General features: G+C 37.6%; 1 pseudogene across 1 annotated transcript; it reads left to right on the forward strand.

The window, feature by feature from the left end:
* Positions 1-19,330: 19,330 nt before the first annotated feature.
* On the forward strand, positions 19,331-49,738 carry LOC309643492 (lithostathine pseudogene; annotated as a pseudogene). Its single transcript has 3 exons — positions 19,331-41,138; positions 41,293-41,489; positions 42,101-49,738. The product of its transcript is annotated as a lithostathine pseudogene (transcript).
* Positions 49,739-72,089: the final 22,351 nt, after the last annotated feature.

A 72,089-nucleotide genomic window follows, 5' to 3' on the forward strand; every position in this document is an offset into this window, starting at 1 on the left:
AAAGTAAATATTTTGAAAAATTTCAGAGAAACTTCAAAAATCTCTTAATGTTATTCAATTCTTTATCATGGACCAAAGCAAAATGATTATGAAGTATGAGGCACTCACAGGTAATCCTGTGAAATAGATATCTTCAAAGATCATTTTCAGAAAAAGGTAAAATCAAAATTTCATAGTGATTAAATGCATGTGAAATTTTTTATTTTACTCATATGATATAAGGGAACTAGGCAGAAGTTATGACCAGTTCAAAGGAAAAGTCAAAACAACACAGATTTATGTATATGGGGAAAAGAAGTGTTGAGATGAATTGCAAATAGGATAAAATAAATCACAAATGGAACTTTTGTTTTTTTTTCAGGCAGGGTGGGAGTGGGTTGAGGAGTCAAATCACTGCTAGACAGTAATATGAATATTTATGTATTTATTTATTTATTTATAATATATATAACAGGATTCCCCCTCTATCTAAAAGTAGAGCATTCCTATGAAACCTTTTGTAAGCCAAAATGTCATTAAGCAAAGAAACAATTACCTTAAGACATATCTTGCTAATGAATGCACACAATAAATCAAGATAAAGCACAGATGCTCACAGACACAGTTCAAACCTATTGTGGCTTACTGTTATTACTGATGCAAACTTGGGTCTGCTCACCAGAGTGCAGTAAAGCCAATCTACTGACACTGGGTTGCAGTTAAGGAAAGTACAGTCTTTATTGCAAGGTGTCCAACATGGGGCCACGTAAGGAGAATGGTCAGCTCATGCTCAAAAGACCCAAACTCCCTGATGGCTTTTGGGGAAGGGTTTTTAAAGTCAAGGTGAGGGAGAGGGCCACAGGATGACTGATCAGCTTGTAGACATTCTTCTGATAGGTTGGTGGTGAGGTAACAAGGTGGTATTTATTTCGGGAGTTAACATCATCAACCTTCTTGTTCCAACTGGTCTGTGGTCAGCAGTTAACTTCTTCCACCTAGTGGGAGTTTTAGTATATGCAAAACAACTCAAGGATCTGGCTCAAGGTATTATCTATAGCCCTTTAAGAGAAACTAAAGGTCTTTCACTTTATTATTATTTTGTCTTGCTTGAATGTTTTCCTTTGTTTCTTCATTTTCTCATTTCTCTGAGTAAATTTGATCTCTGGAAATAGGGGAAGACCTAGGAGGCTAAAGCTTTTCTACAAACAAGAGGTGGGGGACACCAGGGGTCTGTTCCTGGGAAGGCCTCACAGGGTCCTGCTTGATTTCAATGCTGTGATGCTGAGTGTGGTTCCCAGGAAGAAGCTTGGTGGTGCCACTCTCTCTGCTCAGGGTTGCCCACTGCTTCTATTATGGCTCACTGCAAAACCAATGCTATTTTTGCTTTTCAACTTTTTGTTGTAAAAGCAAAAATCCTCTTCAAGTTTCTTTCAGTTAGAGAAAACAGGTATTAATGTAGGTCTTTCATAAAGCAAAGTGGTGTAAAGAAAAGTTTTGAAAAGTAGCGGATACCTGTACTTACAAATTACAAAGAGTTGCAAAATAGCTTAAAGACACGACAATGAACAGGGCTGGAATCTGATAATCCAAAAGGTATGTTATGGATGATACATAGTCTTCTATTGAAAGAAAACAAATTTTCTACAATACATAATTTTAAGAAAGTGAAATTCACAGGGTTAATAGAGGCAGAAATTCACTAATTCCTGAAAACGCAGTAAATAACAAGAGTCTGACTTCAGTCTATTTCTCAGAGCTACTTAACTAGGAGTAACTGTGTGAAAACAGTTGAGATTATCTAAGCACTATAAATTCTAACGTGTCACTTAAAAGGCCTCAGAGGACCACATTTCAAGCTGTAGATACATAAAACAGAGCCACTCCCCTCCTTCCATCTACCCCGAATCCCTTCCTCCAGCTTATTTACTTTCAGTATTTTAGGCCCCAGGACTTACCTTCAGTGATATTTATTGAATCACCTCCATATACTGTGCTTTGTTCTCTCTGCTGAGGATTCAGAGATGACAAAACCTGCTCTTTCCTCAGATGACATTACTCAACCCTCTTGTCACACTCAGATATGAATGACAAAAAAGTTGATGGCAGGTATAAACGCATTGAGATCCCTGGGCTGGAAAAGTGCTGCAAAGACCTGCTGATATTACAGTGTCTGACTTTCATTTTTCTGATTCTCTGGGTGTATCAGTGTTTGTTTCCTTCTTCTGAAGCAAGAAGCACACACAAGGGTGGGAAAAATGGAAGCTCTTCATACCATCAGGACAACATCAAGCAGAGTCAGGATGACCTGTGGTAGGAGGGTGAGGGATACAGGTTATACGAAGGGACAAAAGTTATCAGGCTTTATTCCTGTCAAAGCCCAATTAGCCAAAGACTACCAGAGGCCAGGTTTTAGTCAGGCAAAATCAAATTTAATGACTCAAATCAGTGGCATAGTTCCCAAAGGAGCTATCTGCTGCTGTCCAAGAGGGAGGAGGGGAGCTCTTTGGTTAGATTTGGGTTCCTGCTGGAGGTTTCTGAGAAGGGTCTCATTTCTGCATATCTGAGGTAGGCTTAAGGGAAGCAGCAATTAACAAGAGATTCAGTGCTAGTTGGACGCAAAGTATGCTCAGCAATTGGGTCTCCTAAGTAATAGGAATGGCAAATAGCTCTAGAGCTGTTATTGTTAAAAAAGCAGTAGTCATGCAAAAACGGTATCATTTTGGCACTAAAACCTTCTCAGAAGCACACTGTGAATGCTTTGAAGACAGTAGTCTGAATTCGAATGCATACCAACTCATAGTTCCTTCCCTATGGTGGCAATCCCAAATGACTACGTCATCTTTATTCCTTAGGCAGGGCTGTTGAAAGAATCCAAAAGAAAAAAGAGATTTCACAAAATGTTGTTGGGGTTTGCTGGGTTGCAGAAGGGGAACAATATCCTCTGAGAAATTATAAAACAGAAAATAATATTTCAGATTCCACTGCAAAACACAGTCCTTGAGTTTTTCTAAAATGGTTGTGGTTTTCTAAGTAAATTGGACATGTTTTTCAGACACTTTGAATTTCTCTGAAGGTGAGAAGTAGAGGCAGCCTCAGTGACAGTTGAAGGGGATGAAGCTTGCATACATAAAGTAAGCAGCCCTACCTGTGCTGAGGCTTGGGTCTTACTGACCTGTATGTTTGGACCCCTGTCTTGGAAGTCAGAAGTGGACTGCAGAGAAGCCACTAACATCATGTGGCAACAGGTTTGCTATAGTTATTAGAGATTTATAATAAAGTGTCCTGAAATCTACCAGCTAACCACTACCTCGTTTAGAGGATTAAGTGTGTCAGCCACAGAGAAGACCAGTAGTCTGGGATAACCTACTGGGTCTGGGTCCTCAGGGACCAGCAAAAGCCAGATTCACCATAGCCTGAAGTGAGATGATACAAGATGACATCCCCAAGCTCTTTCACTCACTTCGTTTGAACAGAGGAAAAAGTTTGCTTTTTCTCTGGGTAAAGGAAATTAGCAAACACAGACACACACGGACACAGATGGTCTATGATCCCCCCCACCCTGCCCCACTGTCATCATCTCATTCTCCACCTACTCACTCCCAACCCCCCCCCCATCACCACCCCATCCCACCACACCCCTTCAGCCCTTCAAATTCTCTCCCACCCTTTGTTTCATAGGAACTGAGTATCTGGACCTGGTCTGTTCTCTCTCCCCTAATGCTGGCAATTTCTGTTTGCTCATTTTATTCTGGTGAGATTTTTCCTTTGTTTCCATTTTAAAGGAAAAGAGAAAAAATAGCAAGTTAGATCCTAAGAGATAGAAAAATGAAAATAATATGGTAAGATCAGATATCAGTGAAATAGAAAATAAAAACATACTAGAGAAAAATCATAAAACTAAATTTGGGTCTTTGAAAAGATCAATAAAATAGATAAACTTCTAGTAATACTGATTCCATAAAAAAAAAAAAAAGGAAAAATACAAATTATCAACATCAGATGTGAAAGAGGAGATATTTTATTGTATTTTTTGTTATTAAATACTAAAGGCCATTCTTTTTATTTTACCTGTTTGTTATTCAATATTAAGTGTCATTCACAGTGCTATGAATGGAGATGAACTGCTTTGCAGCTTTACTCTTTTTGAGTGTGATTCCATGTTCACAATGTGGGCCTAACCAGCATCTTGATGTTGAGCTGCTCAGAACACATAGACACTCACTGAAATTGATTCAACAGATATTTTTGGAACATCCACAATGTGTCAGACACTGTGTTAATTGGATGTGGGTGTAACACATTTAATAATACAAATAGTGCCTTCTTCCATAGAGCTTGCAGTTTAGCTCTGAACTAGTGAGTTTTAATTACTTTTATTTTATCAAATAAATAACAGTGGAGTAGAGGCAATTCTGACTGACAAGAGCTTACATTAAGAAAATACTCTCTCAGAGCATACATGAACATTTTTCCCATCACTAAACTTCCAGTTTGACCCCCTTAAGGAGTTTTTTTCTTTTCCATAGTGGTGCTTTTTCTTCTATTACATATTCCCTGCCTTTAAAATACCTTCCATCTGCTTTTCCACCCATGTAAACTCAACCTGTCCTCTAAGATCCAACTAAAGTTTCATTACCCCCACTCCAGTGAATTTTCTCATCTCTAAGAATATGTATATTTTCTATTGTCTATTGTCTGTACCTCACACTTACCTCTCAACCTATCTTGCCTCTTGCATCCAAACCCCTCCTCATTCTTTTCCAAAGAGGATGCAATTTTTCTAAATTCTTAGTTTCTAGCAACTGATGGAGCTACTCTGTTAATGGGGCAACTGCTCTAAAGGTAATGCTCCAGTGGTATTTCTGCCTCTTCCTATCATGAAGTCTGAGGTTGATAACCAAAGTAAGTTTTGGTGATTGGAAGTTGAAACAGAGCAAGAATATTAGCCCAACTAGTTTAGGAAAAAAAGATTTACCATATGGTCCAGCCTACCACACTAGAGCTCCTTCATTTGGGTGAGGGGAAAAGCTATGTTTAATACTCTATTTTAACTTATTCTAGAATGTCACATCATGCATTATAAGATACCACTGCTGATATACTTTGGGAAAAATAAACACTACTTAATGTATACATTAAAAATCTTGTTAGATAATAATATACATATATCAACAAAATTACATATTTTCTTCTTCATTATTGATTAGCATTTAAGCATCTTTTTAATCTCTTCTGACCCCAGCAATTATGATATCATCACAATGACACAACTGCTTTTTATAAACTGTTTATGGTCTTGACCTATTAAGTTCTTTAAGTCTGAAGGATATTAAAGAACACTAGGTTTTCATCTGCATTTAATGTTTGGTTAAACTTGTTTTCTTTCTTTTCTCCTAATCAGTCATGTATCACTGATATTTAGCCAAAGGTCTGACAGCTAAAGAATCTATGCCTGAGTGACAGAATTTTATAAAGCATTAAACAGTCACAACAACAACATCTCCTAGCTGACATTCTTGAAAATTCTGTGATGTAATCCAAGATAGTTAGCAGATCATACTGCCTTTAATTATTAACAAGTAGCCTTCTATGAAAACATAAACTTTTTACTACAATGATTGATCTTCTCAACACATTTTAAGTGACAATTAAAGATGTATAGCACATTAAAAATGTGATACAAATGCATATGACTCTATGGGATTGAATAGAAAACTTAAATGTGCTTACATGTACAATCAATGATTAATAGATTACAACCTTTCTGTCAAATTTTTTATTAGTTATACAAAACATCTCAAATTCCGAATAAAGAGCATATGAAAATATGGGTAACTCTCATGGTAAGTGTTTTTACCACAATAATTAAAATTTAAAAATAAAACAAAAAATGTAAAAGAATATGGTATTAAGGTTCCTTCTGTTGTTAATCCTTCCACTGGGGAACCAATGGACACGGTGCAGATCTAATATGGATTCAGATGTTTCTGGGTCTTCTGGCTGTAACACCAGAATAAATACCCCCCATCCCACCATTATTTTCAATACCCAACTATATTTTTTTTTCAGAGAAAAGATCATACATTTGCTATTTCTTACATTCTAAAATCTTCTGGGTTTCAAGAAATAGGAGGTTGGTTTCATAGACGTAAGTGGAAATGCAGGAAAACTATGGCAGACACTTAATTGGATTTTTGACTTACAGCCTTCTTCTTGCAAAATGCCTTCCTTTCCTCACCACATAATGAAAATGGGAACTGCTGTTATGGACACCTGATCCAAGCTGAGGCATTAAAACCCTTCCTCAGGAACTTAGAAATGGGAGTGGACACTGGCAGAGGTCAAGGTCTCTTTCTGGTGGCTGGTCTGTAAACTGGAGACTGGGAATTTTAGGCTAAGGTGATGGGAAAATTAAACACGCTTCTCTGCTGCTTTTTTTCTAAAATAGAAATGCTCTGAAAGAAGACTGAAGTAGAGGTGCAGAGACAGGAGACAGGGAGCAGTCAGGCGGCAGATTCCCTGCATCCAGGTCCTTGCTAGTACCCAACGGTTTTCTTGATTTGGATTATGTGAGAAAATCTCTTACCTGTACAGTAAAACCATCTTTCTTCCTTAAACTAGCTTGAGCTGGATTTGTTATGTGTGATAAAAGAGAACTCAGAAACTATCACATGTAAGTGAAATCTTTATAGTTCAGGATACAATGGAAATTCTGCTCTTCTAATGGAAAGTAGAATGATCATCTCTTAAGAAGCAAGTATCTCTTATTTCCTATTCTTGGTATTTCTTCCTTCCTTTGACATGGCTCCTATGATTGTTTGTAGAATGAATGAATGGATGGATGAATTTATATCTGTGCTTTTTATCACACTCACTACATCTTCTCAATAGGTTTTGTATTAAAATTTACAAAGAGGAAAATTTATCTGCCTTGGTTAGACAGGTATCAAATTTAGAGTGTTAGTTTTAGACAGATACTTCATACCAGACCACCCCACCACAGCTAAATCTACAGGCCGTTCACCCTAGTCTAATCAAGCTGTTGCCAGAGTGATAAGACATGGTACAAAGTATGGTAAATCTTAAGTCAAAATCCACCTATAGGAACTTTGCTCTGAAGAAAGCTATATACTAGTAAGCACTTTTAGGTTTCCTGATCTGTCAAACAGATGCAGCTGTTTGTGGGCTGTCTTATACCAAATACATGTGACAATGTTTTGTTGAGTATAAACATATGTGCACAAAGAGCACACATTTTCCTTCACTAAAGTCATTGCAAATTTCACCCTCTATTCTCCAGTTCACAAATGGGAGAAAAGAAATTCAGAAGAGCAAATCCAACACCTTCAAATGACCAGATTTCTTCAGGGGAATAGCAATGACAATAACAGGCATTTACTAAATACTCTTCTGTGTCAGACATTGTGCCATTACAGACATTAGCTAGGATTTGGAGTACCCATGAATCATTGAAGTACTTATCAAGTTTTGAATTTCATGGACTAGATATAGGAGGTTGTAATAGCATTGCCAATTCTGTATTTCATTTTAAAAAGTAAAACAAAACAGAATTTACCATCTTTCCTCATCATTAGTTACAAATAGAGGATATTTTAATACCTCTAAATATATGAAAAACATAATCACAGGGGAAATTTTTAATTTTGAGTAAATTTAGCTTTACATTATTTCGCCAAAGTCCTTGTTTTACTCTTGGTGCATTCCAGTAAAGATTTGAGGCTAGCGGAAATAACTTAGTACAATACAAGCATTCCAGAGCTGCTGTTATATATCGCTCTGCATTTGCAGAGGTGGAAAGAAGACCTTCATTAATTTAAATCAGAACATCAGTAGTCACTTCTTCCTCATGTGGCTGATTGTGGCTTCCTTTATTATTAGAGAATGGGATGTTAAAAGATATGATATGACAACTGTTAGGCTGAATTTCTCTTACCCTGAAAAGAATTGCCCATAATGAAAACATGGTGGTGGCACCTACAGGCTGTGTGTTCGTTTGGGGAGGAGGTTCCACATGTTCCAGAAAAGACAGATGCTCATTACCTTTCCCAGGAACTCTGTCACAATTATTTTGTATCAGTTTACTTCCATCTTGAAAACAGATCCCACTGTGTTGACCTGTAAGGCAGTTTTCCTCCCTCTTGAAGTTGGATCCCACTGTGTTAACTTGTACGACAGCAATTGAGTTAAATGGTATTCTGAGGACCATTGTATTCAGGTTGATGATTCTTGGTTTCAATACAACTGCCATCACTGACACCCTGCAGTTGATATAAACCACAGTGGCATGCTATGCTAAATAAGGAACAAGGGGGCAATAGGATATGATAATATCTACAGTAGTGTAGACAATTTCTCCATGGAGAGACTCAGATGGTCAAGCAAGGGTATGAGAGAGAACACAAGACAGTTCTAAGTGTTATTATGCACTCTCCAAAGGTAACTCTTCCTGAATCTGAGCAACAGAATTGGGCAGTTTCAGCCAGGGTATGTAGAAAGCTTGGTGTCCCAGTAAAACAGAGATATGGGCAACAAGGAACCCCTGCAAAGCCACAACTCACAGAAAAAGGGACCTGACTCAGACAACCTGCTCCCCACTACCACAGCAAGACTGAAGAAACTAAGCCACAATCTGGTTTGACTGCTGGCACCTGGATTTCTAAGAAACTTCAGGTTGCTTGGGACTATGAAAACAGAAGAATTATAGATTTATGCAATTCTAGCTGCTGCATTTTGTCATACTCACGTTTCTGAGATCAGAAAGAACCTTCAAATACCTATGTTCCCTATTATGGAAAAATCATTATTAATTCAATGATACACCATATCATAAATTGCTTTTTATAATAATGACACTGTAGGATTGAGAAAATAATATATAAAAACTTCATTCATAGACTGGAAGAAGGCTTTAATAGTCCCTAAGGCTGAGATTCCTTTGTTACCAGAACTAGGTGCAGCAGCCTCAAAAAAAGAATTGTAATTTCAACAGAAAAGGAGTGAGGGCCATGCAAAGAGAAAAGCTGGAAAAGACTAAGTACTATATATGGTCATGATATTTTGATGATTATTTATATCCAGTACAGTTTTGTGTTTTGTGCTTTGTGTTTTTTACAGCATTATTGACACCTCTGCTCAAATAAATTAATAAATGCCTTTCTCAATAGATTGTTTTGTCAAGGAAAAGTTCTTGTTTATTTAACTTGCTTTTCTAAAATCAACCTGTCTGAATGAACCAAAGTTTAAGAGAGTGTAGTAAAATTCATCTTTCATCAACCTTCCTCAAGTCCATATAACAAACTTACCAGATACATGAAATTTGGATCAAATAAAAGAAAGACAGGCACAGAGGATACTTTCCATGTCAAGTATAATACAGAAGTCTGAATATAAGATGAAAGGGAGGAAAAGGCACTGAAAACAGGCCCCATTTTTGAAATGATGAGGCTAGGGAGAGATACATAGAGAGTTCCCCATTTAGGTAATTTCAGTTTACTTTTTACATTGAAAATTTAACAAAAATACAAAAGAAGAGAAAATGTAATAAACCACGTGTGTCCATTACCCAGCTTTAACAATATTCAGATATGAATGAAGTGGGCAGAACAAATTTAGAGATAAACTGGGTCCTTGCTGGCAGATCAATCCCTATATAGAATTCACCCAGCTTCTATATTTTTATTTATACAAACAACTCAACAAAAACCTTATTGCCAAAGCCATTTCGCTTTCTTTACTCATAAAGAGTCCTGAATGATACAAGGTGAAGCAGGGCAGAGAATGTTGGGTAATGATGAGGTGAGATTCAGGTTTGCAGTTTCAGATGAAAGTCAACTGAGGTAAGTTCATAACCATGCAACAAAAATTTGGGAGCCAAGGGAATCTCACAGTCACTTGTTTCCCAAAATGTAACTTGCTCTCCTCAAAACAAGGGAAAGAATGAACTCGAGATAGCCTCACACTTCTCATCAAGGGAGAACATACAGCCCTCAGGCAGATGGTATTTCAAATTTGGCAAATGCTAAGAAAGAACTTACCATAATTAGAACTACCAGCTGTCAACTGCTCGTTTTGCCAGTTCACTCTGGATACTGTTGCCACCTCCCACACTCAAGCAATACAAGTTCTAACAGAAATTACAAACCACTGATATACAGCCTTCCAACTCAGACACTATGTGAAAAATAAAAATTATCCAGGAAAACAAAGACAGGAGTTGTGTGGAAACCTCCAATATTTTTTTCTAGGACAAATTATGTAACAATACATTTAAAACTTACATTCAAAGATGAATAAGAAAAGATCTGTAAATATGTTGTGTCAAACAAAGGACATAGATATGAGAAGTGAAGTTCAAATGAAGAATACATGTTGAAATTCAAAAAACAGACAGAAGTTTTGCAAAAGTTTATTAGTATTCTCAGAAGAATAAGAAGCTCTCAATGAAAAAGAGAGCGAGTACTGAAGACAGAAGATATAACAGACTAACAAGAGGAAAAAGTTATGATGGTGATATCCATTTCTTATTCTTGAAGTTTATTCATCTAGTTTAGTCATCTTAATAGTAAGTACTTTCTCTTTTTTTGGAACCTGGAAGGTTCTGGACTCAGACAGTCCTTTATTTTAAAGTTTTATTTTTATTATGTATTTGACTAATTTTTCTGTCCTTTTTGTTATGTTTTTCTTCTTCTATTATACAAATTATACCATTATTATATGGTTTATGTTGTCCATATTCCATATGTATCATCTTATTACTAAGATATGGAAGACAAACAAAAAATCAGAATTTATTATAGATCTGAAACTAAGGAAGTACTAAAGAATAGATCTGAGATGAGAAAGAAGCAAATTTATAGCTTTTAGGACAAGGTGGAGAAATGGTCAAAATGCAATGGATAAGAAGTAAAAAAGTAAATAATTTAGTAAATAAATAAAAGACTATTTGAAGCCATGTAGAAAGATCACATGTTCTACAAAGGAGGGAAAACATAAATTATTTTTACTCTTCTCCATAAAACATTAGATTCCAGAAAGCAATAAACCACTTGCATAAAAAAACTGAAGGAGAAAATCAATTCCCACAGAATTTTATAACCAGCCAAGATATCATTTTTGGATTAAAATTAGAGGAATTAAAGATAGTATTTGTAACACTCACAAACTCTTTCTTAAAAAACATACTTAAATAAATAAAGCATTTTACTTTTTCTTTAACTACAGTTTGTATTTTATTCAGAGTTCCTCAATATTTTCCTAATCACTATTCTGTTCTAGGATTCTCCTGCACTCCTGACTTACAAAACCATGATATAATTATTATCTGTTGCTTTAAGGGGCTAGCTTTGGGGGTGATTTTTTACACAGCAATAGATAACTACTATAATTACTATAATTGTCTATTCTCAAATTAAGTAGTGTAGTCCTTCCACTCTGCTTATATCCTTTCCTAAGTGTTAATTTGCCTTATCTCTTCTCTTTGAATTTTCATTTTATCTGTTGAATTGATTCAATAAAATGCATGATTTGAACATCTTTTCTTTGTGGGTCTTTCTGTTCCATGTCGTCTGGGTAGCAAACTTAGAAGCACAATAGTATCAAGGCAATATCCCAAGACAATAACATTTGTTGACATAAAACAAATAGAATGCCAGATTTTTCTCCAGCAAAGATGGGTTTATTTGGGATCAGCAGAGAATTTCAATTTGGAAGTTTGTAACCATGGCAAACATAATGCAAGTTCTCCACACAGCAAGGGAAAAAGAACACTTTTATAGAGGGGAAAAGGAAGTAGGGAGGACTATAGTGAACAGAATCCTTGGCTTTTCATTGGTGGAGGAGTCCTTGTCAGGAAAGAAGAGGAGCCATTCTTCTTCCTGTTGGGCTCTGCTATTGTTGAAGGGCCTGAGAGCTCCCCCTTCTGATCTCCTACACTATTTAATTGAGGTTTCTGTTTATTAATTTTTTATACTTTCCCCTTTTGGTCAAGATCTTTCTCTGAAAGAGTCAGGTTTTCTAGTTTCAGTAGCTTTTTGTCCCTCAATGCTAGGAAGGACCTTTCTTGGGTGTAGTCTCTCATGTCAGAGGGAAAGTGAACAAATTAGAAACCTACTGAGGTCACATTTGTGTTACAAGGAGGGGCAGGAGGCAAAACTCTCAGACATATTTTATATGAAGTTCAAATGTTTTCAAGATATAGGTATTGGAACTCATCTGAAGTATTATGTAATCATCAAAGGTTTGGTAACAAACTTCCAACAGACCTAGTCTGGATACCTTGGGAAAGATGTCTCACCAGATATCTTCTGCTTCAATTATGAGAATCTTTGCTTTCAAGCCACCAGATGATGTTCAGGTACAGGCAGGGTTCAGTGCTTTGTTTAGGTGTATGATGTGAAACTAAGAGTCTTTCTTGGAGTTTAGTTGCACAAGTGTTGGTTAGTGGTACCTGATAGGTGTCTCTCTAGTGAGGTTGAAGAGAGTTCTTCTGGAGGTGTCTTTCCAACAGATGAAATCTCCAGGTTGCAAAGTGTGATGCTTAAAATCTTTGTCTCCCAAGAGTGTACTGTGAAGAGATTTCTATACCAAAGCATGGGTATTTTTAATAGAAGCAATTTAGGCCTTTGCAATATTGGAGTATCTCTCCTATTATCAGTCTTGGGTGAAAAGAAGCAGGATACAAATGCATTGGGCATTCTGTTACTATCTCAAGTGGCGAGAGTTTATGAGTTGCAGAATGGGGGAATCTGAGATTTAGAAGGACCACAACAATGCTTTTGGCCAGGGTATTTGGAAGGCTTCTAAAAAGCTTGCCAACTGAGTCTTAATAATGTCATTAGTGCATTTGACTAAACCAGAGGGTTGAGGGTGGTAAGTCCTGTGAAAGTGTTGTAAAACTAGCCAAACAGCACAGATTTATTGAAGTACCAGGCCAGCAGTATGTACGGGTTCCATAATTACTATGAAGTTTGAGAAGAGTTCCCCAGGTAGGGACAATGTTTTCGAAAATGACTTTAGCCAAGAAGAGGCAGTAACCTGTCTGCAAAGGAAGGCTTCAGTCCAGTGTGAAAACATTCAGATGATGACTAAAACATATTTATCTCCACGAAACATAGGAAGTTGTATGAGATCCATTTTCCAGAGTTTTTTAGTCAGTAATTTTTTGATAGAGAAAATAAAGGAAAACTCCATATGGAATTGGAACACAGAATTAAATGCTTTTCAGATGACAAAATATTCTGTTATTACTAACCTCAGTAGTTGCAATAGCACTTTTTTTGAAAAATTTTTATTGGAGTATAGTTGAGTTACAATGTTGTGTTAGTTTCAGATGTACTATACAGCAGGTTCTTACTAGTTATCTATTTTATATATAGTAATGAGTGTGTATATGTCAGTCCCAATCTTCCAGTTTATCCCTCCCATCTCCTGGTAACCATAAGTTTGTTTTCTACATCCATAACTCTACTTCTGTTTTGTAAATAAGTTCATTTGTATCCCCTTTTTTTTTTAGATCCCACATGTAAGTGATATCCTATGATATTTGTCTTTCTGTGTCTGGCTTAATTCACTCAGTATGACAATCCCTAGGTCCAACCATGTTGCTGCAAATGACATTATTTTGTTCTTTCTTATGGCTGAGTAATATTCCATTGCATATATATAACACATCTTCTTTATCCATTCCTCTGTTGATGGACATTTAGGTCATTTCCATGTCCTGGCTATTGTAAATAGTGTTGTAATGAACACTGTGGTACATGTCTCATTTTGAATTATGGTTTTCTCTGGGTATATGCCCAGGATTGGCATTGCTGGGTCATATGGTAGTTCTATTTTTAGTTTTTTAAGGAACCTCTACACTATTCTCCACAGTAGCTGTACCAATTTATATTCCCACTGACAGTGTAGGAGGGTTCCCTTTTCTCCACTCCCTTTCCACCATTTATTGTTTGTAGATTTTTTAATGATGACCATTCTGACCAGTGTGAGGTGATACCTCATTTTAGTTTTGATTTGCACTTCTCTAATGATTAGTGGTGTTGACAAGACAAAGGAGGCAAGGATATACAGTGGAGAAAAGACAGTCTCTTCATTAAGTGGTGCCGGGAAAACTGGACAGCTACATGTAAAAGAATGAAATTAGAACACTCCCTAACACCATACACAAAAATAAACTCAAAATGGATTAAAGACCTAAATGTAAGGCCAGATACTATAAAACTCTTAGAGGAAAACATAGGCAGATCACTCTTTGACATAAATCTCTGCAAGATCTTTTTTGATCCACCTCCTAGTGTAATGAAAATAAAAACCAAAATAAATAAATGGGATCTAATAAAACTTAAAAGCTTTTGCACAGCAAAGGAAACCATAAACAAAACAAAAAGACAACCCTCAGAATGGGAGAAAACATTTGCAAATGAAGTAATGGACAAGGGATTAATCTCCAAAATATGCAAACAGCTCAATATCAAAAAGCAAATAACCCAATCAAAAAACGGGTAGACGATCTAAATAGACATTTCTCCAAAGAAGACATACAGGTGGCCAAAAAGCACATGAAAAGTTGCTCAACATCCATTTTCCAGATCTCAAATGGTCCATTAACCAGTTTCAAATATCTGGGAGCAGTAGGAAAAGGCTTCCCTGGGTCATATTTCTCACAAGAAGGACAAAGGAGGTAGGTACTTTTTGTGGCCTTGTTAAGTTTCCACATGAATATTGATTCATGAATGCTATCATTTTATCAGTAGAACAATGGTTTTATGCATGTACATTGGTGAGGGGTAGCTATTTTTGAGTCTCTGGTAGGACTGGGTTGTTATTTGTTCCAAACCAGAGCTTTCCATTTTTCTTAAACCAACATTTTTGAATTTTCAATATTGTTTTTCTTTTTCTGAGGTAATTTTTGGCCACTCTAGCCAGTTTTTCTGAATTATCATTTGGGGAAATATCCTTTTGGACCATGACAGAGGTTTGGCTACTGTTGGTCCCTTTAAGGGAATCATTTCTTATGGAAATATTAATAAGGTGATTTCCCTTACCTTCTAGAGAATAAAGTTTAGAATGCCCCAGAATCTTAATAATAGCTAAAGCAGCAGGTAAAAGTATTGCACTTAATAATTCCTGAACATAGGGGCCATTTTACATTTTATTTTACCTGGAAGTAAGGAAGCCACATTGCTTCTACAACATTCCAAAATCATGAGCCATTCCAAAAGTATGTCTACTATCAGCATAAGTACTGGCAGTTTGTCACTGGCTAAAGTACAGGCCAATGGAAGAGAGTATAATTCAGCTTATTGGGCTGAAGTAGCCTTAGGTAAAGATGCCACCTCAACAACATCGAAAGGGGTTGCAATAACATACCCAGCACAATATTTGCCATTGTCACTTTTTAAGTAAGAACCATTAGTGAACCATGAGAAGTCAGTGTTACCCAAGGGAATTTCCTGTAGATCATTGTGAGGAGTCAGGAGGTGGTCCATCAGCATGAAGTAGCCATTAGAGACTTTGTCAGTGACATAAGGGAGAAGAGTAACAGGGTGAAGATTATTACAATGTAAATGAGTTATGTGAGGAGCAGCTAACAAAAGAATTTTATAGGAGGTGAGGTCACTGGCTGAGAAATATTGAGTGTGATGAGAATTCAAGGGAGCTACTACTGCATGAGGTACAAAAATTGTTAAATGGTATCCTACAATGATTTTTCTTGGTGAGCTTGACCAAAAAGACTGTGACCATAATGGCTCTGGGGGTATCCCTGTGCCACAGGGTCCAGAGCTGACTATAACAACATATGGATTGATGGTGGTCCCCATGTTTTTGGGTGAGTATCCCAAGGGCATTCCTTCCTTTTCATATACAAAAAGGAAAAAAGGAATCTGATAATTGGGATGCTCAAAGGAAGGTGTGTTCATCAAACTATTCTTCAAGGCCTTAAAATCTGTGTTGTCTGGTACTTCTCATAAAATTGGGTTGGGATTGTTATTGTTGAGTAAAACATACAGAGGTTCATTTGGAATCCAACTTTGGCAATAACCAACTAGCCCAAGAAAACGTTGAATTTGGTGCTTAGCTTTGGGTTTTGGGAAACTTAGGATACCATAAATTCTATCTGGATCTAGGCATAACCCTTGTTTTGATATCAAATGTCCTAAATACAAAACCTGGCTTTGGGCAAACTGCAACATTTTTTTGGTGACATTATGCCCCTGTAAGGCTAAAAGCTTTGACAAGTGGTTGTTGTCTTCCTGTAATGAGGCTGGAGAAGGAGAGGAAAAAGCAAATCATTCACATACTGCAACAAAGTCGAACCTCTAAGGAACATTTTATCATCCAGATCAGCCTTCAGAATTTGCAAGAAATAAGGACTCTCAGTAAAGCCCTGAGGCTTTACTATCCCGGTGAATTATTTTTCTTCCCAAGTGAAAGTAGAAAGGTATTGGCTAGCTTTATCAACTGAAATGCTAAAGAATGCACTACATAAATCAGTTACAGTAAAGAATGTACTTCTGGTGGGAATGGATGTTAGTAAAGTATGAGGTTTAGGAACAACAGGCTATCGAGGGATAATAATGTTGTTTATTGTTTCCATGTTCTGGACAAACTTCTATCCTCAGAACGTAGGTTTTCTCACTGGTAAAATGGAAGTGTTTAGGGGCTAGTAAAAGGGATAATGAGATCTTGAGCCTTGTAATTTTTTTAGTATGGAATTTATGTTTTGAAGATCTTCTTTACTTGTAGGATATTGGTTAATTTTAAGAAGAGGTTTTGAGGAGTCTACATAAATTTTGATGGGAGTTGCCCTCTGAATTTTGCCAACATCAGTTGGAGATTTTTCCCATAAAAAATGTGGTAGCTGATTCAGTAGAAACAAATAATCAGTGTTTCCAGAGTCAGTTCTAGTACTGTCAGAAATAGAACAAATAAAAGGTGTCAAATGGTCATTTATTTCGATTGGTTGCTTTGATGACTGCTGTCAAGTTCTAGAATTAATTCTACCTTTGGAAAGGATTCTGGCATGATAATTATCTAAGAAGTCTTGGCCTAATAAATGGATAGGGGCAGAGAAACTATGGAGATAAAGGTGTGAATATCTCAAAGGGCCTAAAACAAAAAGGCGTAGGTTCAGAGATAGGAATCCTTTCAGGCTCATTATTGATCCCTATTGATTGAAGAGTTTTAGTACCCTGAGGCTGGGACTGTTTTATAGTTGTGGGGCTGAGCATCAAGGGTGTGGATCATGTATCAATTAGAATTGGAAGAAACCCATCCCCAGTCTGGAGGAATATTTCTCGAAGCCAGTTAAGAGGAGGGTTGGGAAGATCCCCTCTATTGCCTTGGAACCCTATCATTGAGAATTGGGAAGATTATATTTGAAAGACTGATGAGAGGCTGAAGGTGCCTAAAGTGCTTAAATTTTTAACAATCTCATTTCCAATATCCTGGCTCTTTGCAATAATAGTGGAAGCTACAAGGATTTGGTTCCATTTAGGAGCCTTCATTTCCTGGAGTTGAAGATTAAGATTTTGGTGGTCCTCATTTTAAGTGAGTCACCTAGAGTTTGAGAGACCTGATTTACCAGATTAACTAAATCTGCAGTGGACATTATTTCCCATTCCACCCTGGTCCTTTTTTCCTAAACAGGAAATATCCTGCTTCAGCCCATTAATAAACATAGAATTAAAAGCTTCCTGGGTAGAATCAACATCTAAAGAAAGACCAGAATTTTCTTTAAAACAGTCTTTAGTCAGTCAATTGTAATACCTGTAGACATGAACAGATTCATCAGATTTTTGTGTGCATGGCTGAATTTCATTCCAATCAACAGACTTTTGGGAAAACCCCAGGAGTTGCTGATGAAGTCGCCTAGCAATTGCCTGAGCCTGAATATATAATAAGGTAGTGGGCTGGTCTCCTGGTTGTAATTCTAGAGACCTTTCAGAATTTTCTCAATTAGCAATTTTCATCAAATTGCTGGTTCTGGTCTTCACCAACAAGCATATAAACTAGCTGATATAAGTCAGAGAAACCAGGTTGATAAGTTTGAATGATTAATTTCAATCCTTCAGCAAATCTGTGAGAATATTCAGTTACTTTGGGAAAATCTTTGACTATGACTTACAGTTTACCTTTAGTCCACAGAACACTCTTTGATATAAATTGCACCAAGATCTTTTTTGACCCACCTCCTAGAGTAATGAAAATAAAAACAAAAACAAACAAATGAACCTAATTAAACTTAAAAGCTTTTGCACAGCAAAGGAAACCATAAACAAGATGAAAAGACAAACCTCAGAATGGGAGAAAATATTTGCAAATGAAACAATGGACAAAAGATTAATCTCCAAAATATACAAACAGCTCATGGAGCTCAATATCAAAAAAACAAATAATCCAATTAAAAAATGGGTGGAAGAACTAAATAGACATTTCTCCAAAGAAGACATACAGATGGCCAAGAGGCACATGAAAAGATGCTCAACATCACTAATTATTAGAGAAATGCAAATCAAAACTACAATGAGGTAGCAGCCCACCAGTCAAAAAATCTACAAACAATAAATGCTGGAAAGGGTGTGGTGGAAAGGGAACCCTCTTGCACTATTGGTGGGAATGTAAATTGATACAACCACTATGGAGAACAGTATGGAGGTTCCTTAAAAAACTAAAAATAAAACTACCATATGACCCATCAATCCCACTACTGGGCATATACCCTGAGAAAACCATAATTCAAAAAGAGATATGTACCACAATATTCACTGAAGCACTATTTACAATAGCCAGGACATGGAAGCAAGCTAAATATCCATCGACAGATGAATGGATAAAGAAGATGTGGCACATATATACAGTGGAATATTACTCAACCATAAAAAGAAATGAAATTGAGTTATTTGTAGTGAGGTAGATGGACTTAGAGTCTATCATACAGAGTGAAGTAAGTCAGAAAGAGAAACACAAACACCGTATGCTAATGCATATATATGGAATCTAAAAAAAAAAAAAAATGGTACTGATGAACCTAGTGGCAGGGCAGGAATAAAGATGTAGACATAGAGAATGGACTTGAGGACATGGAGGAGGGGGGAGGGGGAAGCTGGGGCGAAGTGAGAGTAGCATCGACATATGTACACTACCAAATGTAAAATAGTTGGCTGGTGGGAAGAAGCCACATAGCACAGGGAGATCAGCTTGGTGCTTTGTGAGGACCTAGAGGGGTGGGATAGGGAGGGTGGGAGGGAGGCTCAAGAGGGACGGGATATGGGGATATATGTATGCATATGGCTGATTCACTTTGTTTTTTTTTTTTTTTTTTTGATTCACTTTGTTGTACAACAGAAACTAACACAGTACTTTGAAGAATTATACTCCAGTAAAGACCTATTAAAAATAAATAAATTAAGGGGTTTAGCCTCTGGCATCCTCAGAAGGCTGTATTTTAAAGAAACTGGTTCTAACAAATTCAGAGTAAAGTGTGTGGAGAGAGTTTCAGAGAAAAGGGGAAATTTGGTTAGAGAATTAGTGTGGGGAAATTGAGGGTATAGAGGAGGTGTAAACAGTATACAAGGAAAGGAGGAAAAGGGTGCTGGAAGTGGTGTCTGAGGAGCCAAGGGAGAGAAACAAGATGGCACTGGGGGCAGAGCCTGAGACAGGAAGCCATGGAAGTAGAGCCTGAGGCTTTGGGAGCCATTTTATCTTTATTTAATTATTTATCTCGCCTCAGTTAATCTTAAAGTTTTATTATAAAGAGAGGCAATTTTAGAATCTTGGTAGCATTTGGAAGCCTCAAAATACCAATTGAAAGAGACGTTCTCCTCAGTTCTGGAAATTTTTGAGCCATTGTAATCCAATTTGCTTTAAGGAAATAAGTTTGGGGAATTCAAAAATCCCATAACAGCCATTGATAGTCTAAATTTACTTTGATCAGGTTGGTCCATTTAGTTAGAAATGAGCATGAGTAAGAACTGTGGTTTTTAAACATAAAATCAGCCAGAGGCCCTGTTGGGCAGGGCAGTCTCAAAGTACTTGGATAACTGAGATTCCATTTCTCAGAAGTTCTTTTACTTTGAGTAAAAGAACAATTCTCAAACAGCTTATACAGCTCACTTCAAACAGCTTGCAAGCTAATACCAGCCAGTTTAAGGGAACAGTTTGGTCCAGAAGAGCCAGGTCAAAGATTTTTTATCCAGTTTCCAGAGAACAGATTTTTCCAAAGGACTAGGCTGAGGCTGAAAAGCCAGCACAGTTTCAGTGAAGCAGTCCCTGCTTCTGAAGGAAAGGGCTGAAAGCATTATCAGCCAGGTTGTGTTGAAGCAGTCTGATCTCAAAATCAGACTGAAGTGCCAAATGAGCACTTGCAAACAGAACAAGGCCTTAACCAGAAAGACAAACCTTAAAATAGATGATGAATTAAACCTGGAGAGCTTCAAATGCAAAGAGGGTGTGAGCTTGAATCCAGGAGAAAGACATAACTTCAAACTTCAAGGTCAATGAGAAAAGCAGTGAGCAAAAAGGGGCTCAATTGTGGGTTCTGCACCTATTTGTTCACCAGCCCTGGAGGCTTTGGGTGTCTTATCTGTTCCCTGTATGGGTCACCAAAAATATTAACCTAAAACAAATAGACTGCCAGATATTTCTTCAGCAAAGGTGGGTTTATTTGGGATTAACAGAGAATTGGGATTCCAGAGTCTGCAATTGTGGCAAGTCATGTGCAAGTTCCCCACATGACAAGGGAAGGAGACCACCTTTATAGAGGGGAAAAGGAAGTTGGGAGGGCTGTAGTAAACAGAGTCCATGACTTTTCACCGGCTGAGTCCTTGCCAGGAAAGAGGAGTCTTTCTTCTTCTTGCTGGGTTCTGCTATTGTCACAGGGCATGAGCACTTCCCTCACTTGCTTTATGTCTCACAAAATCTTCCTCCCTATTCTTGGGGTTAAGGAAATGTAAACAGTTTTCCTGGAGTTGCATGGCTCATTAATTTGGGAGATTTGTCAGTTTTTACACAGAGTAAATGCTGAAGAAGGCTTAGAACCAATCTGAAGATTTTGGTGAATTTCCAAAGTTAATTTAGAACTCTGCTTAAGCCACAAGCAGAAAATGATATAAGTGCTAACCACAAGTTAATCCTCAAGAATGTTTCTAAGTCTATAGACCAACACTTGATCCCTCTTTTCAGACTGACTTCTAGATATAATTACAGACTGATCCCTAATTTTGTGTTCCTTCTTACCTCTAGCCACAGCCACAGACTGAAACTTACACCACAACCTGTTTCCTAAATATATACCAGTGGAACTAGGAGGTCAGGCAAGGGTTTGTTTGCATTAGTGTTATTGAGTCCCATTTCAAGGGAGCTACAACTCAATGACCACATGTGACATATTATCATTAATTGGTTTATACTTGGGAGAAAACATCTCAGAATATAAAAGTGTTTAGATGACATTCATGGGAAAAAAAAATAACTCATCTACTCCAATGAGTGGTTATTGAAGACCTTCAATGCACAAGGCTCTGCACTAGGTGCTATAAAAATTTAAAAGATGAGTAACACTCAGTTTTTGCAGAAGTGCTTTGAAACACATTTATTCGTGAATGATAGAGTCACAATAGTCTGTCTTGAGAACATGGTGATACAGACAGAATGAGGCAGAGGAAAGTAAGGATGTTAATGACTATGCTATTGGGGTGAATACTGAGGTTTGTGTGAGGATGACACCATGTCATGTTTTATCGGAAAATTTTACTTCTTACATAAAACCTAATAAATATTTGTATTCATTTTCTATAGCTCCCATAGCAAATAATCACAAATTTAGCAACTAAAAACAATACACTTTTATTATCTCACAGTTCTGTATTTGAGAAATCTGGGCATAGCATGGCTCAACAGTTTCTCTGCTCCAGGCTTCACGAGGCTGAAACCAACGTAGCAGTAGGGCAGCATTCCTTTCTAGAGGCACTGGTGATGAATCTTCTTCCCAGCTGACTCAGGTTGTTGGCAGTATTCAGTTCCTTGTGCTTGTAAGACGGAGGTCTCTGTTGCCTTCCTGGCAGTCAGCTGGGGTCTGTTCTCAGTTTCTAGAGGATAACAACATTCCTTAGCTCATGCTCCCCTTCCTCCATTTTTAAAGCCAGCAATAAAGGGTCACGTCCTTTTCACTCTTAAGGTGTCTCTGTCCTCCCTTGCTGTCTAATCTCTCCTGGCTTCCTCTGCCACATCTCTCTGACTGACTTTTCTGTCTTCCTCTTCTTCTTTGAAGGGTTCATGTGATGTGCCCACCCGGATAATCCAAGACTATTTCCCTATTTAAGAGCAGATACATGGTAGCCTTAATTACAAACGTCCTTACAGCAGTACCTAGACTAGTGTTTAATTGAATAACCAGGGGGCAGAAATCTTGGGGGAATATCTTTAGAATTTGTCAACCACAATGTTCAACAGAGCTCCTGCACTGAAGAAACGCTGATTTGTTTCTTCAATGTGAAGGCCATAAATCATAGATTCTCTCGGAGCCAGAAGCTTGCAGAAAGTGGTATAAAATGATGGGAATTGCTGATCACTTACAAATATAAAGGCTGAAATGATTTTGCTGTTTAAATATCAGTTTCCTTTGAAGCCATGGATCAGAGATGTCAACTATGTGGTTAAAAAAATCAATGCATTCCTGAATGATGATCAGTTAGAAGGGTCATAAATTGCGTGTATGGCTTCCGAGAAATGGATGGGGAAACCTGCCCAGTATATTGACTATTTTGTCTTTGAAATGTAGCCATTTCATCAATTATGATGACTTCTTAGGCAGAAAAAGCCAGATTTATGACTGTGATTGGAGAAGACGGTACAAACTTTTACTGAGCTTTGACTTGGGACCAGAAATTGCTGAGTCACTTTCACACTCATAATGTATTTTGGCTTTATGTTTGGACAGAATAGGTGGCTCTGTGCCTCCCTGTGCTTTCCTACTGGACAGGGCCAAAGGAGGTGAAGAAGTGCAGAGGTCTGGCAGGCCCATGCAGCCAAGCCTGGCTGTGAGGCTGCTCCTTTTAGGAGGTTGCCATGGGAATATATATCATGGATGGAGGAAACAAATATGGTCATTGTTTTGAGCATTGAAAAAGCACTTCTTGATTTCTCACATTTACATTGCTTCCTATTTGGATAGTATACTCCAGGTCTTCATTAGGGTGGAAGGAAAGCATGCTAACTTCTCTTATAAAATTTTACCTAGGAAACATGTGCCACAGTTTTAAACCAGGGAAAATTGGATGCAGTGTTTTCCCTTTAGAGCCTTACACAAAATGAGGGTATTTTATTTTAAAATATAATTATGGTTTTAAAAAGTGTTTTGATTCTCTTGTTTGTTTTTATTATGAAGCAGGGCAATGCCTCTAGTCACATTTATTATAGAGAGAGGACTGGAGCTCTCCCCAGGGAAGGCAGCAGTTGCCCCAGAAGAAGGGCTGCATTGCTAAAAGCTGGATATATATACACACACGTGTGTGTACATGTGTGCATGAGAAGTTTTTCTCCTACTTCTGGTTCCACCTTGGATTCCCACCACCACTCCCTATATATGAAAGTGGTCACTTTTATTATCCTCCAAGAGTTTCTTCATGCATATGAAAGCAAATATTAATATAATTTACTATCCTCTTTTTATACAAAATACAATGTACTCTATTTGTACCTTTTATTCACGTATAATAATCTCTTAGGATTTTTTTCTCATCAGTATAGGAAGAGCTGCCATGTTCTTTTTTTATGGATATATAGTATGGATTTTCAATTCTTTACTTGCCTTTCAGAAAAACAAAATAAAACAAAACTTTAAATCACTGAGTATTTCGTTCCCAGATACGTATCTAAGAATAGAGTGTACATGTATATGCTACAAGACATGTATTAGAATGTTCCTAGCAGCATTACTCACAAAGCCAAATGCTGAGAATTACCCAAATGTCCATTAACAGAAAAAAAGTTAAATAAATTACAGTATATCCATATCGTGAATACCATACACCAATTAGAATGAACAATCTATAAGTACACAAAATATTTTAGATGTATCTCACAAACACAAAGTTGATTGAGAGAAGCCAGACACAAAATGGCACATCTTTTATGATTTCATTTATGTCAAGTACAGAAGGAGGCCTAACTTATTGAAGTATCTGAAGTCAGGCCTCTGTGGAAGAAAGCACAGGTGGATCTTCTGGGATGCTGATACTGTACTATTTCCTGGTCTGGGCTCTGGAAGCACTAATGTACTCAGTCACTGAAAATTTGTTAAAATATTCCTGTGTCATTTGTGGACTTCTCTGCATATATATTATACTTTAATAAAATGTAAAAAAAGTTGAAAACAAAGTGTTTTTTATTACTCATTTGGTGATTGTATTAGTTTTCTATTTGGTGATTGTGTTTTCCATTGCTGCCTGAGCAGATTACCACAAAGTTAGATTCTTAAAACAGTTTAGAAGTCTAGGTATGACATGGACCAATCAGAGAATTCTGTTCTGTGCATTTGAAGGGCTGAGGTCTCCATTTCCTTGTTGGATGTCAGCCTCTCTCAGTCCCTCTGAGGACATCTGTATTCTTTTTTGCCCCCTCCACCTGTAAACCAACAATGGTTCATAGAGTCCTCTGTGCCTTTCCTTTCTGCCACATCTCTCTTCCTCTTCTCTTCTGACTTTCATTTCCAGCCAGAGATGGTTCTCTATTCTTAATGTTTCATGCAACTGTACTGGATTCATCCAGAAAATACATGATACTCTCCCCATCTCAATGTCCATAATGTTAATTACATCTGTAAAATTCCTTTTGTCATGTAACCTAATATATATAAACTAATGTGATGTCATGTAACCCTGGGACTCATAGGTTCCAAGGATTAGGACATCATGAACATCTTTAAGGAACCACTATTCTGCCTGATCCAGCAATGCAATCTCACCCTATCTGAACTGCCCTGCCCTGCCCTGAAGATACTTAGATATTATGGTCTTTATATATCCTACTTAATGTGATTTTTCAAACATATTGCTGCAGAATGTTAATGTGGTTGATAAAGAGGTGCTGTCCTAGTCTGGGAATGTCATGTAATGCACAGTTACCATATTACCTTTAAATCCAAAAGTTCTGAATTATAAAACACACTGTGCTCAGCGACTGTGGATCTGTATTTCATTGAAAGGAGATACCATAGTTTATTTATTCTACTCTTTTGATACATATTTAGGCTATTTCTATTCTTTTCCAGTTACTAATAGCCTTATAATGAACAACATTGAACATATTTAATTTTGTATACATGCAATGATATTCGTATAATAAATATCAAGGAAAAACCCTCTAGGATCAAATGGTACACACATTGTATATTTTGATAGATATTGCCAAATTGCCCTATGGAGGGAGAGGCAGCAAACTAATTTATCTTCCCTAGCTTCATATATGAAGATTCCGCTCCCTCACATTCTTGCTCACATAGTGTGCAATCGAACGTCTAGATCTTTGTCACTCTGAGTCAGTATACTTTTACTTTAATTAATAGACTTCATTTTCGAGAAGTTTTAAGCTTATCAAAAAATAGAGTAAAAAGTACAGTGTAGTTTAAATTTGTAACTATTTTATTATATGTGAGCATATTTGTAATAGATCATTCATATTTTTATATGTTTAAAAAAATTATATTTCCTTTATTGTGAACTATTTTTTCATATTCTCTACAATTTTTCTACTGAGTGTTGGTCTTTTAAAATTGTTTTATGGGAAATAATTGTATATTTGTTATATTTTTGGTATACGTTAGAAATGGTTGTTCCCAGGTTTGCTTTTCGACTTTGATATTTTATTAAATCTCTTGCATTAAAGTGTTTTATTTTTATGTAAAATAAGTTACCAATTTATTCTTTTGTATTTTATAGATTTTTATTCATACTAACAAAAGCCTTCTGTGGATTACTTATATGTATGAATTATGAATACAAGTTCTAATTCTGACCATAACTCCTTATCAGTAACTACATACAAGGGTTGGCTACATCCCAGTCAAGGCCACCATAGACTATATGGATTAGCATATTAAGGTTTTCTAACTTGCATATTCATAAATCCTACAGCTATACAGATGAATATAACAAGGGAAGCATGTTCACTAATTATACATAGGACCAACATATTAGGTTTCATTCAGTATTAAAATCCTGAACTCAGATGGTATTTGTTCACATTATAGGGTGGCATCTGTCACTGTGCTCTTCTTTACTTGAAGGATGAGTCTTTGTCCAGATACAGGGACTTCACTCAGATGAAATGCTTTGTTTCAGGTCTAATTTTCAGTCTTGCCCTAAGCAGCCAGCATAGAGAGACAAAAAGCATCAATACTAGGAAAGTGAAACTGAGAGGAATGTATATTTCTGGGCTTTCTTGCTCTTATGCTCTTGCTTATGAAAGTATTTGGGAATCAGCTTGTGTCATAAGACAGGAGAAGGGAAAGGATGGGGGGAAATATTGAGGGAGAATTAGCAAGTGTTAGAAGAAGGGAATATCCTGGGGAATCAACATTAGATTTAGGTAGAAGGAGGAAAAGGATGAATAAAATCTAGGGGAAATGACAGATGTTACAAAGGAAGAGATGTCATTGTGGAGAAAAAGGAGGAACGTCATAGAACCTGGAATAACCTGGAATTTGAGATTGACATTAGACATGGCCCTAGACCTGGAACTGACCTAAGACATGTCCACTGGATCACAGATATGGACCTTTACCATAAACCTGTATTGAATATAGACACTGGAATGGAACCTTCAGTCTTTTACCTGTGCTTGGAACCATGATTTTGAACCTGGACTTCAGACCAAGACCTAGATATCAGACCTTGATCTTGGACCTTAATCTTAACTTATTACCTGGACTTGGGCATTGGAATGAAAAATAAGACATATAATTTGAACCTGAATTTGTCCAGAAACTTGAATCTGATCTTAATCATGCTCCATGGTAGTAGACTTGGGATTTAGACCTTGACATTGATGTAGAGATTTAATCTTAGACGTGAACCTTATATCTCGACCTGGACCTGACCTTGGACCTGTACTTCAATTCTAGACATAGATGTGAACTTGAATTTTAGAAACTTACCTTGACCCTGAACCTGTGCCTTGTTCTGGATGTTGAATCTGGAACTCATAAATGAATTTGACCTAGATCTTGTACCTGATAATAGACCAGATCCTGGATGGGGAAAATATACCTTGGACCATGACATTGGATGGACTTTTGTCCTTAGATATGTGAACTTTGGACCAGCACTTGGACTTGAACTTAGACCTAAACTTGGTCATAGATATTGACTAAGTACCTATACTCTGGACATGGACTTTGGACCTGGAACTTGGATCTGCATTTTCTAGTTCCTTGCAGAAAACCTTCAGTTGGAATTTGGATTCAGATCAACTTATTATCTGTCTGCTAAGATCAGATCAGGTCCTTTCTGTCTTATGTTTTAAAAATCTTTATACTTGTCTTTTCAAAGCTCTTACCATACTATAATCAATTGTGTTATTATTTGATTTTTCATTTTATATATACCAGGTGTTTATATAGAAAACTTCAGTCAGTGGGCAAAATCTTGCACACTGCCTGTTTTTTTATGGCCCATGAGCTTAGAATTTTTTTTTTTTTTTTACATTTTAAGTAGTTAGAAACAATCAAAAGAAGAATATTCTGTGACACATAAAAAGGACATAAAATTCAAAGTTTAATATCCATAATTAATGTTTGACTAGAACACAGACATATCCATTCATTTACATATTGTCTTTGGCTGCTTTCATGTGTCAATGGTAGAGATGAATACTTATGACAAACATGGTGTGGTCTACAGAGACCAAATTATTTACTATCTATTCCTTTATGGAAGAAGTTTGTTGACCCTTGTCCTACACAGTAAGAATGAAGGTCATATTTGTCATTATTAGCACTGTATTCAGATTTCAGAGGTTTTTTTTTTTTTCTTATTTTATTTTTGGCTGTGTTGGGTCTTCGTTTCTGTGTGAGGGCTTTCTCTAGTTGCAGCAAGCGGGGGTCACTCTTCATTGCAATGCGCAGGCCTCTCACTATCGCGGCCTCTCTTGTTGTGGAGCACAGGCTCCAGACGCACAGGCTCAGTAGTTGTGGCTCACGGGCCTAGTTGCTCCGCGGCATGTGGGATCTTCCCAGACCAGGGCTCGATCCTGTGTCCCCTGCATCGGCAGGCAGACTCTCAACCACTGCACCACCAAGGAAGCCCTCAGAAGTTTTAAAATGTGATAAGTTACATCTTAAAGTCAACAAAATACAGTAAATTTCCATGAGTAGAAAAATGAATATATCCTTTTGAACTACTTACATGAATAAATAGTACACTGCAGCTAAAATCAATAAATAAGGACTATCATCTCAGTGTAGACAGATTTTTAAAATCTAAGGTCAAATGAACAAAAACATTTTAGAATGTTATATAAAATATGATACATGTATATAATAGGAAATATTACATAGTATGAAATAGTGTGAAATAATACTACACATGTTGATTTATACATCTATAGTAAATTATTAAAAACCTAAATTGGAAGAATGATCAAAAATTCATAACGGAGAAGTAAGAAGAGAAGTGGAACTGAGGGGTGATGCAAATAGACTACTATTGTATTTTCTGTTTATTACTTCTTTTTGCTCCTTTATTTCTCAAAAAAATGAAGATATGAAGAAATACATCAAGATATGAACATAAAGAGAAAGGAGTAAAAATGTATTTGATATAACTTTCTGAACCTGAAAAAGGAAACAGATATCCAGGGACAGGAATCACAGAGAGCCCCAAACAAGATGAATCCAAAGAGACCCACATGAAGACATATCATAATTAAAATGGCAACATTTAAAGATAAATAGAGAATTCTAAAGGCAGCAAAAGTAAAACAAAGAGTCACATACAAGGGAACCCCCATAAGGCTATCAACTGATTTCTCTGCAGAAACTTTGAAGGCCAAAATATATTTAATGTGCTGAAAGGGGAAAATCAACAACCTAGGATACTCTATGCAGCAAGGTTATCATTCAGAATAGAATAGAAAATAAAAGACTTCTCAGAGAAGCAAAAATAAAAAGTTCATCAATACTAAACTGACCCTAAAAGATGTGTTAAAAGGCCTTCGCTAACTGGAAAAAAAAAGGTAAACAAAAGTAAGATTTTATAGAAAAGGGAAAATCCCACTACTAAAGGTGACTACATTCTGAAAGCCATGGGTAAACCACTTAAATAAGCTAGTATAAAGATTAAAAGACAAAAATTGTAGAACTATTTATAACTACAATAAACAGTGAAGGGATTAACATGAAGATGTAAAATATGACATCAAAAACACAAAACATGGGGGTGAAGATTAAAAAAGGTAAATCTCTTAGAATATGTTTGAACTTAATGACTATCAGTTTAAAATAAAATATAATTATAGGTCAACATATATGAACCCCATGGTAACCATAAATCCAAAATTTACAATAGACATAAACAACTAGAGAGAAAGTAACACAAGCCTACCGCTAAAGAAAAACATCAAACCACAAGGAAATAAACTAAAAGAAGAAGAAAGGAACAGAAAAGTACTACAAAAAAAACAGAAACCAAGTAAAAAAATGGCAGTAAGTACATACCTATTGATAATCACTTTAAATGCCCATACACTAAATGCTCCAATCAAAAGATGTGGCTGACTGGACAAAAAACAAAACAAGATCCATCTATATGCCACCTACAAGAGACTCACTTCAGAGGTAAAGACACAATCAGACTGTGTTAGCATATGTGATAGGATGGAAAAAGATATTTCATGCAGATGGATACAAAAAGAAAGCTGGGGTAGCAATACTTATATCAGACTAAGTAGACTTTAATACAAAGTCTATAAGAAAAAACAAAGAAGGGCATCATACAATAATAAAGGGATCAATACAAGAAGAAGATATAACATTTGTTAACATATATACACCCAATACAGTAGCCCTTAAATATATAAAGAAAATATTAACAAATATAAAGGGAGAAATTCACAAGAATGCAATCATAGTAGGGGACTTTAATACCCCACTTACATCAATGGACAGATCATACAAAAGGAAACCAGTAAGGCAACAGTGTTCTTAAATGACACAAAAGACAGTTGGACTTAATAGATATCTACAGGACATTATATCAAAAAACAGCAGAATACACATTCTTTTCAAGTGCACACAGAATATTCTCCAGGATAGATCACATGCTAGACCACAAAACAAGTCTCAACAAATTTAAGAGGATAAAAATTATATCAAGGATTTTTCCTACCACAATGGTATGAAACTAGAAATCAATTACAGAAAGAAAAATGGAATAAGAACAAACAGGTGGAGACTAAATAAAATGCTACTAAAACAATGGGTCAATGAAGAAATCAAATAAAAAATCAGAAAATACCTTGAGACAAATGAACATGGAAACATGGCACTCCAAAATGTATGGGATGCAGCAAAAGCAGTTCTAAGAGGGAATTTTATAGCAATAGAGAACTTCCTAAAGAAACAAGAAAAATCTCAAACAACTTAACCTACCATCTAAATGAATTAGAAAAAGAACAAAGTCCAAAATCAGCAGAAAGAAGGAAATAGTAAAGATCAGAGAGGAAATATATAAAATAGAGATTAAAAAATTAGAAATGATCAAAGAAACGAAGAGCTGGGTTTTCGAAACATAAAATAAATTGATAAACCTTTAGCCAGGCTCACTAAGAAGAAAGGAGAGAGGACCCAAATCAAAAAAATGTGAAATTAAAGAGGAGAAATAGCAACCAATAATTCAGAGATACAAAAAATCATAAGAGATTACTATGAAGTTATATGCCAACATTTTGGACAAGCTGGAGAAAATGGACACATTTCTAGAAAGATCGAACCTGTTAAGACTAAATCAAGAAAAAACAGACAATTTGAACAGATTGATCACGAGTAGTGAAGTGGAATTTGTAATTGAAAACGTCCAAGCAAACCAAAGTCCAAGATCAGATGGCTTCACATGGGAATTCCACAAAACATGTAAAGAAGAGCTAATACCTATACTTCTCATGCTTTCCCCCAAAACTGAAGAGGATGGAACACTTACAATTCATGTTATGAGGTCATCATTACCCTGATACAAATACCAAGGGCACTACAAAAAAAAAAAAAAAAAGAAAGAAAGAAAGAAAGAAAAAAAGAAAGAAAGAAAATTACAGGCCAAATTGATCTTTGATGAATATAGATGCAAAAAGCCTCAGCAAAATATTGGTCAACCAAATGCAACAATATAAATAAAGTATTATAAGCCATCATCAATTTGGATTTATTTCAGCAACTCAAGGATGATTAAATATTCACAAATCAATCAATGTGATACACTACATTAACAAAAGGAAGGATAAAAATTACAGATCATCTCAATAGATGCAGAAAAAGCATTTGAAAAAATTCAACGTCTATTCATGATAAAAACTCTCTTCAAAATGGGTGTAGAGGGAACATTGCTCAACCTAAAAAAAAGCCATTTATGACCATCCCAGAGCTAACTTCATACTCAATGGTAATAGACATTTTTCCAAAGAGGTAATGCAGATGGCTAACAGGCACATGAAAACATGCTTGATATTGCTAAATACTAGAGAAATGCAAATCAAAACCACAATGAGATACCTCACACCTGTCAGAACAGCTATCATCAAAAGGTCTACAAACAACAAATGTCGGCAAGGATGTGGAGAAAAGGGAACCCTTGTACACTGTTGGTGGGAATGTAAACTGGTGCAGCCACTATGGAAAATAGTATGGAGTTTCCATAAAAAACTAAAAATCAAACTACCATATGATCCAGCAATTCCATTCCTGGGCATATATCCTCAGAAAACACTAATTTGAAAATATATATGCACTCCAATGTTCATAGCAGCACTGTTTACAATAGCCAAGATATGGAAGCAACCCAAGTCTCCATCAACAGATGAATGGTAAAGTAGAGAAATATTACTTAGTCATAAAGAGAACGAAATTCTGCCATTTGTAGGAACTTTGATGGACCTAGATAATATTATGCTTAGTGAAATAAGTCAGGCAAAGAAAGACAAATACTGTATGTTATCACTTATATGTGGAATCTAAAAAATAAAACAAATGAACATATATAGCAAAACAGACACAGACTCATGCATGTAGAAAACAAACTAGTGGTTAACACTGGGGAGAGGGGAGGTGGGAGGGGCAAGATAGGGGTATGAGATTAAGGTATACAAACTACTATGTATAAAATACATAAGCAAAAGTAAATATTGTAGAGCACTGGGAATTATAGCCATTATCTTGTAATAACTTTTAATGGAGTATAATCTGTAAAATTACTGAATCACTATGCTGTACACCTGAAAATAAAATAATTTTGTAAATCAACTATACTTCAATATATTTTTTTTTCAGAAATATAAACACTGAACCACAGGGCTAGAAGGATCTAGGAAGATAGTCTAATCCCAAACTCCCCATGATACAAGGTAAGAAAGTCCCAGGTTGGGAAAACTACTTGCTCAATGTCACACAATAAGTTGGTACCCAAAACATCCTTGGAAATACCCTGAAGGCACCAGTTACATATCAGATGAAATAAAAGTTATAAGTATAAATAACCACTAATCAGAGGGCTACCAAAAAAACCCCATGATGAGAACAATGAGATATCATCTCATACATATTAGAATGTATACCATCAAAAGACACAAATATCAAATGTTGGCAAAGATGTAGAGAAAAGGGAACCCTAGTACACTGTTAGTAGCAATGTAAATTGGTGCAGCCACTATGGAAAACAGTATGGTGTTTCCTCAAAAAACTAAAAATAAAACTGCCATGTGATCCAGTAGTTGCACTCCTAGGCATATATCCAAAGAAATTAAAAACACTAATTTGAAAAGATACATGCACCCCAATGTTCATAGCAGCATTATTTACAATAGCCAAGATATAGAAGCAACCTAAGTGTTCATCAATAGATGAATGGACAAAGAAATGGTGAATACGGAATTTTGCTATTTGTAGCAGCTTGGATAGACTTGGAGGGTATTACATACTATGCTTAGTGAAATAGATGAGACAGAGAAAGAAAAATACTGTATGTTGTCACTTATATGTGGAATCTAAAAAATAAAACAAATTAATGAGTACAAAAAAACAGAAATAGATTTACAGAGATAGAGAAAAACCTAGTGGTTTTCAGTGGCAGAGAGAAGAGGGGAGGAGCAACATAGGGGTATGGGATTAAGAGGTGCAAACTACTATGCATAAAATAAATAAGCTACAAGAACATATTGTACAGCATAGTGAATATAGCCAATGTTTTATAAGAAATTTAAATTGAGTATAATGTATAAAAATATTGAATCCTGATGCTGCACAACTGAAACCAATATTATAAGTCAATTATATTTCAATAAAAAAGGAAAGGAAAGGAAAGCAATATGGTTAAGGAAGTATTTCTTCTTTTTATTTTTATTTGCTGCCAAAAGAAATGTGACCACTGGAAATGCAGTTCAGAGCTGCAGAATTACCACCAACAAACTAAATATAATTGGTGGTAATCTGTTGGAAACATAATCTTAATTATTTCTTAAATGAAGAACACCTTGTATTATGACCAGTTTATCCTAAAAGAAAAATAAATAATAACCAATAGCCTTTATAAAATACTCAGTAGATATATTAGAAGAATAAACATGAAATACAAGAGTGAACTGTCCCAAACCAATGTGAGACATTGAAACCAAATAAAATTTGACACAATTTCCTGATAAAAACTTTATTGCCCCCAATAACTGAATAGGTCATAAGATAGTTACTGTTAATTACTAGTTACTATTCATTACGGGAATATGACTAACAAAATTCAAGCAGCTGTGGTATCAGCTTTCCAATACACTGATAACTTTCCTTATTGCCTGAGGGAGTTTGAGGTTTGTCCCGTTTGCCTTGTTTCACAAAATACGTGATATCTTTATATTTTATTCTTTTCCACTTCTTCTGATAGGCTTAAGATAAGATGAAAGGACTAAACTAGCATCCTGAATATTTGGTTAATATATCCTAAATAGTGTGCTTTAGTGAGGTCTTCAATAAAATATGTTCTGAGACTATTTTTGAACTTGGCTCTGCTAAGTCATCTTCACATATTGACACCCTTGGAAGAAAGATACTGGATTCTTGTAAAGGGATCATTTACCCCTTGTATTATTCTAGGAATAACCAACTGAGGCTTATCTGCAAATATTAATATTATTGGACTTGGAAGGTAATAGGAATAAAAAGTACAGCTTGGATACCTTATTTTTTGGTAAAGAAATCTTAAAGCTGAGACTTGGCTAATATAAGAGGAAGAATTCCTCTCTTACCATTAAGAATTATATTGTAAATAATCAAAATCTAGCTGTGTAAGTATAGTATTTGAACAAATTACTCAGACTAGTTAATAAGGACATTATGAAGTAGAGAGAGAAAAACTTAAAAATAAAAAGAGTGAAACACATGTCACATTCAGTGATATTGGTAAATAAGGTCCCTTTGTTCCCCTAACTTGTATCCAACTATTATGTGCATTTGCTATTGCTATTATATATTTTTATCTACCGAAATTTAGATGGAGTGTAAAGTCAATGATAGAGGCACCACCAGAGGCTGAGGAGCCTGTGGGGTTGTGCTGATCCAACTGGAGATGAGGTTTGGTCCAGTTCATTGGTTCCCAGTGACTGGCAGAAATTCAAAACACGTAGTTCTCGAAGCAGATGAGGATTAGAAAAATACCATGAGAAGAGTGAACACAACAACCAGTAGGATAACTCTTGGATAAGTGGAAGACAGTCCAAGGTCAGAAGGAGATATGGTACCTGAGGAAATATCCAAGGAGGGTATCTAGGTCAGAAAACAAGCCAAGGTCAGAACAAGAGGCTGAGATAATCTGTTTGCTGCAGTAACTTATGTTGGGGTGCCTTCTTGGTCCCCTTCTCTAAGAACTAGGTCTCATCTACAGGTCCTATTTAAGAGGTGAGTGCAGCTCCCATAATAATACCAAGTGACTCAAATTCCTTGCCCCAACTGATTGAATGGGAGTGCATACCCAGGCCTACCTACACTAATCAGATATTGTACTGAAAATTAATTTGTTCACTGAGAATGCAGTCAATTTTTAAGTCCATGAAGAGAAAAGTTTAGGAGAACTCTAATGAATTAACCATGTTTGATCACTCTTCTTGTATCACCAAGGCAAGGAAACTGATGGGCTAAAAGAATATGAATGAAACCCAGTGAAATAAAAAGAAAAGGAAGGAGAGCATACCCTCATTTTCTGATTTTGTTCTTCCTTTGTCTAGTACTTCGTGAGACTTGGCTATATGCCCTAATCTTGGGTGCATTGAGATAAATCTGTGTCCTTCCTAAAACATTCCTTTTTGGTTGAGTGAGTTACAATGCATGTTAGCACCTTATATGCAAATAGCTTAAACTAACTGAGCCTGAAAGAAGCCTGTGTCCTATCTCAGTCAAGGTACCTTTGAATTCTCAACAACCTAATAGGAGTATGCACTCTAGGAGAGGACACAGGGGAACTCAGGTACCGGATATGATACAAAGTTTCTCATATAAAGTTTGTGTGTTGAGGGCTCACACACAAATTGGAGGATCTTTATCTTCCCTCCAAATTGAGTGGGAATAGTTTCTAGAGAGAGAAGGTAAGAGATTATAAATATTAGGGGAGAGGGACAATTTTATCAACTGTGTCAGGAGGAGTAGAACTCTGGACAGACTGAAAGGCACAAAGTTATGGAGGGCTCAATGGGACAGAATGGATACAGGGGGAGGAAAGATGGAAACTATTTCCCTACCTTTGTTCTAGACTTCTAGATGGAAAGCTTCATGATTGTTTACCAGGGGAAGAAAATTTATAGCATAGTTCAGGACACAAACTGGTCAGCAATAAAGACTATGAATTTAGCAAAATATCCTCTGTGATCAGTAACTAAGGAACTTGAGCATGGCTGTAAGTACAGTAGACATGTTGATTGACTTGACAACAGCTATTCTTTTAAATTCTGCTAACAGAACCCCAACTTTGCATGAAAGACAGTATGTCCAGTCCCAGGAGATGAATCCTGATTGGTCATAGTAAATTATGACAATTTTGAGACCTTTTTTTTTGTGGGGGGGACTAGAACTGCAGCCCAACATTGGCCAATAAGATATAAGACTACATTGACTAAGGGCTTGTGAGACAAATATTCCTCCATAGTAAGAAAGAATGTATAAGAAGGGAGTCTTTTTTTCTCCTCTTCCCTTCTTTCCTTACTGCACTGGAAATTGTTGGACAATGCCTAGGCTGCTGTGGTTTTGTGGCCATGAGGAAAAGGCCAAGGTCATCATGGAGATGTCTACCTACAGTCCTGACATCTCTGAACTTCTGAATGTGAAACCTGAAAAAGCCTGTTCCCAGAATACTTAAGTAAATTAATAAATCTCTGTATTATTTAAGCTGCTTATGGTTGGATCTTGTGTTACAACCAAAAGTATCATAATGCATACAGTAGGTGAAGGGAAGCAGGGACAACTCCACTGGAGGGAAGGAAAGTCCTAGCAAAAACAAAATCATATACTAAGTCAAAATAGCAGAAGATGCTGGGATTGAAGGTAAAGATATAAAACTGAGTTCTGTAGAAAATTAAAGATCAGAGCCAACAATAGTTTGTCTAAGCAGATCAAGGAGACTAGGAAATATCTGCATTTGAATTTCTGTGGTCAACATTATGCTGGGTGGGGTCAGTGATTCTTGAAGGCACAGTTGGGTTTCTACTCATTTCAAAGGCATGATGTTTGAATCTAGCATATAACCTTCTGGTGGGCTCCTAAATATGTTTAGGTCAACAAATAAATAACCTTAGAGTCCTTTTGTGGTGTAGTTTGATGGGACTAGACAAATCATCACCCAGTTGAATACCTCCTGGGCCTGTAACTCAGAATGTTAATGTTTAATGTTTTGCCAAACAATTGTATGTCATACCTTATATAGTTAGAGCTAAGAGTGTCCTAATAGATCATTTAAGCCAACTGGGAAAGCACATTAAACACTAAGTCTGGAGATACTGGGAAGAGAGCTCAAGATTCTAGTTCAGAGCAAAGATCTTGGGGGTAGTGGAAAACAGGAACGAAGTATTAACAAAGCTGGAATCAGAAAAACCTGGATAGGAGGAAGTGGCTTCAATAACTGCTGTTGTTTGCAAATCACCTTCCTGAGATGCAAGGGGCATTGGGAGGCAGTCTCTCTTTAAAGAATGAGGGGCAACATAGACAACATAGCTAAGAAGATATAGCAGAAATCAAAATCTGGTTTACCAACTTCATGTTCACTTCCTTTTCCACTTTATATCTATTGTTCAGTTAAAGCTCTAGCAAAGGATTATAATGGTGATACATAGGTGAGTTGAAAAATCAGAACCATCACTGGAAAGACACCAAGGCTTCCCATATCAGCCTACTGATGTGCTCAAAATCCCATCTGCTTGATAAATTAAATCACCTTCAACTAAAAGTCATGGATTTCTACTCATACTCAAGACATTCGGCATTCCTGTCAAGACAATGCTGAGAGTGATCACTCTAAATAGACAAATAGACCTTATTTTCTTGGAGGAATGCTATTTCTTTTTTTAAAAAATAAATTTATTTATTTATTTATTTTTGGCTGCATTGGGTCTTCATTACTGCATACAGGGTTTCTCTAGTTGTGGAGAGCAGGGGCTATTCTTCTTTGCCGTGCGTGGGCTTCTCATTGCAGTGGCTTCTCTTGATTCAGAGCATGGGCTCTAGGTGTGCCGGCTTCAGTAGTTGTGGCTCACAGGCTCTAGAGCACAGACTCAGTAGTTGTGGCACACGGGCTTAGTTGCTCCGCGGCATGTGGGATCTTCCCGGACCAGGGCTCGAACTTGTGAGCCCTGCATTGGCAGGCGGATACTTAACCACTGTGCCACCAGGGAAGTCCAAGGAATGCTATTTCTTTTTAAGTCACTAACTCCATAGTCTAGAGCGTTCTAGAGGTTTTTTTTTTTTTTTTTTTTTTTTTTTTTTCATTCCTGATTTTCTGGCAGTGAAATGACAGCAAGGGCAGCTAAAGAGAGGGGAAAATTTTACCTATGATACCTAAATCTTCCCTTTCTGTCTTCTGGCTCTCCCATGGGTGTGTTGACAATTTCACAACTGTCCCTCAAATGGTGTACTTTATTAATCAAGACAACATTAAAATTTACTTACTAGAATAGGTTGCTATATATCTTTAGGGTATTTTAATGTAAAATGGTATCTTTCCCCACAACACCGAGTTTTTCAAGAATTCAAGAACATACTCCATTTTGCATATGTGATTGCTACTATTTACTTATTCTCAAATAATTCTCTCTCTTTTTTTTTTTTGGCCGTGCCATGTAGCTTGTAGGATATTTGTTCCCCAACCGGAGATTGAACCCAGGCCCTCGTCAGTGAGAGCACGGAGTCCTAACCACTGGACCGCCAGAGAATTCCCTGAAATAATACTTTTAATGTAGCAATATTACTTTTCAAGTCATCCTAACATATTTGCATGATATTCTGTTTTTTTAAACTTTAATTTTCACCGAACTCTCACTAGAGTTATATCCTTACATTTACGTATATTTTGGTGAAGTAATTCCATTCTTACTTTTTAACAAATGAATCTGTTGGCTGTCCTATCCTTCCTATTAGATTATTTGTGAGTTCTATTGACTTTTGGATTTGGAGGACATGAATCAACTACAAGCTGAGTTGCATTGACCCCTTCACAAAAGTCCACAGTAGACACCTGCACAAAAGCTGACCTATTAAAACTTCATGAGGGTCAGGGTTGTAGAGAATACCAGCCTAACTTTTCACCAGAATCTCTAAAATAAACCTGAACCATATAGGTTCAGTGTCACAGAGTTGTCAAAACTCCCAAATCAGAAATAAACCTGACTAATAAGTTTTTCTCAGTGAAAGCGAAGCTGATCACCCTCGCAGGTAGAATACAAAAGAAATGACAATTCTTCTACATCCAATGACAGTTTGCAAGGCAGTTGTCATCAGCCCAAGGGAGTGAGCATCTTGATGAAGTAGAGATCTAACTTACATGCAATGTAGGATCAGGTCTACAATTTCATCCACCTCTTCCTCTTACCCTTCCTTAACCCTCTCTCATTCTTCCTTTGACTTTGCATCATTTGACTCTAGTCCTCCTAGGTTTGAAATTCCTTCATTGTCTCTTAATATATCACATTATCATTATCCATCAGGGAAGTTACAACTCTCAGAAGGCCAGCAAGGCAAGTTTCTGCAACTCATTTTCCTTAAGATTTTGGCTCATCTATAGACTTGTGAGATTATTCTGAATTTTCCTTAAAACTAGCTACCATGTATAAGAGGCAGAGTTCTTCTCTGCCTTTACCTATGTGTGATACTTGTCATTCCCATACTTACCTACACTTAACATCCAACATTTATTTAATTTTACTGCACAGTTAGAAAGAAACACATGTATATGCCTACAGGAGTGAGCATTTGAGACATCAACCAGAGGAACTACTCCAGGAGATGTGCTCCTTAAAAGTTAGTGTCTCATTTTGTGCCACAGTTATCTAACAGGGAAGATTCAGGGAAATAATAAACTTCACCTGTTCCTGGCAAAAGTGCTGACTTGATAATGAAAAAAAGTCAATTCCCAGGCTTTGCTGGGAAGAGACTCCTCCCCATGGCAGGATCTCCTTGAACCAAAGCAGGCTCCTCCCATGACCCCTGTCATGGCTCCACTTTCCTGTTATTCATTTCAGCACCCCTCCTTCAAATCCTCTTATAAAAGCCCAGTCTTTTCTGCCTTGACCAACCAGTGCAGATCCCTGCAAGACAGGTAAGTGGGAGCTGAGAGAAGATGAGACCCCTGACAGGGGTTTCACCTCACACATTTCAGAGAAGGTATACAAGGATCCCGGTCCTCAGAGAACACAGGAGCTCTGAGACAGGGCAAAGGCAGTTCTGGGAGGTCTCAGGTGTAGGAGCGTATACAGATTTTCCAATTCTTTCAAGAAATATTGAAGGGGATGGATGCCATCAAGATGGATTTATTCTGAGGGGACTAGACAGAGGAAAAGACAAGAGGTACAACAGGGGAGTTCTCATGCCCTCTCTCTGACCACCCTTCCTTTAGTTCTCTGGTTGCCTCTGCACATCACAGACAAAATGTTGCCTTCCATGGATTCTGCACTCCTGACTAATGCTTCTGTCTCAGGTCCAAGGTGAGATTTCTCTGCCTCTAGCACTGGGTTCCCAGTGTTTATTCAGAGTCAAGAATAGGAGGAAAGCTCCTGTGTGCTTACCATGGTAATGGTGCATCCCCACATGACAACACTGCCTGCAATTCCTGTATCATCACTCCTTCATTCAGGGTAACTAGTGGTGGGAGGCATCGCAGTGGTCCAGTAACAGTGGGATGAGATGATTTCCATTTTCTCATTAGAGTCTAATTCATGTGGGTAGATTAAGGAGGGTAAGCATAGAGTGTCATTAACGAGATGAGTAGGAGAATGATTGGAGGACCCAATGTAAGAATAGCCCAGAGGAGGAGAAGCCTTGGACTTTCGAATAAAAGAGAAGAGTAAAAGCAAAAGAGATTATCTCTCAATTAGTAACTTTCGTTCAAAATTAAAAAAAAAAAAAATTCTGGGAGTGTTGGCAATGGTGACAGGCAGTCAGGAGTTTGGTGTCACTGCTCCAATCACTGGCCTCATAGATGTTACCCAAGGTCACCTCCCCACTCCAATCCCCTCTCTCCATTTCACCCCATCCCTCTCCTTTATTTCTTCCTCCCCAGGGGAAGATTCCCAGAAGGAACTGTCTTTTGCATGGATCAGCTGTCCCAAAGGCTCCATGGCTTATGTGTCCTACTGCTATGCCTTGTTTATAACACCCAAAACCTGGATGGATGCAGATCTGAGTGCTGGGATTTGCAGTTAGGGGTGATAGTGAAAAGAAAATTACAGACCAGATTGTGGGACGTGAGCAATCTCATTATCTAGAGCTTCTTGAGCATGAAAATGAACACCTCATCTTTTGCAAACACACCCCTCTCACTTACCTCGGCTCTGCCTTTCCCCCAGCATGAGGCATCTCAAGCTCCTTCTCAGTGTCTCCCTTCTCCACACAGATGGCCTGCCAGAAGAGGCCCTCAGGCCACCTTGTGTCTGTGGTCAGTGGGCCTGAGGGATCCTTCATGGCCTCCCTGGCCAAGAACAGTTTGAAAATCCTCTCAGACGCCTGGATTGGGCTCCATGACCCCACAGAGGTACACTTACATCCTCTTTAATCTGTTACCTCCCAAGATGCTGTGGCCACCCAGGCCCCTCCCTGTCCCCTGTGCCTGCCAAGTAAACATCTTAGACATCCCTGGAGCTCAGGGGATAATTGGAGAAAATGGAGAGCCTTGAGACGAGCTGAAGAGCTGAGTTCTGTGCAGGTCTCTAGTCTCCAGGTAAAGTTAATCTGCCTCTTGTCAAACTTTTTACATGATTCACACATCATGCCTTGTAATTCAGTTCTCTACACTTCCCTGAGTCTGCACATACTGTGCTTAGTGAGTCCTAAATGAAGATTTAGGACTGACGCATTTTTCCCTTATAAAACTGATGTTATCTTCGAGGTTCAGATGTTAATCACAAATGTACCACTAAGTTTAGTTCGGATAGTAACATGTTACTCTGAGAGGTTCCATTGGTCTTTGTGATCATTCACTTTGGAATTTGCCAATAGATTTAGGGAGAGTTTCCCAGAGGAGAGCTGTGGTGGCATCACCTGGAAGAGCAGAGCAAACTCCAGGATGTTGCAGATGGGATCAGGCGTTCCAGCTGAGGGAATAAGGCCAGGAGAACTCTAAAGGCCTTTCCACCTCACCTGACTCCGTCCTCTGCTCTACAGGGCTCTGATCCCAATGCTGGTGGATGGGAGTGGAGTAGTACTGATGTGCTCAATTAAGTTGCCTGGGGGAGAAATCCAGCCACCATCTCAAACCCTGGCTACTGTGGGAGCCTGTCAAAAAGCACAGGTAAGAAACAGAAGAGGTCACTTCTGCCCAGCCTTTTCCCTCCCCTCACCTCCCATTTCTGGGTCTGGTCTTCAGAGAATCCTCCTGGGCTGGAACTGTAATATTGGCTTGTCTGTTCCCATTCCCTCTCTTCTCTCCTTTCTTTTTGTCTCCTTACCCGGGGTGGGACCCTGATGAAGATGAAGGAGAGCATTTAAGTCCTAGGCCAGAATCTGGGATGCATCTCCATTGGGTTCTCAAGCTCCACCAGTCCCATTCACTTGAGTTCTTCTGTCTCTTCAGGGTATCTGAAGTGGAGAGTTTATAACTGTTATATGAACTTATCCTATGTCTGTAAGTTCAAAGGCTATGTCAGAAGGGAAGTCAGCAGCCTGAGTCTGGTGTGCAGTTCATCGTTGACTTGGAACCAATTGTGAAGACCCATCCCAGAAGGGAATATTCTCCCACACCCCCAATCTAACTACATTATTTTGACCTTTCCTCCCCTCCAAACTCATATCAGGCTCTTTTCTATGTTCTATAACCTGAGTTTTCAAGGTACTATAATAAAAATTTTAGTTTTCCATTGCTTGTATTCTCTGCTTCATTCTCATAGACAAACTCTGGGGAGGAAGTGGGTGAGTGAGGGGAATTGGTGGGTCAATCTATGCCCAATTTCACTCAGGTCCCTGGGAAATAACTAAATATATATATATATTCCTCTTGGCATATTTGTGGTGAGGTATGTCAGCACTGCTTCTGTAGGATGTAGGTTGTGTACATATAAAGACATTGCTCTCCCACACACTCTACTGCACACAGATTCCTAGGCAAGGTCTCTGATGGTATGAGGCAACCAGTTTAGGATCTGATGATGTTTAGAACAGTACTTCCTAAACTATCAGTGTAATAGATAATGATAAGATTTTATTAACATTCATAAAATAGAAATAAAATGAAGAAATTCAAAAATTAAATGGATAAAACACATATTCGAAATGCATATATAATTGTTTTGTTATTAGTTTTGACAGAAAAAAGGTAATCTTTCTAATTGTTGTACAATTTTTTAATGTCTTTAAGCTTCTGTACTTCCCTTGCCATGGTCAACTGGCATGAGTCCACTTAACTACATGTTGCCCTATCCCTAGAAGGCACTTGGGAGAACAAACCCCAGAAGGTCCTCTTAAAACACTCTGACTTCAGTCAGGACTGGATTTGAGCAACTTATTGTCTGGCAGGATTTCTCTTAATTTTTTTTTTTTTTTTTTCATGGAAGCAACCTAAATGTCCATCAACAGATGAATGGATAAAGAAGATGTGGCACATATATACAATGGAATATTACTCAGCCATAAAAAGGAACAAAATTGAGTTATTTGTAGTGAGGTAGATGGACCTAGAATCTGTCATACAGAGTGAAGTAAGTCAGAAAGAGAAAAACAAACACCATATGCTAACGCATATATACGGAATTTTAAAAAGCGGTGCTGATGAACATAGTGGTCAGGCAGGAATAAAGAAAGAGACATAGAGAACAGACTTGAGAACATGGGTGGGGAAGGGGAAGCTGGGATGAAGAGTAGAATTGACATATATACACCACCAAATGTAAAATAGATGGTTAGTGGGAAGCTGCTGCATAACACAGGGAGATCAGCTCGGTGCTTTGTGACGACCTAGAGGGATGGGATATGGAGGGTAGAAGGGAGGCTCAAGAGGGAAGGGATATAAGGATATATGTATACATATAGCTGATTCACTTTGTTGTCCAGCAGAAGCTAACACAACATTGTAAATCGTTTATACTCTAATAAAGGTGTGATTAAAGACCTAAATGTAAGGCCAGACACTATAAAACTCTTAGAGGAAAACATAGGCAGAACACTCTATGACATAAATCACAGCAAGATCCTTTTTGACCCACCTCCTAGAGTAAGGGAAGTAAAAACAAAAATATACAAATGGGACCTAATGAAGCTTAAAAGCTTTTGCACAACAAAGGAAACCATAAACAAGATGAAGGACAACACTCAGAATGGGAGAAAATATTTGCAAATGAAGCAACTGACAAAGGATTAATCTCCAAAATACACAAACATTTTTTGTATTAAAAAAATGGTGCTTTTTTGAAGAAGTTCCCCTCACCTAACTGAAGGCAAGACCCAGACTTTTCATGCATCTGCACATTTCAAGACCACTAATCTATCTTCCCCCCTTATCATCACCCCTCCCTCGCCACAAGCTTCCATTGTGGAAAAAGTGTTTTTTGTCAGATTTTCCATAATCTGGGAAAAAAAAAAAACATTTATTCTATGAGAACACTGATGAAATTTTCCATATTGGCCAAGAACACTACAGCGTTGCCATGTAAGGGTATTGTTTCTTAAATAAAGAGATGAAAAGAATGGTAAGTGTCTTTCTCTTTTAATGTTTGTTAAATGTCATTTGTTCTTTCTAGGATAGACTGCCTTGATTAAATACTCCTTCAGCATTTTTGGTGGAAACACTTCTCCATCAGTTTCAATGAATTTATGATTGCACAAGCCAGACATTTTGATTTTCTTCCCTGTTTAAAGTAACAACATGGGTTTGAAAAGTTCACAGTAATTGTGCTTGTGCCAGTTTCTATTTTAGTTGAGTTCTCCCTTTGATGGCAGGTGAGCCACTCCAGCTGTGGGGACCAGATCCTATCCGTCCTGTTGGAGAACCCATTGTGTTAGATATGACATTTGAAGTTGAAAGTAAGAAAAATCCCAAAATGATTTGGCTCAAAAAGTTAAGGTATTGCTGGACCACATTACTGAAAAATCTAACAGTGAGGAAGGCTTTGAGCTCAGTTTGACCAGGGCTCAAGTGTCATTTCTCTTGGGTTCTCCTGTCTACATTCTCTTTTATCTGTATCCTTTATTCCTCTACTGGCTTCTTTTTTTTCATAGCTCAAGAGAGTTGCCAGCAGCAGTTGGGGCTACTGTTTCCTTAACAATATCAGAAGAACATATATTATTTCCTCAATTGATAAAAGAATAATACTGACTTCCTTCTGCCTTTTTAGACAAAACTGAGCATATCTCTATGGTCAGGAAAATGTCATGGACTGTTGCTCGAAGCCTGAAGTACTGTGCATCTCTGAACCATAGTTAGAGAAAAGTGGATATAGTATTACATGAGTTATAAACTCTCCAGGATCTTGGAGTGTGATCACTATCAACAAACCTCTGGAAGGGGTCTCAGAAGCATGGAGGGAGTGGATTTTCTTAGTGGACCACGTGAGCTCTTAGAGAAAGGGGGAAAGAGAATAATGAAAAGGGTAGGTTCCCAGGGATTTTCACCACACACACATTCAGACAATTGGAGATAGGTAAGACTAGACATCATAATTAACTGGAATTAAAGAATGTAAAAAACCATATAATCCTCTACTTTTTTGGTTGATTATCAGCAATTACCGTATTTCCTCCATCAAAAGACTCAAAATACAGGTATGTCCAGTGAGGGGAAGCATCCCAAATTTGCAGGCTCCAAGTCAAGGATCAGTCACTTTCTTATGGTCAGTTTGTTATTGACACATGACATCATAAAATATCACTCTTCTCATTTTTCTCATACCTTTGGTCGAAGCTTTTCAGTTCTCTTTGCCAGCTTATATTGTGAATTCTCCTTTGGTTTCCTGTTCTGTAGATCATCATGTAAATATGCTCTAGTTATTCTCAGCCTTCCTTTGAAAGTAATCAGTCCCTCTGATACTGAAGGTTTAGATGACATTATTTTTCAAACCTAAGCTGGTGATGCTATATATTTTCAAAAAAGTGAGTAAGTCATTTGGTGAAGATAAAATAAAAATTCTGCCTTCTCCTGAGAGCAATAAAAGGACAGAGAATTAGGAAGACACTTGGAAAAATTTGTGATATTGTCACTTACTAAATCTTTTGAAAAGTTTTCTGTCTAAATCAGGTTTAGACTGGATATCAATGTATTGCTGTTCTTCTAAGGATGTGCTAAACAATGTCATATTTAGTTTACCTTGAACTTGAATAAGGCCACTTGGTATTCATATTCTGAGTCTCTAAACCAACTTCGGGAATATAGGAAATTCATAACTAGTTCTTCGCTGCCAGCCTTTTCACAGAAAGAAGTACTTCCTTATTTTCTTAAAATGAAAACAACAACAACACCATTGCAAACAATCCTGAGTATTTTTAACTATTAATTTAAAAGAGTTTTTATTCCTATCTTTCCTAAAATCAAAATAATAATAATACAGACAGTCAACAAGCCAGATAAGTTTAATAAATTGTGGCACACTATTGAATTGAATATTAGCCATTATAAATTACATAGAAATATTTAATTTTGTAAAATTATAAAATGTGTATGTGGGAGGAGGTGGAGGCAATGAAGGAACTCCTTTTCCATCCCCTCATTCACTGTCCAGCTTGAGTGGTTTTGCCAGAGTAGATGAGGAAGATTTGTTATAACGTGACCAGAGAAAAGGGTAGAGGCAAAATCAAAGCCTATGAAGTGAGCAGAACAAAGCCAAGACACTGAGAAGGGACACAGGTGATGTAGGCTCAGAGAGATTCCCAGAATGGGGAGAGGCCCTTCCAGGCATAGGCTGGAACTGTCCAAGGTAAGGTGTCCTCTCCACAATCAGTTCCACTTTCCTTTAGGCAAAGGTGGAGTTTTATCATTCTATGAATGCTCCCAGGTGCCCAGTTCTCATGTCCTTAAGAGTCGGAGGGAGTGAGAAAAGATTTTCCAGGAAAGGCTGCAAAAGGGAAGCAAAGAAGTAGTCCAGAAAGGATGAAGGAGATAGGGCCTCCTGCGGTTACCAAGCATAAGTTTACATGCCTGATGCACAGTGAAGTCAAATAAACCAAAACATTGGAGTTTGGAGCAGAGATAGGTTTATTGCAGGGCCATGCAAGGAGAATGGGTGGCTCATGCTTCCCCAAACCCTTAACTCTCCAAAGGGTATCAACAAAGCATTTTTAAAGGCAAGGTGAGGGAGGGACGTGGTTGGTTGTTGCAAACTTCTTGGTGTGGGAATCCTTTGTTCTTGCAACTGTCCTCATAGGTCAGGTCACGATGTTCCTGTAAACCTCCAACAAGACAAATGTTATTCTCTATTCTGCAACTTTTTATCTGTGTGTGAATGGAAGAGTGTTATACACTTAAAGGTCAGAGCCTTGAGAATGGGCTATCCTGTATATTTCAGGCTATAGGCAACATTCTTTTTTTTTAATTTTTGAATTTTATTGTACTTATTTTTTTATAGCACAGCTTCTTATTAGTTATCCATTTTATACATATTAGTGTATATATATCAATCCCAATCTCCCAATTCATCACACCACGCCCCGCCCCCCCTGCCTCTTTTCCCCGCTTGGTGTCCATACATTTGCTCTCTACATCTGGGTCTCTATTTCTGCCATGAAAACTGATTCATCTGTACCATTTTTCTAGGTTCCACATATATGCGTTAATATACAATATTTGTTTTTCTCTTTCTGACTTACTTCACTCAGTATGACAGTCTCTAGATCCGTCCACGTGTCTACAAATAACCCAATTTCTTTCCTTTTTAAGGCTGAGTAATATTCCATTGTATATATGTACCACTTCTTTAACCATTCATCTGTCAGTGGGCATTTAGGTTGCTTCCATGACCTGGCTATTGTAAATAATGCTGCAATGAACATTGAGGTGTATGTGTCTTTTTGAATTATGGTTTTCTCTGAGTATATGTCCAGGAGTGAGATTTCTGGGTCATATGGTAATTCAATTTTTAGTTTCTAAGGAACCTCCATACTGTTCTCCATAGTGGCTGTATCAATTTACATTCCCACCAACAGGGCAAGAGAGTTCCCTTTTCTCCACACCCTCTCCAGCATTTGTTGTTTGTAGATTTTCTGATGATGCCCATTCTAACTGGTGTGAGGCGATACCTCATTGTAGTTTTGATTTGCATTTCTCTAATAATTAGTGATGTTGAGCAGCTTTTCATGTGCTTCTTGCTCATTTGTAGGTATTCTTTGGAGAAATGTCTATTTAGGTCTTCTGCCCATTTTTGGATTGGGTTGTTTGTTTTTTTAATATTGAGCTGCATGAACTGTTTATATATTTTGGAGATTAATCGTTTGTCCATTGATTGGTTTGCAAATATTTTCTCCCATTCTGAGGGTTGTCTTTTCGTCTTGTTTGTATTTTCCTTTGCTGTGCAAAAACTTTTAAGTTTCATTAGGTCCCATTTGTTTATTTTGGTTTTTATTTCCATTACTCTAGGAGGTGGATTGAAAAAGATCTTGCTGTGATTTATGTCAGAGAGTGTTCTTCCTATGTTTTCCTCTAAGAGTTTTATAGTTTCCGGTCTTACATTTAGGTCTCTAATCCATTTTGAATTTATTTTTGTGTATAGTGTTAGGGAGTGTTCTAATTTAATTGCTTTACATGTAGCTCTCCAATTTTCCCAGCAGTACTTATTGTAGTGATTGTCTTTTCTCCATTGTATATCCTTGTCTCCTTTGTCATAGATTAGTTGACCATAGGTGTGTGGGTTTATCTCTGGGCTTTCTATCCTGTTCCATTGATCTATACTTCTGTTTTTGTGCCAGTACAATATTGTTCTGATTACTGTAGCTTTGTAGTATAGTCTGAAGTCAGGGATCTGATTCCTCCAGTTCCGTTTTTTTTCCCTCAAGACTGCTTTGGCTATTCGGGGTCTTTTGTGTCTCCATACAAATTTTAAGATTTTTTGTTCTAGTTCTGTAAAAAATGCCATTGGTAATTTGACAGGGATTGCATTAAATCTGTAGATTGCTTTGGGTAGTATAGTCATTTTCACAATACTTATTCTTCCAATCCAAGAACATGAGATATCTCTCCATCTGTTAATATCATCTTTAATTTCTTTCATCAGTGTCTTATAATTTTCTGCATACAGGTCTTTTGTCTCCTTAGGTAGGTTTATTCCTAGGTATTTTATTCTTTTTGTTGCAATGGTAAATGGGGGTGTTTCTTTAATTTCTCTTTCAGATTTTTCATCATTAGTGTATAGGAATGCAAGAGATTTCTGTGCATTAATTTTGTATCCTGCAACTTTACCAAATTCATTGATTAGCTCTAGTAGTTTTCTGGTGACATCTTTAGGATTCTCTATGTATAGTATCATGTCATCTGCAAACAGTGACAGCTTTACTTCTTCTTTTCCAATTTGGATTCCTTTTATTTCTTTTTCTTCTCTAATTGACGTGGTTAGGACTTCCAAAACTATGTTGAATAATAGTGGTGAGAGTGGGAAACCTTGTCTTGTTCCTGATCTTAGAGGAAATGCTTTCAGTTTTTCACCATTGAGAATGAGGTTTGCTGTGGGTTTTGCATATATGGCCTTTATTATGTTGAGGTAGGTTCCTTCTATGCCCACTTTCTGGAGAGTTTTTATCATATATGGGTGTTGAATTTTGTCAAAAGCTTTTTATGCACCTATTGAGATCATCATATGGTTTTTCTTCTTCAATTTGTTAATATGGTGTATCACATTGATTGCTTTTGCACATATTGAAGAATTCTTGCATCCCTGGGATAAATCCCACTTGATCATGGTGTATTATCTTTTTAATGTGCTGTTGGATTCTGTTTGCTAGTATTTTATTGAGGAGTTTTGCATCTATATTCATCAGTGATATTGGTCTGTAATTTTCTTTGTCTGTAGTATCTTTGTGGTTTTGTTATCAGGGTGATGGTGGCCTCATAGAATGAGTTTGGGAGTGTTCCTTCCTCTGCAATTTTTTGGAAGAGTTTGGGAAGGATAGCTGTTAGCTCTTCTCTAAATGTTTGATAGAATTCGCCTGTGAAGCCATCTGGTCCTGGACTTTTGTTTGTTGGAAGAATTTTAATCACAGTTTCAATTTCATTACTTGTATTTGGTCTGTTCATATTTTCTGTTGCTTCCTGGTTCAGTCTTGGAAGGTTATAACTTTTTAAGAATTTGTCCATTTCTTCCAGGTTGTCCATTTTATTGGCATATAGTTGCTTGTAGTAGTCTCTTAGGATGCTTTGTATTTCTGCGGTGTCTGTTGTAACTTCTCCTTTTTCATTTCTAATTTTATTAATTTGAGTCCTCTCCCTCTTTTTCTTGATGAGTCTGGCTAATAGTTTATCAATTTTGTTTATCTTCTCAAAGAACCAGCTTTTAGTTTTATTGATGTTTGTTATTGTTTTCTTTGTTTCTATTTCATTTATTTCTGCTCTGATCTTTATGATTTCTTTCCTTCTGCTAACTTTGGGTTTTGCTTGTTCTTCTTTCTCTAGTTCCTTTAGGTGTAAGGTTAGATTGTTTACTTGAGATTTTTCTTATTTCTTGAGGTAGGCTTGTATAGCTATAAACTTCCCTCTTAGAACTGCTTTTGCTGCATCCCATAGGTTTTGGATCATCGTGTTTTCATTGTCATTTGTCTCTAGGTATTTTTTGATTTCCTCTTTTATTTCTTCAGTGATCTCTTGGTTATTTAGTAACGTATTGTTTGGCCTCCATGTGGTTGTATTTTTTACGTTTTTTTCCCTGTAATTCACTTCTAATCTCATAGTGTTATGGTCAGAAAAGAAGCTTGATATGATTTCAATTTTCTTAAATTTACTGAGGCTTGATTTGTGACCCAAGATGTGAACCATACTGGAGAATGTTCCATGTGCACCTGAGAAGAAAGTGTAAACTGCTGTTTTTGAATGGAATGTCCTATAAATATCAATTAAATATCTCTGGTCTATTGTGTCATTTAAAGCTTGTGTTTCTGTATTAATTTTCTGTTTGGATGGTCTGTCCATTGGTGTAAGTGAAGTGTTAAAGCCCCCCACTATTATTGTGTTACTGTTGATATCCTCTTTTATAGCTGTTAACAGTTGCCTTATGTATTGAGGTGTCCCTATGTTGGGTGCATATATATTTATAATTGTTATATCTTCTTCTTGTATTGATCCCTTGATCATTATGTAGTGTCCTTCCTTGACTCATGTAACATACTTTATTTTAAAATCTATTTTATCTGATATGAGGATTGCTACTCCAGCTTTCTTTTGATTTCCATTTGCATGGAATATCTTCCCCCCCCCCCACACCCCTCACTTTCAATCTGTATGTGTCCCTAGGTCTGAAGTGGGTCTCTGGTAGACAGCACATATATGGGTCTTGTTTTTGTATCCATTCAGCAAGCTGTGTCTTTTGGTTGGAGCATTTAATCCATTCACATTTAAGGTAATTATCGATATGTATGTTCCTATGACCATTTTCTTAATTGTTTTGGGTTTGTTTTTGTAGGTCCTTTTCTTCCCTTGTGTTTCCCACTTAGAGAAGTTCCTTTAGCATTTGTTGTAGAGCTGGTTTGGTGGTGCTGAATCTCTTATCTTTGCCTGTCTGTAAAGCTTTTGATTTCTCCATCGAATCTGAATGAGATCCTTCCCGGGTAGAGTAATCTTGGTTGTAGTTTCTTCCCTTTCATCACTTTAAGTATATCATGCCACTCCCTTCTGGCTTGTAGAGTTTCTGCTGATAAATCAGCTGTTAACCTTATGGGAGTTTCCTTGCATGTTATTTGTTGTTTTTCCCTTGTTGCTTTCAATAATTTTTCTTCGTCTTTAATTTTTGCCAATTTGATTACTATGTGTCTCGGCATGTTTCTCTGTGGGTTTATCCTGTATGGGACTCTCTGCACTTCCTGGAGTTGGTTGCCTATTTCCTTTCCTATGTCAGGGAAGTTTTCAACTATAGTCTCTTCAAATATTTTCTAGGGTCCTTTCTCACTGTCTTATCCTTCTGGGACCCCTATAATGCGAATGTGGTTGTGTTTAATGTTGTCCCAGAGTTCTCTTAGGCTGTCTTCATTTCTTTTCTTTCTTTTTTCTTTATTCTGTTCCACGGCAGTGAATTCCACCATTGGGTCTTCCAGGTCACTTGTCAGTCCTTCTCCCTCAGTTATTCTGCTATTGATTCCTTCTAGTGTAGTTTTCGTTTCAGTTATTGTGTTGTTCATCTCTGTTTGTTTTTTCTTTAATTCTTCTAGATCTTTGTTAAACATTTCTTGCATCTTCTGGATCTTTGCCACCCTTCTTTTTCTGAGGTCCTGGATCATCTTCACTGTCATTTTTCAGAATTCTTTTTCTGGAAGGTTATTTATCTCCACTTCATTTAGTTGGTTTTATGGTGTTTTATCTTGTTCCTTCATCTGGTACATAGCCCTCTGCCTTTTCATCTTGTCTATCTTTCTGTGAATGTGAGTATTTTTCCACACGCTGCAGGATTGTAGTTTTTCCTGCTTCTGCTGCCTGCCCGCTGGTAGATGAGGTTATCTAAGAGGCTTGTGCAAGTTTCCTGATGGGAGGGACTGGTATAGCTGGATTTTGCTTTGGTGGGCAGAGCTCAGTAAAACTTTAATCCTCTTGTCTGCTGATGGTGGTGCTAGGTTTCCTCCATGTTGGTTGTTTGGCTTGAGGTGACCCAAGACTGGAGCCTCCCCCGGCTCTTTGTTGGGGCTAATGGCAGTCTCTGGGAGGGTTCACACCAAGGAGCACTTCCCAGAACATCTGCTGCCAGTGTCCTTGTCCTCACGGTGACACACAGCCACCCCCCGTCTCTGCAGGAGACCCTCAAACACTAGCAGGTAGGTCTGGTTCAGTCTCCTATGGGGTCACTGCTCTTTCCCCTGGGTCCCAATGAGCACACTACTTTGTGTTTGCTCTTCAAGAGTGGCGTCTCTGTTTCCCCCAGTCCTGTCGAAGTCCTCCAATCAAATCCCTCTAGACTTCAAAGTCTGATTCTCTAGGAGTTCCTCCTCCCATTGCCGGACACCCAGATTGGGAAGCCTGACGAGGGGCTCAGAACTTTAACTCCAGTGGGTGGAGTTCTGTGGTATAAATGTTCTCCAGTTTGTGAGTCACCCACCCAGCAATTATGGGATTTGATTTTATTGTGATTGTGCCCCTCATACTGTCTCACTGTGGCTTCTCCTTTGTCTTTAGAGGTGGGGGTATCTTTTTTGGTGAGTTCCAGTGTTTTCCTGTCGATGACTGTTCAGCAGTTAGTTGTGATTCTGGTGTTCTTGCAAGAGGGAGTGAGAGCATGTCCTTCTTTTCTGACATCTTGAACCAATCTTCAATTCATTAAAATTTAAGAGCAAATTCTTGTATTCAAACTTCCACTCATCATTCCCAGTTATTATGAAAAGAATGCGATATAACTTTAAGCAGTCACCAAGACTTGCCCTTTCTACTATCTTAATAGCTCTCCAGTGTGTGATCTTCTCTGTTTTACAGCTGCCACTAACTATTCAGGCCATCGCCTCCTCTAGGGTGGAGGCAGTGGTCCAGCAGGTGAGAGCCCAAACTGAGTTCATATCCTTATTGTAACAATTCTCAAGAAAATGTCAACCAGAGATGCTATCTGCACATTATGCCTGCAGTACCTTAGGAGCTATTCAGAATGTATCATAGTGATGTTAAAGGTTTCTAGTTGTATAATGCTTTATGCACAATAATTGTTCAACTCCCTACTTTTCAAGATTGTCAAATGCTCTGAGCATCTCTCTGTTGCCAGTTACTCAAGGACCCTTCCCCAGACTCTTAAACCCATATAAATCATATTTTTCTAAAAGTCATTGACTATCACAAGTGGAAAGAACCCTATTGTTTTGTTGAGGAAGTAAAGAGTGTTCAGAGAAGCCTTGGGGAACAATTCTGTGCAGAGCTCTGATGTTTCTGCACTTCATGTAAGCAGAGACACTGACTGCCTTTTTTTCTGGACTGTCTTTGCAAGGATGTCTGTGTGGTGAAGAGCCTTTAAAAATAGAGATGGGTTTGCAGATGACATGATACTATACATAGAGAATCCTAAAGATGCTACCAGAAAACTGCTAGAGCTAATCAATAAATTTGGTAAAGTAGCAGGATACAAAATTAATGCACAGAAATCTCTGGCATTCCTATACACTAATGATGAAAAATCTGAAAGTGAAATTAAGAAAACACTCCCATTTACCACTGCAACAAAAAGAATAAAATATCTAGGAATAAACCTACCTAAGGAGACAAAAGACCTGTATACAGAAAATTATAAGACACTGATGAAAGAAACTAAAAATGATACAAACAGATGGAGAGATATCCCATGCTCTTGGATTGGAAGAATCAACATTGTGAAAATGACTATACTACCCAAAGCAATCTACATATTCAGTGCAATCCCTATCAAACTACCAGTGACATTTTTCACAGAACTAGAACAAAAAATTTCACAATTTTATGGAAACGCAAAAGACCCCAAATAGCCAGAGCAATCTTGAGAAAGAAAAACGGAGCTGGAGGAATCAGGCTCCCTGACTTCACACTACACTACAAAGCTACAGTAATCAAGACAGTATGGTACTGGCACAAAAGCAGCAATATAGATCAATGGAACAGGAAAGAAAGCCCAGATATAAACCCACACACATATGGTCACCTTATCTTTGATAAAGGAGGCAAGAATATGCAGTGGAGAAAAGACAGCCTCTTCAATAAGTGATGCTGGGAAAACTGGACAGCTACATATAAAAGAATGAAATTAGAACACTCCTTAACACCATACACAAAAATAAACTCAAAATGGATTAAAGACCTAAATGTAAGGCCAGACAGTATCAAACACTTAGAGGAAACCATAGGCAGAACACTCTATGACATAAATCACAGCAAAATCCTTTTTGACCCACCTCCTAGAGAAGTGGAAATAAAAGCAAAAATAAACACATGGGACCTAATGAAACTTAAAAGCTTTTGCACAGCAAAGGAAACCATAAACAAGATGAAAAGACAACCCTCAGAATGGGAGAAAATATTAGCAAACGAAGCAACTGATAAAGGATTAATCTCCAAAATTTACAAGCAACTCATGTAGCTCAATATCAAAAAAACAAACAACCCAATCCAAAAATGGGCAAAAGACTTAAATAGACATTTCTCACGGATTGCCAACAAACACATGAAAGAATGCTCAACATCATTAATCATTAGAGAAATGCAAATCAAAACTACAATGAGATATCATCTCACACAGGTCAGAATGGTCATCATCAAAAAATCTACAGGGCTTCCCTGGTGGCGCAGTGGTTGAGAGTCTGCCTGCCAATGCAGGGGACACGGGTTCGAGCCCTGGCCTGGGAGGATCCCACATGCCGCGGAGCAACTGGGCCCGTGAGCCACAATTACTGAGCCTGCGCGTCTGGAGCCTGTGCTCCACAACAAGAGAGGCTGCGATAGTAAGAGGCCCGCGCACCGCTATGAGGAGTGGCCCCCGTTTGCCGCAACTGGAGAAAGCCCTCCCACAGAAACAAAGACCCAACACAGCCAAAAATAAATAAATAAATAAAATTAAAAAAAAAAAATCTACAAACAATAAATGCTGGAGACGGTGTGGAGAAAAGGGAGCCCTCTTGAACTGTTGGTGGGAATGTAAATTGATACAGCCACTATGGAGAACAGTGTGGAGTTTCCTTAAAAAACTAAAAATAGAACTACCATACAACCCAGCAATCCCACTACTGAGTATATACCCTGAGAAAACCATAATTCAAAAAGAGTCAAGTACCACAATGTTCATTGCATCTCTATTTACAACATCCAGGACATGGAAGCAACCTAAGTGTCCATCAACAGATGAATGGATAAAGAAGATGTGGCACATATATACAATGGAATATTACTCAGCCATAAAAAGAAACAAAATTGAGGTATTTGTAGTGAGGTGGATGGACCTAGAGTCTGTCATACAGAGTGAAGTAAGTCAGAAGGAGAAAAACAAATACCATATGCTAACACATATATATAGAATCTAAAAAAAAAAAAAAAAAAAAAAAAAGGTCATGAACAACCTAGGGGCAAGACGGGAATAAAGACACAGACCTACTAGAGAATGGACTTGAGGATATGGGAAGGGGGACGGGTAAGCTGAGATAAAGTGAGAGAGTGGCATGGAGATATATACACTACCAAATGTAAAATAGATAGCTAGTGAAGAGCAGCCGCGTAGCACAGGGAGATCAGCTTGGTGCTTTGTGACCACCTAGAGGGGTGGGATAGGGAGGGTGGGAGGAAGGGAAACGCAAGAGGGAAGAGATATGGGGATATATGTATATGTATAACTGATTCACTTTGTTATAAAGCAGAAACTAACACACCATTGTAATGCAATATACTCCAATAAAGGTGTTAAAAAAAAAAGAATAGAGATGGCATCTCTTTCCAAAGCAAAGGGCAGGCTTGCTCATAGTTTTAGAAAATTGACATAGTGTTTCCATCCAGAGTGAAGTAAGTCAGACCTGGTTACTCTCCAATACAAGAAAGATGTCTCCATCTGAAGTAAGGAGTAGGCTAGCTTACTGCCCATCATAAAGATTCAGGTTACCCAAGCTCCTTTAGTGTAATTGTAGGGGATATTCCTCTCCTATAACATAACCCACTACATGTGAAGGCACCTGTCTGGACCCATTTATGTCCCCACCATGAGACTAGGGAGTAAGGGGAACTGAGATGAATATTGTGAAACTCATGATGCTACAAGTACTAAAGTCCTTTGCCTTCTGCAAATATCTGTGTAACCATGGGGGGACAACTAACCTTGTTATTAGAGCAAAATTTCAGAGAGCTCATGGCCCTTGACATGAAATGAAGTAACTTTTGCAGCACATTGAAAGAAAAGGACTCTAACTGAGATGTCTTACGTCTCACTTCCTAATTTCTATTGCTGTTTCCATTGCATTTTCCTTTCAAGAAAAAAACAGGTTTCTTGCTTTTTTTTTAAATTACACCTGTCAGACCTGCTACCCTGGCCTTTTCCTCTGGCAGTCCTCCCCTCCCTCCCTTTCCCCCCATGTCCTACAGTGTCTCTCTTTCCCTTCCCCTTATAAATCTACAGTTGTTACAGACCCAGGCCTGACATGGTGTCTAGTCCTGCATGATACTAGGGAGAGTTCTATCTTCTTTCCTTAGGGAAAGCTGAGCTTTCCAAGAGCCTCTCTCTGAAGGAAAACTGACTCTTATACCAATACTCTCCTAAAATATCTGCTAATATCAAATATTGTGGACTTCAAGAGGTCATGGATTAGGAAATCACGTATGAAAACAAGTTTGGAAAAGAATCAACCAGAATACCATTAAATTTGGTGGGTTAGATTGTCTGTTTTATTTGTCTATCCTCAGGAATGGTTAAGAAAAGGTATTTTCATACATTTTTAGAGTTTTTATATATTTATAAATTCATCTTCAAAAAATTTTTTAAAATGTAGATGATTAAATATTTAGAATCTTTAAGCCTTTTGATTTTAAGGTACTATACAAAGAGAGTGTCTTATTTATATCTCAAATTCCCATGATGAGACTGTGACATTCTAAATTTTCTTCTATAAAATCCAAGCTGAGCTTCAAGTGTTTAGCGCTATTGGAACCATAATCTTTGTCATGTTAAAAGGCAGAAAATGACCCTGGAATTTGTTGAATGACTGTCAGTTTCTCACAGTCAAGTGATAAGAAGATAGAAGAAAAAAAAATTGGCACCTCATTAGCCCTGCTTTCCCAGGTTGTCTTGATAACCATGAGTATCATGGTGAAGCAGATTAGGTCAAGAAGCTTAGACCAAGGACAAAGAAGAGAGAGAATAAGGGCTTAAACCACGCTTTAAAGCAATGAGAGTGGAGCAGTGCTTAGGAGGGGCTTTCCTCAGCCACCCATTTGCTGGGACTCTCAGGTGGAGAGATGTCAAGGGGTTTCTGGAAGCGGCTGAGCTGAGTGGTAGGAGGTCCAGCCCTGTCCAAGTCAGTGTACCAAAAACTGGAAGGAAATCAAGCAGAGCACTGTTAGCCTTTATTCAAAATATCTGGACTGAGAAGCCTCCCAAGGAACATTCTGATTTGGGTCAGAAATATGTATTGTTTTATGGAGCTCTAGCATGGGAAGGTGTGTTGAGGTTCAGCTACTGTCAAGAAAAAAGGAAATGTTCTTGAAAATTAGCAAACATAACTTGGGCGACCTAGATTTTCTCTAAGTGAGGGAAGAGATACAGGGGCTGATTTTCTGTACAAGGTGGGGGTGGTTGGGAGAGAGGTGGAAAATGGCCAGAGGGGCAAATACAAGCAAATCCCAGAGGAAATGTTTCCATCTCCAATCTTTCAGGTGCTTTCATATAAGAGATAGGGAGATTATTCTCATTATACAGGTTTGAATGAGGTTCATCTCAGGGAAGCATGAGGGCAGACAAACCTGCATTATATAGAATGCCAAAGACCCCCAACGAACCTTGATCTTATATGTTGTCTCCCCTTGATTGTGAAAAGAGCTTTTAGCATGATGAGATACTAACCCCTCATTATGTGATATTATATGGCAAAATGGATTCTTGAAGAAGCAATTCAGGTCACTAATCAGTTAACTGAGTCAATAAAATGAGAACTTCCTGGGAGATTATTGAACTGGGCCCAATCTAATTACATGAGCCATTTACATGCAGTTTTCTCAGATTGACAGTGTAAGGGGAAGTCAAAAGATTCAAAGCACCAAAAAGATTTATTCTGTCTTTGCTGGTTTAGTAGATGGAGGTGACCCTGTACCAAGGTATGCGGTTGAGAGTGGCACCTCAGTGGACAGCCAGCAGGAAATGGACCTCAGTCCTACAACTACCAGGAACTGAATTCTGCCAATAACCTGAAAGCAAGTGGGAGTTTGTTACACAGCAAAATTAAACTAATACAGTAGGGTTTCCAGGGGATAAAATATGTGGGGTTTAGGCTGGAATCACTCTTGTTGAGTGAAAATTACCTTCTCTGAGTATCAAAGGCCCTATGCCTGTCAGATCTTAATGAACACATTTAGCTTATCTTCTGGTGTATCCTAAGCCTGTATCAGGCCATGCTTAAGGAAAATATTGTGAAAGAGAATTCTCTGTCTGACCCTATTGTACTCTGAAGTTAGAAAAATAAGGAAAACACCAGTGTTGAAAACATCCACCAGATGCCAGGTCTGAGGACAGACCAGCAAGGTCTTATCAGAGAGATGTTTAAAGATTCCAGGAGGTCCATTTGCAAGAGATGGTGTGTGATCCTGACAGATCTTAAAGTGTGCTCAATGGAAAAAAAGCAGCATGGGATTACAGGCTACTTGGGAGGTGGTCACAGTGCAAATGAAGGAGTGGTTTGGTCAATCTGTTGAAATCATATCAGAGCAATTCAGGCAGAGGACAGGTCAGGAACCTGATGGTAGGGGAGGGCCAACAAAACAAGAACCCAGTACGAAATCTGCAAGTGGAGGTGTTCAGAGATAAGAACAGCATGAATTTTGAAAGAAAGCAAAAGAAGGAAAAAATATACTGGAAGACAGAAGTGTTGAATTTTAGCCCCTCTTTCTTTGACAGTAAGATATTGGACAAGTCAGTTAAGTTTGGTGACTTCAAGCTGCTTTCCCCACTTGCCCCAAGCAGAGTTGCTCCACATTTTGCCTCACTGCCTCCCTTGTCCCTGTGTCCCACAGATTGCCTCATTACAGGTTTACACTCTCCCTGCCTGCCCCCTGCTGCCCTCCCTCTCACACCAGCCATCACTCTTCCTGGAAGGACTCAGTTCCTTCCCCTTGTGCTCGGGATCATGGGAACAGAGCATCTGGTTGCTGCTGGGGAACGACAAATCCTGTCTTTGACTTGGACAGTTTGCCAACCTACCTGGGGGATGGGACCACATCTGTGACAATTCCCAGGGTGTTCCAAGAAGAGATTACTCCTGATGCTGGAATTTCCTTATGTCAGGACCCTCTGTAGGGTCTCTGAGCTTTCACTGTGCCCTCCCCTTATAATTCAAATTCAAGGCTTTATAGAGGAGGAATCTAGAGGAAAAAAAGCTATTTCTGAATGTGAGAAATTTACAATGTTTCTAGAGACTTCTTGCTCAAATTAAGTAAATTAAATAACTGGTGGCTTGATGGAGAATGTGTTTCTGACCCTTCAAAGATAATGTGATTTAGAGGAGGGAGAGACCATGGATGCTTTTCTATAATATCTGGTTCTTTTCCTAATGCTTTTATGTTCTTTATTTCCATGGACACACACTGAGTCATGAATGAGAGGTGGAGGTTCTATCTTTCCAGGCTCCATCCTGATTTTAATTTATCTGACCCCATGTGTTTGTGACCATGAGGGGGCTTGCTTACAATTATGTTGAGATGAGAAAGTACAACATCCTTTCCCTGCCATGTTAGTGAATCTGGTGTATGTAAATACATAAAGGACAAATTAAGTTGTCAAAGGACTTGGTGCTTGATGTCTCACATTTATTCACTTTTTAAGCTCTTCTCGTGGGGTCTGTAGTTATAGCCATGATCGATAGGTGGTTATTTACTAAGATCAGTCAGGCCTTAGAGAGCTGGATAGGATGAATATAAAGATACTAAAGAAAAGGAAAACAGACATTTTTAGTAATATAAAAATTACCTTGAAGGAAAACTTCTTGGTTTCAAATCAATCCAACTCCAACACTTTGTAGCTATTTGATCTTAAGTTTCTTAGCCTCTGTGATCTTCAAGTCCTTCCTCTGTTAAATATGCTCAATAACGGCACCTGTATTTTCAGATTGTTATGTGATGGAGATGAACTAGTCTACTATTTGTAAAGCATTTAAGATAGTAGCTGCCAGTAGAACATGCAATAAAATTGTGTGTTAAATCCTCTAGACTTTTGCTTTGAAGTAAAAACTGTTGTGTTGTAAGTAGACCAGAAAAGGTCTCAGTCCATCATGTGCTCTTTTAGCCCCTTTTCTCCCAGGTCAAATTTTTCTAGACAGGTTCTTACCCACAGGACTGCCAAGAATTAAAGCAATTTGGAGATAATCTCTCTATAGAAAATTTTCAATACCTAGTACAAGGGTGGAACGTAGTGAACAACTACCAGAAGACAGCCAACAGCACCACTTATCAGTCACAGCCTTGAACTGTCCTAAGCCTTACTGGGGGCTTATTAAGGAATTACTCCACTTGGGACACATGAACTCTAGAAATCCAGCATTCTGCTTTCCATCTATCAGAAGACTTTCAGAGGACGTGTGATGGGAAAGGACTGAAATGAGCTCCTCTGTACATGGTGAAACGAAGTCAGAAGAGAGTATGTTGAGGTCCCTGAGGACAAGGAGGTACATATTGAAGCGATGGGAGTAAAGCTTCCCTGAAAAAGGCATCACTATGGAGAGAGCAAAAGTCCTCAATTTTATTAACTTGCATGTGAAATTTGGCCGGCCATATATGTAAGCAAAAAGGATAATTATCTCAATAAGTATGCAGTTATTGGGGGCAATAAAGTCTTTGAAAGACAACTCTGTCAATTGTTGTTTTAAATCTTCCTCTTTTATCTTGCAGCAGCTCCCTCTCTATATCACACTAGCCACAATATATTTATGTGCATTTTAAAGTATTAGATCTTTTATTCCTGGAAACTCATTGTGTGTTTAAAGTCTTCTTGAAAAATGAAATAACTCAAATTTAAAAAAGCAACAATCTTGCATGTATTAATGTTCAAACATTAATTGCTTGCTTACTTTTATCAAGAGAAATATATCATGGTACTGTTGGGGATGGGGAAGTTTCCCCCTCTGCCATTCTTGAGTTCTTGTGGCTGAAATGAAATTGAAACAAGACATTAACTGGTGAAAAATAAACACATTTTAATTTATGTACATGGAGGCCCCATAGAAATGGAACCTAAGAAGTGGACAAAGTAGGAGGCTTTTATACTTTTAGACAAAGAAATAATAAATTTGTGAGGAATTGACAGAATAAAGAAACTTAGGCTTTGGGTACCTAAGTAGTGAAGAACCTAAACAGAGCTTGGGCTTGGGGCAGTAAATTAAAGAAATAACAAAGTGTGTTTCCATGGGCCTCTCAGCTGAAATTCCCTACCATTGGTGGAAAGGGTGTCCTCCTACCTCCAGATGCAGGGAGTGTACATTTCACATGAGACATTTACTTCTTGTTTTCAGGGAGACAGAAAGGAGGGTCAGAGTGTCCCTCTTCCTTAGCTACTTCTTAAGTAACTTTAATTCAATAAGATCAATGTACCATTGAAGTACATTTAGGGGCAGCCTAGCCTGGGCCCCAACAGCTACTTCCTCTGAAACTTGGAAGTTTCTCATATTTAAAGCTGAGCTGTTGACTATATAGAAAGAGAACAGGTTAGTAGGATCCTCCATTTCATTGAACCAACTTTTTAGTTCTGAGAACAGATCAGTTAAACAGTTGTATCTCATTTACGCGGTGATGATGCAGATGAGCTCCCAAAGCCAGACATATGTGCAAGGAATCAGGTATTTAATAAGAGACCCTTCTGTGGGAACAAAAGGAAAACAAAGGTTAATGAGACAGCAGATTATAAACCCGTTTCTGAGCCCAGGTTGCCGTCAGTCAAGCAGATTGTTAGATGTCAGGGACAAAGCATCTTTTGCAGTTTGAATTATCTCTGAGGATGTGTGGGTAAACTTTCTGAGTGGTTTATACAGAAACAGGCACAAGGATTGTTTAAATATGAGCTATTGTAGCTATTGTAGTGATTTCTTTGAAATTTATATCACATTATCTAGCTTCAACTTTCAGGGCTTCAGGAAAAGGGTAGTTTTAGTTCTCAATAATCCCAAGACAAAAGAATAGGGAAAAATTGGAAACTTTAGAGAACTGTAGTTAGATATTAGAGAAAACTAGAAAAATTCAGTATCCAGTCCAATTTTCAGGTAAGTAACAAAACCTCAAAAGAAAGTAATAGCACTAGAATTTAATATCTACAAGTGGGTATTATAGCTTAATTGAAACGTATTTTTTCCTCTCTAAAATCACCTTCATTTTACAAAGCCAAATAAAGACTAATTTGTTTGCAAAATGTTTTAATTTAATAAACTTGACCTGATTATTTTCATAAGTCCAGCAAGAATAGTGATTGACCATATAGGGTCTTTTAAGTATGTTTTGCTGGAACTTGTTATAAGAAGTCTCCAGATTAAACTTTTAATAACCTCTCAGGGCCAGTAAGTCACACCAGATACTCGCCATCAGGTTTGCCTATAATAACTATTGATTTTCTGAATTCCACTCCTCTGGAAGTCCCCAAACTATCCTAAGTTTTCTGGGTCTTCCAGGAAGGATCCTTCCTTATTTACCAGGTAAGGCTGCTGGGAACCATGTTAACATGGTACAAAGAATTTTTTCCAAGGGGCCTATTGGCTCCAAGAAGTCAGCCTTAGTTCCTCCAAGCTCTCTTGTCATATTTGTTTATGCATGTCTCTTTCCAATATGACATTCCAGTCAAAGCCTTGGTAATATAATCAGTGTTTCTAATTGCGTTGTATTATAAACAGAACAGATTCTTATTGAACTTATGCAAATAACATACTGCCAAGAAAATAAGAATGCTCACTGAGAGTTTCTGAATTCTGGAAGCATCAGTTAAGGAGAAAAAGATCAATGTCTCAACTCTGCTTATAACAGTATGTCTTACCAAAGTGTTGTAAATATTTTTTAAAATTTCCTTGTATCTATAAAACAAAAGATTAAAAAATCAGTAGTATTTTAGACAAAAAGTTATAAAAATTATAATCATTCATCAGTTCATTCATTCCCATTTAATTAACTGTTGCTTTTTTAGTCCAGTTTTCCATTAGTTCTGTTGACCTTGCCTCATAATTGAGGGTGACAGGGACAGTGCTAATCCAAGATGTTTGCAAGTTTGTTGTTAAGGCTCATAGTATTTGCCCAGTGAAGTGAGTTCCTGATCACTGGAGATTGTGGTAGGTAGACCCCAAGCAGAAAACACAGTTTTAAAAGTTTCTTTACCAGTGTGAGGGCATCAGCTTTGCAACAGGGGAAGGATTCAACCCATTTGAAAACCATACATACAGTAACAAGAACCTTTTGATAACCCAGTATTAAGTGATAGTTGAATAAAGTCCAGCTGTGGATGTTCAAAAGGTCCAGAGAAAGGAAGTCTGAGGCCACTGAGGACAAAATTATTTTTTTCCCCAGGGTTATGAACCCAGCAGCTCAGACATTGCAGGTAGAATGTTTTCTCAATTTTATACAAATCTTCCTGCCAATGTCTATTTACAATTTGAATTATTTTAACTGCACTATGGTGGGTGAAGAAATGCAAGAAAAAAACAAAAAAATGAGGTTTTCCAGAAAGCCAAGAAGAACCAAATGGCCGTTTTGGTTTCCCATAGCCCTGACTGTTTGTTAATTTACAGCTATTGCTTATCCATCTTAATTTCTCTCATTTAGGTGCAAACCGTTGCTTTGTCACGAGCACCTTGAGATCACAAAAGTCTGCCAATAAGCGTTTATTTGTTTTGTTTTTGTTTTGTTTTTGTTTTTGCAGAAGCAGAATGAACTTCAACCACATGTGCCACAACCCTACAGATTCTGTTGTTGCTGCTTTTTCACGAAAGTCAGTTAGGGCTTTTCCCTGATACTTGGGTTCAGTCCCTTGACCATAAGCCTCAATTTTAATGACAGAAAACATCTTATGTCAGAACATATCTGACTTCCACGACTTTTATGTAGTTTCTGGGAACACTTATAGTACAAATCCATACAGACACAACAAAAAGAAGACAATGTTACTTCTTATTTGACAATGTGTCCCATGCAATTTAACATACGAGATATATTTAGTTTAACATTGCTCTTTTCATAAAGGAAAGAAAACAAATTTTTTAGATACTTCAAGAGCCCTCTAACGTATTTCATATCTCAATTAGTTCTATATCAAAAAGACTTTATTTAGAATTTGCTTTTGGGAAAGTTTGTCAAAATTATCAAAAAAGCTTAAAAACACTTAGTCAAATAGGTGACACTAGAAGAAATCAGGGTTATCCATTTAACTAAAACAACAATTAAATACTTCATAGGCAACTATAGAAGGTTATATTAAACTTTGCTCTTTATTATTGAGAGAACTAGGCTTCCTTAAGTAAGCAAAGACCTGATAAAGATAACATATAATGTAAAGATTATTTTGATAAGACACAGGTTGTTTTTTCTAGCAGATTACTTAAATATAAAGAAAAACCTTTCATAATCTCTTATTATCAGGAGCAGACCAATAGAAAACAAAAAACAAAAAAAAAAAACCTTTGTCCTTTTAACAAAGAGAGAAAACCAATTCTAATTTTCTACCAGCTTGATTTTGATATTAAAACTCACCTATTTAATTAAATTCATTCCAATCTTACTCAGTCCTGACCACACATACAGTTCCTTTCCAAAGATTCCTTTATTTACAAATATTTTACAGTTTTCGAGGTCCATTTTAATTGGTCCCTGCTTTTCTTTCCCATTTAGAAATAACCTACTTTGGGGCAAAATAATTTTCTTTTTCCTAAACAAAAAACATCTCCATCCCTTATACCTTTTCTTACTCCCAAACACATCCTTTTTCTATTATTATATCTGGTAGTTTTAAACACATATATTAATTAAAGTTCTTAAACCTTTGAAATCTTAATTTCTTTAGTGAAAATAAACAGTTGTGAATTGTATTACCATTTTGTGGCTTAGCAAGCACAAATACATTTTATAATTTTAGAAACATATATTATTTCATAGTACAGTCTTTCAGTAAAGCACAAGATATAATTACTAACAAATACAAACATACTTAGTTTCTGTGCTAAGAGATAAAAAGTAAGTATAAACTTATACTGTTTAACAATTAATGTTTCAGTATTTTATCTTACATGGAAATCATGCAGATATTCAATGAATTACCATCATTTAATTTAACTTAGCAAAAAATCTAAGGATGTAATTACCAAAGAGACTAAGAAATTATTTCAGTAGACATTTTTAAAACAAATATTGTTAAGAAGTTCACCTAACAACTCTTAACTCATTTACATCTGTTTAATCTATTTGTTCTTAATAATCATACTTAGATTACTCATGAAAATTTCCTGAGATATTAAAGCAGTTAGACATTATGTCATTTTTTTATTTGCTTTTCTGTTTGCCTCAAAAGCAACATTAGCCCATTTGACAAGTAAACCCAGGTGGAATAAAAGTTGTTTATCTGCATTACATTTAATGTTAACTCTGAAGACATACCTGTATTTATTGAACCAACAAGCTTAAAATTAGCTTTTATTTACTAAAGATTATCTTAAATCATGTGAACTTGAAGCACATTCAAGTTAGGTTTTAATATCTTTTTATATAGGCACTTGTTTGTCAAAGCCAACTAAGTAGAGCTCTTTGCCAAATTAATTTGGCAGTCCTACCCAGGAGTAACATACACATACAGACAGTCACAACAAGAGGTCTCATATTTTCATGTTAAAAATTTAGTCATGAAGCAGATGCAATACAAAACTCACTAGTTTATAGAAATCATTATTCACTGAGATGGCTAAAGTCCTTAATTATTTTAGAGAAGATGTTTAATATCTGTATTTGCCCTGGACATACAATTTTAAGTAGGTTGTTATTTATAACAGTTTAGGAGCAAGAGTCCTTTTAGCATTTTGTGCTGAAAAAGGCCCCCTTCTCTCTTTTCTTTTTTTTCTTTTTTTTAATTGTAGTTTCATGTTCTACCCATTGAGTTACTTAATAAGGGCTCAGTCTCAAGCTATGTGAGGTACCTTTACATTTCAAAGATATGGTAAGGTTTATAACTTTAAGGGACAGAGAAAGAAAATGTAAGTTTCCTCCTAAGAGTTTTGGAATATATTGGTCTATTATCATAAGTTTTATGGTAATTATTGTTAAAATATTTTTTCTTAAGTGCAGGACAATTTTCATCCAATATCTTGATCTTTTATAATATCTAAAAGCACTTTGAGAGGAATAAGTGAGGCCTTGGGACTAGTAAAGATAGGTGGGCCTCGACATGTTTCTAGAGTTGTACTTCTGGTTTTATAGAGATTTGCAAGAAAAAGACAGATTCTGTTAGCCCTTGAATATTGATCTCCAGCTGATTTATTTCCTCACTATTTGTAGGAAGGTCTGGGGAATTGCTGAAGTAATTTTTAAGAAAGGGAATTTATATTAGATTTTGGTTTAAGTTGGATTTCTGTTCTTTTAATAAAAGATTCTTTAGCACTCTTTTTTTCCCCTTATAATTTGATTCTCTCATAAGTACCAATCTGGCAGCTGTTTATGATGACAGCTTTCAAACATTTATTTCCTTTTAAGTATAGCCAATTGAAAGGATCCATCATCAGGCCATTGATGAGTAGGCTCATATACTGATTTCAACGAGGAACTCAAACCAATAAACATTTTATTATGGCTTAACCAAAGAAACAAGACAAGTGTCACGAGCTAGTATATGGCTCTCACAAGATTTAGAAAGTTCACTTCCAGTGTTTGTTAGTCTAAGAAAGTAAAATCCCTTTGTTGCTATAGGTGGTAAGAATGGTGTAGAGAAAATGGTGTCTCCGGTGTCAAACAGAAACACGAGGTACCTCCAGACATAAAGGTGCTACTAGTTAATGGCACCATGCAGGTGCAGCAGGAATGGGACTATTCCAACACTAACAAGCAATGAATGTTGAGACGAGAAAGGCCCCTTAAGGATTGGGACTCCTTACGACAAACTCCCCTGAGAGCTTGCACAGCCAGACAAAGAGAGAGTGGTGCTTGTGACTTCATGTGTTGGAACCCCAGTCAGTTCCATTGGCCAAAACATGCACCCCAGTAAATGCACCTTCCTGAAGGCAGAGACCAGAGAGAATATTTTCACTGGACATAAGCCAAGCTCTCAGAACACATAATAAGACTGAAGGAAAAAAACTTCATCTGTTTTTTCATAAGGGACCCACAGTAAAGCTTGTCTAATTGACACCAGTTTGGTAAGAACTATTAACTCACCAGTCTGAGATTGGCTCCGAGGGCCAACTTAGAGGGCCTATGCCTGTGTTCTGCCCTATGGTTCTTGCTCCTTATGTAAAACATCACAAGAGACAGAGACAAAGAAAAACAGAGACCAACTCTGGGAGGTAAAAGATTCCCAAGAGTTGCTCATCCAAGGATCTAGCTTCACTAAAATGTTCTCTTGCTTATCTAAATTTAGAGAGAGAGAAAAGGGACTCTCATCACTTTCCTTTCCATCAGACCCTACAGGCAGAGATTTGAGAGGCTGACATGGTAAGAAATCTTACCTTCTACAGGCCTTTGTCAGGTTTCCCAGGATCTGTCAGTTACAGCAGACTTAGGGTGGGAAGCAGGGTCCAGCCAGCCTCCTGCCTGGCTCAGCAAGTGTCTGGGAGGGAGACATTTTCCATTCTACCCCTTAAGAGTTCTTGTACCTGGACTAATAATAAAATTGACACAAGACAGATTAACAGAAGAAAAAGAGACAACTTTTATTTCATGTGCATGGAGGTCCCATAGAAATGGAACCTAAGAAGTGGCCAAAGCAGGCAGGCTTTATACTTTTAGATAAAGAAAAAATAAATTTGGAGGAATTGACAGAATAAAGAAACTTAGGTTTGGGATGCCCAGTTAGTGAAGAACCTAAACAGAGTTTGGGTTTGGGGTAGTAAATTAAAGAAGTAATAAGGTTTTTTAACATAGGCTTCTCAGCCTGAATTCCTTGTCTTTGTCATAAGAGTGTCTTTCTACCTCTAGATGCAGGGAGGCCGTCTTTCACATGACATTTATTTCCTGCTTTCAGGAAGACAGAAAGGAAGGTCAGAGCGTCCCTTGTGCTTAGCTGCTCCTATGGTAACGTTAATTCAAAATAAACAGTATGTCATTGAGGCCCATTTTGGGGTGGCCTACTCTGGGCCTGAGTAGCACCAAGTATACTGGACACCACACATCTGCATCCTCTGATAACTTTGAAGAATATGACTGAATATCTTATTTATTGAAAAAGTAAAAAGTTTTCTTTCCCTGGTTACAAGCTCTTAAGAAAGTAAAACTATTTTTACTACATGCAGAAATAAAATGTACTAGTGAAACAAACACATGTAAATCTGACAATCAGCGGGAAAAATTATCATTTCCTTCTTTGTTTAAACCTTCAGTCTCTATAAAGAGAAAAAAATCACCATAAATTCTCCAGACAAATACAACAATAAATTTCTCTGTATATTCTTCCATTTTGTGTATTCTTTCATTATTTTTTAAACTACATGGGAATCAATCAATACATAATATGTGGTATTAATTTATGTCCTTTAAAAGCACATATGCATTTTATCAAGTAGTTTGTATTCTTCCTGCAACTGGCATTTTAATTTTCATGCAATATTATGTTAAGATTTAGCTTATTTGATTGAACTGTTGTTTAGTATTTCATTATATTTGATTTATCTATTTATCTTGATATACACTATACACATCCCTCCTTCTGTGGCTATTTAGTTTAATTTTTGTTCCTAAATTTTCATTCTATATTCACTTGTGTTCCTTAGATTCCAAATGGATATTCTTCAGTGATTCTTGTAAGTATTCAGTTTCACCGCAGTATCTCAGAAGCAATTGACATCAAACCAACAACTTCAATGACCCTAGAAACACAGCCTCCTCACCAGCTACCCTGACCCTCCTTAATTATCAGCTCCCTACAGTTCCCACCTGCTTGGATATTTTGAGTGATGGCAGCTATTTATGCTCAAATGTAATAAACAGGTTGAAATGAGTGGAAGTCTAACCTTTGGCACCTGAAGTGGGTCTTGAGAGGTTAGTGTACCTGAAAAGAAATGGAGGAACCTCCTAAAGCCGCCAAAAGTTGTGCTTAGTCATTTGGGTTTGGCCATCTCCTCACCACCCCAACCCATGCCTGACACCAAAGACAGGACTCCATATTTACAGGGAGTAGAAGGAAACCTACTAATTTATTGTTGGAAGAAAGGGGGTAGATTAAGGAGGAAGACAACTTTGAATGAAATATTAGCATCATCTGGGTCTAGGGAGCTATGTCCTGTGCCATAAGCAATGCACTGAATCATAAGCAACCAATCCCTGATGGACTCACCTTACCAAGATTCAGCCACTTTTTTTTTCATGAACAACTCACGTTGGGTGTGGTTTATACTGAGGAATGCTGTTGGTGGTAAAGGCTTCTGAAAAGGTACAGTGTCCTATGGCAGCTATAACAAATTTCCATAAACCTGGAAATTTAAGATGAGAGAAATTTATTCTGGAACAGTTCTAGAGGCCAGAAATTTGACAGTAGTATCACTGGGACAAAATCAAGGTGTTGGCAGGGCTGAGCTCCCTCCAGATGCTCTAGTGGAGCCCCCTCTTGCATATTATGTGCACATTGGGGTAGTAACAGTACTTCCTTCATAGCGTTGGGGTGATGATTAAATACGTTAATACAAGTAGAAGCAATATAAAATGTCTGGCACGTGGGCTACACCTAAATAATGTTGGTTAGTAATATTTGGATAAGAACAACGTCCATTCGGAAGTAACATCCAAATGAATACACTTTTCATAAACTATTGTCAAGTGTGTCCAAAACCTAATGTAATTCTTGGGACACTCAGTTCTGAGGATAAGTGCATTGTAGTAATAGCACAACTATTGAGGCAGAACTTAAAAATTATGCCGGTTGTGCTCTGTCCGTAGGAGAGGCCTCAGGATACTTTTTGGAATAATTACCTGAGTGGGTTTTTTTAGTCATGTTGATTTAGGAAATGTAGTCACACCCTGGGGAAGGAGGGAAGGAAAAATAAAAAAGAGGGGAGAAGACAAAATACCAATAATATAAGTCCTTTTCAATCTATTGATTTAACCTACGCTGGTCCTGAAAGACAGAATTTAGGGGAGGAGTTGGGCCAATATTCACTCAGGATTTGGGGACCTTCTAGAGAAGAGAGTCTCAAGACCCAAGAAACTTCCTCCCTGAGAGTGAATCGAAAACAATTTGTGAAAGAACATCTGAAAGGCAGGGTCTACTGGAGGGTCACTCGGTAAAGAGAGTAAAGTTGCTATTTTCCTAAAAGATGGGTTGCAATATTATCTTTGAATCTCATGTTTTGAATCCTCTGGATTCAGTGGAATTTTGGGGGAAGCTTCCCCTAGTCCAATCCACTCCCAGATTCCTTCCAGGCGTGCTCTCTCTTGCCTGGACTCCTTTTGCCAGAGATAAGATATTTTTATTCTTATTCCAACACAGGAAGTTTAATTTGAAGGCCGAGACAGTGGCGGGAGCAAAGTGAGGGAAGGAGAAGGGAACAATGTCATGAAAACTCTGGAACCTTTATAGAATCATGAAAGAGCAAAGCAGCCAATGGCTTTTGTTCAGAAGAGGAACCAGTTTTCTAATCTGAGAGAATCTGCAGGTTTCCACAGATCTTAGAAACTTGGCTGGTGGAGGTGGATGCATTTAGGTCTGGGAGAGAAGAATCAGCCTGTGTTGAATTTAAATTTAAAACTTTCAATGGTTGCTTCTTCCCTGTCATAAGACAGCTTATTTGGAGCCCGAAGGTGTGAGGAGCAGTGAGTCTGAAGCTGGCAAGAGTGGGCTACCAGCTGTTTTCACTTCACACGAAGATCCAGAGAATGGCTAGGATCCACTGAAAAGGTCTCCTGCTTCTCTTTCTTGGTGAGCATTCTTGAGTTTCTCCTCAAGGGACAGCTGGTACTGCTGGGATGGAAAAACAGATTATCTATGTGATGTGCAGAGCTCAGATGATGTTTGTGGGTGGGGGTGGAGGAGTGTCCCGGGTGCCAGTACTCTAAGTGGTGACATGCCACATTTAGTAAGCTGCCCGCATGTGCATATTTTGTTTAATTAGCAGTTTTTGTAAGTCACAAGCATATGCTTTGTCACTTCTTGTTGTTTTAATGGTAAGCTACTATGTTCTTTAGTGAGATCTCAAGGCTTATTTGAGT

This window comes from Balaenoptera physalus (genome assembly GCF_965194825.1).
Source record: "Balaenoptera physalus genome assembly, chromosome: 15".
NCBI classification, from domain to species: domain Eukaryota; kingdom Metazoa; phylum Chordata; class Mammalia; order Artiodactyla; family Balaenopteridae; genus Balaenoptera; species Balaenoptera physalus.